Source organism: Gopherus flavomarginatus, chromosome 12, assembly GCF_025201925.1.
Source record: "Gopherus flavomarginatus isolate rGopFla2 chromosome 12, rGopFla2.mat.asm, whole genome shotgun sequence".
NCBI classification, from domain to species: domain Eukaryota; kingdom Metazoa; phylum Chordata; order Testudines; family Testudinidae; genus Gopherus; species Gopherus flavomarginatus.
Genome location: NC_066628.1, coordinates 2,993,438 through 3,055,738, shown reverse-complemented (window position 1 = coordinate 3,055,738; position 62,301 = coordinate 2,993,438). Strand labels below are relative to the sequence as shown.

At 60.3% G+C, this 62,301-nt stretch overlaps 4 protein-coding genes across 35 annotated transcripts in view; 3 read left to right on the top strand and 1 right to left on the bottom strand.

The window, feature by feature from the left end:
* Positions 1 to 9,986: 9,986 nt before the first annotated feature.
* On the top strand, positions 9,987 to 12,566 carry IER3 (immediate early response 3). Its single transcript, XM_050920580.1, has 2 exons — positions 9,987 to 10,243; positions 11,134 to 12,566. The coding sequence occupies exons 1-2, from the start codon at positions 10,040 to 10,042 to the stop codon at positions 11,440 to 11,442; spliced, it is 513 nt and encodes a 170-aa protein (XP_050776537.1). The 5' UTR covers positions 9,987 to 10,039; the 3' UTR covers positions 11,443 to 12,566.
* An 8,316-nt stretch (positions 12,567 to 20,882) lies between these two features.
* On the top strand, positions 20,883 to 31,250 carry FLOT1 (flotillin 1). Of its 3 annotated transcripts, none has more exons than XM_050920565.1 (13): positions 20,883 to 20,957; positions 22,346 to 22,406; positions 23,296 to 23,371; positions 23,615 to 23,705; positions 24,163 to 24,306; positions 24,571 to 24,690; positions 24,897 to 24,992; positions 25,269 to 25,421; positions 26,357 to 26,538; positions 28,185 to 28,230; positions 28,466 to 28,603; positions 28,964 to 29,128; positions 29,512 to 31,250. In XM_050920565.1, the coding sequence occupies exons 2-13, from the start codon at positions 22,364 to 22,366 to the stop codon at positions 29,542 to 29,544; spliced, it is 1,287 nt and encodes a 428-aa protein (XP_050776522.1). In that variant the 5' UTR covers positions 20,883 to 20,957; positions 22,346 to 22,363; the 3' UTR covers positions 29,545 to 31,250. The 3 variants fall into 3 exon arrangements, with proteins under 3 accessions (XP_050776522.1, XP_050776523.1, XP_050776524.1); XM_050920566.1 differs by lacking the exon at positions 29,512 to 31,250 and adding an exon at positions 29,415 to 29,503 and having other exon boundaries at positions 20,902 to 20,957; XM_050920567.1 differs by lacking the exon at positions 24,163 to 24,306 and having other exon boundaries at positions 20,902 to 20,957.
* Positions 31,251 to 32,510: 1,260 nt separating this feature from the next.
* TUBB (tubulin beta class I) lies at positions 32,511 to 41,876 on the bottom strand. Its single transcript, XM_050920564.1, has 4 exons — positions 41,675 to 41,876; positions 37,048 to 37,156; positions 36,412 to 36,522; positions 32,511 to 35,751 (listed from the first exon to the last, which is right to left on the bottom strand). The coding sequence occupies exons 1-4, from the start codon at positions 41,729 to 41,731 to the stop codon at positions 34,694 to 34,696; spliced, it is 1,335 nt and encodes a 444-aa protein (XP_050776521.1). The 5' UTR covers positions 41,732 to 41,876; the 3' UTR covers positions 32,511 to 34,693.
* Positions 41,877 to 50,712: 8,836 nt separating this feature from the next.
* MDC1 (mediator of DNA damage checkpoint 1) overlaps positions 50,713 to 62,301 on the top strand; it is a 14,197-nt gene continuing 2,608 nt past the window's right edge. For 6 of the 30 annotated variants that reach the window (XR_007768960.1, XR_007768956.1, XM_050920542.1 and 3 more), the window contains exons 1-16: positions 50,715 to 51,000; positions 51,570 to 51,699; positions 52,055 to 52,507; positions 53,117 to 53,195; positions 54,771 to 56,563; positions 57,145 to 57,240; positions 57,511 to 57,579; positions 57,858 to 57,902; positions 58,297 to 58,734; positions 59,052 to 59,152; positions 59,324 to 59,965; positions 60,352 to 60,465; positions 61,346 to 61,528; positions 61,613 to 61,738; positions 62,042 to 62,101; positions 62,162 to 62,221. Coding sequence is in view for 19 of the 30 variants with exons in the window: in XM_050920542.1 (XP_050776499.1) it covers positions 50,755 to 51,000; positions 51,570 to 51,699; positions 52,055 to 52,507; positions 53,117 to 53,195; positions 54,771 to 56,563; positions 57,145 to 57,240; positions 57,511 to 57,579; positions 57,858 to 57,902; positions 58,297 to 58,734; positions 59,052 to 59,152; positions 59,324 to 59,965; positions 60,352 to 60,465; positions 61,346 to 61,528; positions 61,613 to 61,738; positions 62,042 to 62,101; positions 62,162 to 62,188 (4,602 nt within the window). In the remaining 11 variants the exon portion in view is untranslated. Of the gene's footprint in view, positions 51,001 to 51,569; positions 51,700 to 52,054; positions 52,508 to 53,116; positions 53,196 to 54,770; positions 56,564 to 57,144; positions 57,241 to 57,510; positions 57,580 to 57,857; positions 57,903 to 58,296; positions 58,735 to 59,051; positions 59,153 to 59,323; positions 59,966 to 60,351; positions 60,466 to 61,345; positions 61,529 to 61,612; positions 61,739 to 62,041 lie in introns of all 30 variants that reach the window. The other 24 variants (XR_007768957.1, XR_007768961.1, XR_007768962.1 and 21 more) reach the window with 14 other exon arrangements.

The following is a 62,301-nucleotide window of genomic DNA, read 5'->3' as shown; positions in this document are numbered from 1 at the left end:
GCACCCAAACACACACAGTCACAGCAACTGACACACAGTCACAGCAACACAAGCACACACCCATTCACAGCAACACAAATGTGTTACAGAAACACAAGGACACACAGTCAGAATCACACACTTAAACAGTAATGCATACACTGCCACGCTGAAACACGCATCTAGACAGCAACACACCCGCAACACAAACACACACCTGTCAATAGCAATATAAACGCATCCCGTCACAGCAACACAAACACACACATCAATAGCAACACAAACACACAATTTCACAGAGTCACGCGTGTAGACACCAACACACACACATTCACAGCAACACACCCAGAGCCATGCACACGGCTGTCCACACACACACCATGCTACAAATGCGCGTGCGCACACCCACACCCACACTCACAGCCCGAGGTGCGTGCTAATCACGCTAGGACCAGGAGTGGGGTGACTCAGCATTGCTGACAGAGGCTGGGCTCCGAGCCCAAGGCAGGAAAACTTTGCAATCTCCAAAACCCCGCATGCAACCACATTCCCGGGATGCCTCTGCCCTGAGCGAATCCCTCCACAAGCCCTGATTCCAGCAAGGTCACTCCAGTTTTACACCAGAGTCACGGAGATCAGAACCGGCTCTGGCTCCATTGATGGCAGGGGGGTCACTGCAGATTCACACTGGAGTCATGGAGATCAGAACCGGCTCTGGCTCCATTGATGGCAGGGGGGGTCACTCTGGTTTCACACTGGAGTCATTGAGATCAGAACTGGCTCTGGCTCCATTGACGGCAGTGGGGTCACTCCGGTTTCACATCAGAGTCACTGGGATCAGAACCGGCTCTGGCTCCATTGATGGCAGTGGGGTCACTCCAGTTTCACACCGGAGTCATTGAGATCAGAACCGGCTCTGGCACCATTGACGGCAGGGGGGGTCACTGCAGATTCACACCGGAGTCACTGAGATCAGAACCGGCTCTGGCTCCATTGATGGCAAGGGGGTCACTCTGGTTTCACACCGGAGTTACTGAGATCAGAACCGGCTCTGGCTCCATTGACGGCAGGGGGGTCACTCCGGTTTCACTCCAGAGTCACTGAGATCAGAACCGGCTCTGGCTCCATTGATGGCAGTGGGTTCACTCCGGTTTCACACTGGAGTCATTGAGATCAGAACCGGCTCTGGCTCCATTGATGGCAGGGGGGTCACTGCAGATTCACACTGGAGTCATGGAGATCAGAACCGGCTCTGGCTCCATTGATGGCAGGGGGGGTCACTCTGGTTTCACACTGGAGTCATTGAGATCAGAACTGGCTCTGGCTCCATTGACGGCAGTGGGGTCACTCCGGTTTCACATCAGAGTCACTGGGATCAGAACCGGCTCTGGCTCCATTGACGGCAGGGGGAGTCACTGCAGATTCACACCGGAGTCACTGAGATCAGAACCAGCTCTGGCTCCATTGACGGCAGGGGGGTCACTCCGGTTTCACACCAGGGTCACTGAGATCAGAACCGGCTCTGGCTCTATTGATGGCAGGGGGGTCACTCTGGTTTCACACCGGAGTCACTGAGATCAGAACTGGCTCTGGCTCCACTGACGGCAGTGGGGTCACTCTGGTTTCACACCGGAGTCACTGAGATCAGAACCGGCTCTGGCTCCATTGATGGCAGGGGGGTCACTCCGGTTTCACACCAGAGTCACTGAGATCAGAACCAGCTCTGGCTCCACTGACGGCAGGGGGGTCACTGCAGATTCACACCGGAGTCACTGAGATCAGAACTGGCTCTGGCTCCATTGACGGCAGGGGGGCACTCCTGTTTCACTCCAGATTCACTGGGGTCAGAACCGGCTCTGGCTCCATTGATGGCAGGGGGGTCACTCTGGTTTCACACCAGAGTCACTGAGATCAGAACTGGCTCTGGCTCCATTGACGGCAGTGGGGTCACTCCGATTTCACACCAGAGTCACTGGGATCAGAACCGGCTCTGGCTCCACTGACGGCAGGGGGGTCACTCCAGTTTCACACCAGAGTCACTGAGATCAGAACTGGCTCTGGCTCCACTGACGGCAGTGGGGTCACTCCGGTTTCACATCAGAGTCAGTCGGATCAGAACCGGCTCTGGCTCCACTGTTGGCAGGGGGGTCACTCCAGTTTCACATCGGGTTCACTGAGATCAGAACCAGCTCTGGCTCTATTGACAGCAGGAGGGTCACTCTGGTTTCACACCAGAGTCACTGGGATCAGAACCGGCTCTGGCTCCATTGACGGCAGGGGGAGTCACTGCAGATTCACACCGGAGTCACTGAGATCAGAACCGGCTCTGGCTCCATTGACGGCAGGGGGGTCACTCCGGTTTCACACCGGGGTCACTGAGATCAGAACCGGCTCTGGCTCTATTGATGGCAGGGGGGTCACTCTGGTTTCACACCAGAGTCACTGAGATCAGAACTGGCTCTGGCTCCACTGATGGCAGTGGGGTCACTCTGGTTTCACACCGGAGTCACTGAGATCAGAACCGGCTCTGGCTCCATTGATGGCAGGGGGGTCACTCCGGTTTCACACCAGAGTCACTGAGATCAGAACCAGCTCTGGCTCCACTGACGGCAGGGGGGTCACTGCAGATTCACACCGGAGTCACTGAGATCAGAACTGGCTCTGGCTCCATTGACGGCAGGGGGGCACTCCTGTTTCACTCCAGATTCACTGGGGTCAGAACCGGCTCTGGCTCCATTGATGGCAGGGGGGTCACTCTGGTTTCACACCAGAGTCACTGAGATCAGAACTGGCTCTGGCTCCATTGACGGCAGTGGGGTCACTCCGATTTCACACCAGAGTCACTGGGATCAGAACCGGCTCTGGCTCCACTGACGGCAGGGGGGTCACTCCAGTTTCACACCAGAGTCACTGAGATCAGAACTGGCTCTGGCTCCACTGACGGCAGTGGGGTCACTCCGGTTTCACATCAGAGTCAGTCGGATCAGAACCGGCTCTGGCTCCACTGTTGGCAGGGGGGTCACTCCAGTTTCACATCGGGTTCACTGAGATCAGAACCAGCTCTGGCTCTATTGACAGCAGGAGGGTCACTCTGGTTTCACACCAGAGTCACTGAGATCAGAACTGGCTCTGGCTCCACTGACAGCAGTGGGGTCACTCTGGTTTCACACCGGAGTCACTGAGATCAGCACCGGCTCTGGCTCCATTGATGGCAGGGGGGTCACTCCGGTTTCACACCAGAGTCACAGAGATTAGAACCAGCTCTGGCTCCACTGACGGCAGGGGGTTCACTGCAGATTCACACCGGAGTCACTGAGATCAGAACCGGCTCTGGTTCCACTGATGGCAGGGGGGGTCACTCCGGTTTCACACCGGGTTCACTGAGATCAGAACCGGCTCTGGCCCCAGGGCCGTATTCCAGGTGGGAAGCTGAGCTCAGAGCTGGGTCGTGTTGAAGTCATATTTACAGGGGTTACACGAGTCATTTCTGAGTGTGTGGCTGGTGACTCAGCCCATCCAGACACCCCCGCCCCGACCTGGCTAGCCGGGCAGCTGCGGCCTGCTTGGGTTCAGAGCCGGCCAGGAGCTCCAGGGGCCCCCCGGCTTTCCTGCCAAACTACAAACAAACCCAGCCCCCGGGTTGAACTATAAAGTTCAGCGACTTACTCACCTTCCCTCAGCACCTGGACACGCGAACCCCAGAGCCAGGCCCCTGGTCAGGGAATGGGGTTTAGAGTGGGGGGGCAGGAGCCAGGACTCCTGGGTTCTCTTCCCAGTGCTGGGAGGGGAGTGGGGTCTAGTGGTTAGAGCAGGGGTAGGCTGGGAGCCAGGACTCCTGGGTTCTCTCCCTGGCTCTGTGACAGATGCAGGTTTGTATTATTAACTCCATTTCAGGACTGGAAAAATCCGGCCTGAAGAGTTGATATGACATAACAGTTGAAAGGAAAAGTGAGTCAGTGGCAAAGAACCCAGGCGTCCTGGCTCCCCCCTCCCCCCCAGCTCTAAGCACCAGACCTCGCTCCCCTCCCAGCACTGGTGTCAGTGGGGCAGGCTGCAGTGCAGGGCGTGGAAGCCAGGACTTGCCCTGGCCCATTCACTGCCTGCAGCTCCCCATCCCCGGCAGCTTGGTACTAAAGTGAGTGTCTGACCCAGCCCAGGGCTTGCAGCGTCCTGCTCAGGGACGCCAACACCCCGCTCCTGCCCAGCCACCTCGGGACAGGAACCATCCCCCTGCCCGGGCCTAGCACCCTCCGTCCCTTCACAACGCCCGGCCGCCATCCCTGGCCTCCCCCAGGTCTGCCGGTGCCCCTCACTCCCGACCCGCAGCCCCTGCTAGCCCAGGCCAGCCCTGCTCCCCAGCTCTGCCGGTGCCCCTCACTCCCGACATGCAGCCCCTGCTAGCCCAGCCCTGCCTCCCCCAGCTCTGCCGGTGCCCCTCACTCCCGACATGCAGCCCCTGCTAGCCCAGCCCTGCCCCCCCAGCTCTGCCGGTGCCCCTCACTCCCGACATGCAGCCCCTGCTAGCCCAGCCCTGCCCTGCCCCCCAGCTCTGCCAGTGCCCCTCACTCCCGACCCGCAGCCCCTGCTAACCCAGCCCTGGGCTCCCCCCGCTCTGCCGGTGCCTCTCACTCCCGACATGCAGCCCCTGCTAGCCCAGCCCTGCCTCCCCCAGCTCTGCCGGTGCCCCTCACTCCCGACCCGCAGCCCCCTGCCAGCCCAGGCCTGGGCTCCCCCAGCTCTGCCGGTGGCCCTCACTCCCGACCCGCAGCCCCCTGCCAGCCCAGCCCTGCCTCCCCCAGCTCTGCCGGTGCCCCTCACTCCCGACCTGCAGCCCCTGCTAGCCCAGCCCTGCCCCCCCAGCTCTGCCGGTGCCCCTCACTCCCGACCCGCAGCCCCTGCTAGCCCAGCCTTGGCCCCTACACCTCTGCTGGTGCCCCTCACTCCTGACCCACAGCCCCTGCCAGCCCAGTCCTGGGCTCCCCCCTCCCAGTTCTGGCAGTGCCCCTCACTCCCTACCCGCAGCCCCTGCTAGCCCAGCCCTGCCCCCTACACCTCTGCTGGTGCCCCTCACTCCTGACCCACAGCTCCTGCCAGCCCAGTCCTGGGCTCCCCCCGCCCCAGTTCTGGCAGTGCCCCTCAATCCCGACCCGCAGCCCCTGCTAACCCGGCCCTGGGCTCCCCACAGCCCTACCAGTGCCCCTCACTCCCGACCCGCAGCCCCTGCCAGCCCAGCCCTGCCTCCCCCAGCTCTGCCAGTGCCCCCCACACCTGACCTGCAGCCCCTGCCAGCCCAACTCTGGGCTCCCCGCAGCTCTGCCGGTGCCCCTCACTCCTGACCCGCAGCCCCCCGCTCTTCCTTTTCCCATCCCCCTTCATGCCTCTGTCCCCATCACACACTGCCCAGATGTGTCCTCACCTTGATTCCCCCACCCCGCATATTTCCTGTGCCCGCGTTAGCTCAGCTCCCTCCCCCCCAACCGCAAACTCGGCTCCTCCACTGGAAGTGAGGACTATGCAGCCCCTGCCCCCCACTTCTCGTAACTCCAGGCACAGGTCCTTCTGGGAGCCTGGCTTGTATCAGCTTGGGGGGGGGGGCCTGCAAGTGACTAAAGTGTCCCTGTGACGGGGGACTGGGGCCTTTTCTGGCTTCCTCTTTTCTGTAAGGCCTGGTCCACACTATGCTGTTAAACCAATTTTAACAGCGTTAAATCAATTTAACGCTGCACCCGTCCGCACTACACTGCTCTTTATATCGATTTAAAGGGCTCTTAAAATGGATTTCTGTACTCCTACAAAACAAGAGGAGTAACGCTAAAATCGATATTACTATATCGATTTAGCGTTAGTGTGGATGCAAATTGACGTTATTGGCCTCATTCTTTTACAGTAGCTACTCACAGTGCACCGCTCCAGAAATCGACGCTAGCCTCGGACCACGGACGCACACCACCGAATTAATGTGCCTAGTGTGGACGCGCACAATCGACTTTATAATATCTGTTTTATAAAATCAGTTTAAGCTAATTCGAATTTATCCTGTAGTGTAGACGTACCCTAAGAGTCACTGGGCTCAGCTCAGCCTCTGTCTGGGCTCCCCTCGGCCCCACACCTGACCGCTGCTGCCCCGCAGCACACTGGCCTCTGCCCACTCTGTACCACCTGCCCCAGGCAGTAGGGACAGACACGGTCCCACCTCCACAGGGACCCAGCTAACTGGCTAAGATAGAACCCAGGAGTCCTGGCTCCCAGCATCCCCCACTCTCACCCACTAGACCCAACACTGGGGAGAGAACCCAGGAGTCCTGGCTCCCAGCCCCCGACCTTGCTCTAACCACTAGCCCTCAATCCCCTCCCAGGGCCAGGATAGAACCCAGGAGTCCTGGCTCCCAGCATCCCCCACTCGACCCCACTCCCCTCCCAGAGTCAGGGATAGAAACCAGGTGTCCTGGCTCCCAGCATCCCCCACTCTCACCCACTAGACACAGCACTGGGGAGAGAACCCAGGAGTCCTAGCTCCCAGCATCCCCCCAATCTCACCCACTAGACCCCACTCCCCTCCCAGAGCCAGGGATAGAACCCAGGCGTCCTGGCTCCCGGGAAGCACAAGTGGGGGTGGGTAGCCGGAAGATCCTGGCCTGTGGGATTCAGGCCATCGGTTCCAGTTCTGATTTTGCTGACTCACGGCTGAAGTGGCTCTGAAGCTGTTTAGTGGAGATGGATTTTTCCATTTCACCAGCTGGAATTCACTTCCTTTTCCCTGATCTGCCTCTGGCAGGGTGCCTGGGCCGCCCCCTCCCGCGACCCCAACTCCCCAGCAAGGGCCCCTCAATACCCACACACAGAGCCCCTCGCAGGGACAGGTCCCACACCCCATTCCCTGCACCCCTGAGCCAGCCAGTCCCTGCCCTGGGGCCGGATGGGAGCCGGTGCCCCCTAGAAGAGACAGGCCCCTGCCCCATTCCCTGCACCCTGAGCCAGCCAGTCCCTGCCCTGGGGCTGGATGGGAGCCAATGCCCCCTAAAAGGGGCAGGTCCCGGGCCCCATTTCCCGCCCCTTGTTCCCCTGTGCCAACGGGGAAGTTGTGTTGCATCACACGGGATGCTGGCATCTGGTTTTTCTAATCTTATGAAATCACGACACGCACTATATCGTGTTTGCTTTGAGCCTGCCCACAGCTGGGTGCTGGAGGAGGGAGTGTATGTTGTAATATGTGTGTGTGTGAGTGAGTGTGTGTGTGTGTGTGTGTGAGAGAGAGACAGAGAGAGAGGAACTGTGCTCGTGTGTGACTGTGTCAGCGAATGCATGCTTGCTTCGTGTGTGTGTGTGTTGAGTGTGTGCATTGGGACGCGTGTCAGGGAGTGTGTGTAGCCTGGTTGTACATGTGGGTCGGTGTGTCTTTGGGCTGACCGTATGTGTTTTGATGGCTGTGCATTGACATCTGTTGTGCTTATTGTGCACGTGTTTGGCAACAGCCGCGGTGTGTGGGGCAGTGCGTCCGACTATTCTGGTAGTGTGTTTGTGCTCAGTGTGTGTGTGTGTGTTGCCGTGTGTGTTTATTGCGCAGATCAGGATGTGTGGGGCAGTGCGTGTCTATGTTCCAGCAGCGTGTTTGTGTTGACTGTGTGTGTCTATGTCTACTGTGTGGGTCAGGCCATGGGTACAAGTACGCTGACTATGTGTGTGTTGCACAGAGCCGGCTGCAGGGGTCAATATATACAGATACCCTGAGTGTATTTTACAGGCATCTTTTTTGCGGGGGGGAGAGGGGAGGTATTTTGTGTGTGTCTATTACCTAGGGCAGGAAATGCAAGTAAGTGCTGTGGATAATCAGACGTGTGTGTTTGTTTATTACACATCAGGAAGTGCAAGTCGGAGGATTTACATTCTGGGAGAGTGTTTATTCTGGGTGTGTTTGTGTATTGCACAGCCCAGGATGTGGGGGTCAATACGTGTGTATTTTTTGAGATCTTTTAGTTTGTGTGTGGGTGTCTATTGCACAGCTCAGGAAGTGCGGGTCTTTGTGTGTATTTATTCGTGTGTGTGTGTGTGTGTGTGTGTGTGTGTGTTGCACAGCTGGGATGGGTGACATTCCACAGCTCAGGATGTGTGTGCCAGCGTGAGGATATGCTGTGTGTTTATGTTGCACAGCTCAGGATCTGTGGGTGTGTATTCTGTGTGTGTTTGTGTGTATTGCACAGCTCAAAATGTGGGGATTAGTGGGTGTGTGTAATGTACTGCTCAGAATGTTTGTATTTTCCACTCCATGCATCTGATGAAGCGGGTTCTAGGCCACGAAAGCTTATGCTGAAATAAATTTGTTAGTCTCTAAGGTGCCACAAGGACTCCTCGTTGTTGGTTTTGTGTGTGCGTGTATATATTATCTCTCTGTGTGTGTATTCTGTGTGTCTACTGTGTATGTGTATTTTCTGTGTGTGTCTATTGCACAGCTCAGGGGTGTGTGTATGTACTCTGGGTGAGAGAGAGTGTGTGTGTATTCTCTCTGTGTGCCTCTTGCACAGCTCGGAGAGTGTCTATTGCACCTCTTGGGGGGGGGGTGTGTGTATGTACCCTGTGTGTATTGTCTTTGCGTGCATCTCTTGCACAGCTCAGGGGTGTGTGTATGTACCCTGTGTGTGTGTGCGCTCTCTGTATGTTTCTATTGCACAGCTGGAAAGGTGTATATACTGTGTGTGTGTGTGTGTGTGTGTATTCTTGGTATGTGTTTGTTGCACAGCTAGAGGGGTGTATATACATTGTGTGTGTGTATTCTCTGTCTGTATTGCACAGCTGGTGTGGGTGTGTTTACTCTCTGTGTGTATTCTGTGTGTGTATATCTTTTGCACAGCTGAGGGTGTATATACAGTGTGTGTATGTCTGTGTTGCACAGCTGGGGTGTATACAGTGTGTGTGTTGCACAGCTGGGGTGTGTGTGTGTTGTACAGCTGGGGGTGTATACAGTGTGTGTCTATGTGTATGTGTTGCATGGCTGGGGGTGTATACAGTGTGTGTGTGTGTCTGTTGCACACAGCTGAGGGAGTGTGTATGATGCACAGCTGGTGCGTCTGTGTGTGTGTGTGTGTGTGTGTCACAGCTGGGGTGTGTGTGTATGTTGCACAGCTGGGGGGGTGTTGCACATCTGGGGGGGTGGCACACTCTGTGTGTGTTTGTGTATGTGTTGCACAGCCGGGGGGTTGCACACTGTGCATGTGTGTGTATGTTGCAGAGCTGGGGTGTGTCTGTGTGTGTTGCACAGCTGCAGGGTTGCACATTGTGTGTGTGTTGCACCACCGGGGGGTTGCACAGTGTGTGTGTGTGATGCACAGCTGGGGTGTGTGTATGTGTGTCTGTGTGTGTATTGCATAGCCGGAGGGGGGTTGCACACTCTGTGTGTGTGTATGATGCACAACCGGGGGAGGGGGTTGCACACTGTGTGTGTGTCTGTGTGTGTGTTGCACAGCCAGGGAGGATGCACAGTGTGTGTGTGTGTTGCACAGCTGGGGTGTGTGTGTGTATATATATGTTGCACAGCCAGGGGGGGTCGCACACTGTGTGTGTTGCACAGCCAGGGGGGTTGCACACTGTGTGTGTGTGTGTTGCACAGCTGGTGTGTGTGTGTGTTGCACAGCGGGGGGTGCACACTATGTGTGTGTGTGTCTGCGTGTGTGTTGCACAGCCGGGGAGGTTGCACACTGTGTATGTGTGTGTGTGTTTGTGTAGCACAGCCGGGGGGGGTTGCACACTCTGTGTGTTGCACAACGGCGGGGGGATGCACTCTGTGTGTAGTTGCAGATTTCCTGCATTCATTATTTTCTGCCCCGCCCCCACAGCCCCGCCCGCTACGTGCCTTTCCCCGCCCGGGCTCGGGGCCAGCATCGCGCAGCGGCCCGGGATTTTCCCCCCCGTGATCGCACGCTGAGCTGTCACCCCCGGGCGCAGCCAATGGGGCGCCAGGGGCGGGGCTGGCTCCATTCATAAAGCGGCGCCTGGAGGAAGTGGGCAGAAGATCGCTCTGCGCCGCCTGTGGGGAGTATCTCTGAAAATCGCGCTGCGCCCCAGCCCCATGAACGCGCTGTACGGTGCCACCAGCATGTGCTTAGCCTGCGAGCCCCGGATGCCCACCTTGCCCAGAGCCGAGCCCCCCAGCAGGGGCACTGGGCCCCAGTACTTCACCTTCGACCCCCTGCCCGCGGTGAGCCAGACCCCTCCCCGCAGGAACCCGACCCGGGGCAGGAAACGGCTGCGCAAAGTGCTCTACCCCCCCGTGGTGAGTCTGGGGGGCTGTGGGGGGAGCCGGGATGCCTGGGTTCTCTGGGAGGTGAGGGGAGAGTCAAGACTCTTGGGTTCTCTGGGATGTGGGGAAGGGGTCTATTGGGTTAGTGTGGGGGGGGATCTACCTGCTGATCCACCCCCCTTGTGCCTCAGTTTCCCCTGCTGTAGAAGTAGGCTGATGGCTCACTGGGTCAGTCCCTGCTGCTGGAGGGAGGGTGAGGGTGGAGTAACCTCACCCCCCACTAGCCTATGGGGCAGTATGGCTCCCTGAAGCCAGGAGTGTCTCTCCCCATCTCTGAGCATGCCGCAGGGGGTTGGGGGGAAGCTGAGACCTGTAGCCCAGCCCTCTTGCTGTGGGCATACAGACCAGTTCAGGGTGAGTCACCCCATTGGACTGGTCCTGCATGTCCTGAACAGGAAGCCCCATGTGCATGTCTCTCTGCCCCAGAGATCCCCTGCTAATGGTGGGGGGGCTGTGTGTGTCCCAGGCTCCCTGCTGCTCACTGCCGGGGTGATTCTCTTGCTAATCTGCCCCCTAGATGGGAGCATTATGGGGCATATGACACACAGAGGAGGCATCTAGATCACTCTTGGTGCAATGGGGGTTCAGATTGCCTGGCTCAGCTGCTGAACCTGCGCTGCCCCCGAATCGCAGGTTGTTTTGGCAGAAGAAGGCATTGTGGGTAGAAGCAAGGTTTCTGGGTAACTGGGCTGACCTCCCAGCCACGTAGCTGGGTGTGGGGCATTCTGGGTAGTGGGCTTGCCCCAGGGCTAAGTGCTAGGGCATTCTGGGTAAACTTGGGGTGGAACCAGTGCATTGTGGGTAATACTTGGGTCCCGCTGCCAGCCAGGTCTCTAATGGCCTGTCTCCTTCCTCCCGACCAGGTGAAACGCTACTACCCGGCCAAGGAACGCAGCCAGGCAAAGCGCCTGCTCTTCATCCTCCTCACCATCATCTTCTACCAAGTCTATAACGCTGATGAAGACCTGGCCCTGGGACCCGAGCCGGGGATCCCTGACCACTCTGTAGAGAGTGGGGGCTCCCTCTGCGAGACCCCCCTCTCAGAAGTGCTCCCGACGCCCCTGGAGGTCCCAGAGGTGGCCAATGCTACCAGTTTGCACGGGGGCCAAGAGGCTGCCGAATCCACCATGGAAATCAGCCAGTTCCTGGAGCAGAACCCAGCCGCTTTCTGAGACCCCCCCCCACCCAGCGTTTCTCAGGCCAAGACACCTAAGGAGTCAACCGGGCCTGACTCCAGCCACTAACGGGTTAACCCCGCCTGGCCTCTGGCCAACTCTTTCTGCTGCTGCCTCTGAACTAAGCAAGTGAAGAATCCGGATGACGCCGGACGCCTGACATCAGTAGCAACGTGAAACCTCTTCGGCAGCCGTGAGCAGGGAACTCCTGGCTCCAGCAATGACTGAGACTTTGGGGCGGGGGAGTATTACTGACATAACTTATTAATATCTAATATTTATAATATTTATATGTTTGTAATTTATAGATGTTCTATTTTATGATCCAAGCGGGAACATGCCTGCGGGGAAAATGCTGCTTTAATCCAGGGTGGAATAAAACCGTTGAACGTCCTCATCCGTTTAAACCGGGACATGTATCTTGCTCTTGTCTCTATGGGGACTTTAATGTTTGTTAGTGCCGTTACCCAGAGGGGGAAACTCCCCTCTAATTGGTAGCAAAGCAGCCTGAGGCGAGGTAGAGCTGACAGGAAGAGCTGGCTGCAAATCTCAAGGAGGTATTAAAACTATGGAAATGCTCCTAGGAGGGGGTAAACTTTGTGCCAGCCAAATGTACTAGAATTCACCACTACAGTTCTCCAGGCGGAGGCCAGGCTGGGTTGCTCTGTGGCAAAACAGCCTCTGATCCTTGGGTCTCCCATAAACTAGCTACTTGACTGGGGCATAGAAGTAAGGAAGTATTGGTGAGTTGGGTGGAGGGAGAAGTTTTGGAGTCCGAAAAAAAATTTGGTTGCTTTAAGCCTGGACCAAATGGGGATTTTTCTGACCCTGGGAGGAGGCGAGAAGTCAGGGTGAGATCGCTGCCCCCCTACCCTTCCTTCTCAGACACCCCCCCAGCTATGCTCATGCCCTAGGTGTCAGACCAGCAGGGTCCCTGGCTGCTGCGTATGCTTACTGTGTAAGCTGTTGTGAGAGGCTCTGGATGCTTCGGAGGCCAAAACTTGCCCTGAACGGACCAAAATTCAGGCTGATGTTTCCAAGGTGTTTGCCCCAAACTCTTTCCCGGACAAGTCGTCCAACCTGTGTATGTTCTGTGAACAAAATAAACGTGCTGACTCCTTTGGGTGTGTCTGATTTCCGGGGGGCAGGGGGATCCCCCACCCCTTGCGGGAGGGGGTCGGCTGAAGGCAAAGCTCAGCTCACTTTGAGGGGTGAAAGGATCTCATGGTGCTGGAGGAGCAAGGAGATTGAGTGTGGGGAGGGGGCAAAGCACAATTCAACTACAGGAGCATTCAAGGAGGGGGGAGGGGTCCCTTTGCATTCTAAGCTCCACCCACTTCCTGCATTACATCAGCTGGACACATTCTCATTGGCTGATGGTGGACCATGGGGGCAGGGCCTGGGGGGGACTCTTCAGAGAGGCTAGTCCATTTCATGATGGGAGGGTGCAGCTCCAGAGTGAGGAAACCTGGCCCAGCCTTGGGAGGGGAGTGGGGTCCAGTGGGTTAGGGTGACCAAATGTCCTGATTTTGGGGTCTTTTTCTTATATGGGCTATTGCCTTCCCCCCCTCCTCACTGCCTGTCCCAATTTTTCACGTTTGCTGTCTGGTCACCCTAAGTGGGTAAGGGCGGGGGTGTTGGGAGTCAGGACCCCTGGGTTCTCATTCTCAGCTGAATGGTGGTGTTATCTATTCCCCCATGTGCCCCCCACCCCCCCCTCCACAAGGCTCGTTACCTTTGACAGAGTAACAAGCCTTGGGGACAGGGAGGAAGTGGGAAATGTGGTCTAGCTTGAGTTCAGTAAAGCTTTTGATACTGTCTCGCATGTGTCTTCTCCTACACAAACTAGGGAAATGCAATCTGGATGGAGCTACTATAATGTGGGTGCAGAACGGGGTAGAAAACTGTTCCCAGAGAGGAGTTAACAGTGGTTCACAGTCAGGCTGGAAGGGTATCAAGAGTGGGGTCCCGCAGGGATCAGCTCTGGGTCCAGTTCTGTTCAATGTCTTCATCAACGATTTAGATCGTGGCATAGAAAGCGCACTTATAAAGTTTGCAGATGATACCAAGCTGGGAGGGGTTGCAAGTGCTTTGAAGAACAGGATTAAAATTCAGAATGATCTGGACAAAGTGGAGAAATGGTCTGAAGGAAACAGGATAACATTTAATAAGGACAAATGCAAAGTCCTCCACTTAGGAAGGAACAATCAGTTGCTCACACACAGAATGGGAAATGGCTGCCTAGGAAGGAGAACTGCGGGAAGGGATCTGGGGTCACAGTGGACCACAAGCTAAATATGAGTCAACAGTGTCACACTGTTGCCAAAAAACCAAACCTCATTCTGAGATAAACTGTAGTGTCGTAACCAGGAACTTAGAAGTCATTCTTCCGCTCTCCTCTGCACTGATTAGGCCTCAACTGGAGTATTGTGTCCAGTTCTGGGCGCCACATCTCAGGAAAGATGTGGAAAAATTGGAGAAGGTCCAGAGAAAAGCAACAACAATGATTAAAGGGCCAGAAAACATGAGCTATGAGGGAAGATTGAAAGAACTGGGTGTATTTAGTCTGGACAAGAGAAGCCTGAGCAGGGACATGAGAACAGTTTTCAAGTATGAGAAAGGTTGTTGTAAAGAGGAAGGTGCTAAATTGTTCTCCTTAACCTCTGAGAATAGGACGAGCAACGGGCTTAAATTGCAGCAAGGGAGGTTTCAGTTGGAAATTAGGAAAAACTCCCTAACAGCGTGATTAAACTCTGGAACAAATTGGCCAGGGAGGTTGTGGAATCTGTATTGATGGAGATTTTTAAGAGCAGGTTGGAAAAACACCTCTCAGGGATGGTCTAGATAATACTGAGTCCTGCCTTGAGAGCAGGGGACGGGACTGGACGACCTCTCGCGGTCCCTTCCAGTCCGACCCTGCTATAACCAGTATAACTACGGGTTACATGTAATTCTCTGGAGGTTTTCATTCTACCCGGGTTTTTAATCATTAACTTTGATTTGGCATGATGGAAAAATCAGTCAAATCGCCAGTTTAACGATGTTTCCTGATGTCCCAGGACTCTAAGCCACCCCCACATGCATCCCGGTGTGTCCCTGAGAGTCAGGGATTCTGGCACACTGGACCTGACCAGCGAGCGTGTGTATCTGCCAACCTGCCTTTCTCAGCCCCGTCCTGCCATCTTTGGCTCCAGCAGATCGCTCCTTCTCAAGTTATCCATAGCTCCAGCCACCCTCGGCTGGGGCTGCCCAATCCTCCCTCCCCCAGCAGGGTTGTTATCCATCTCTCTCTCCTCTGGGGTATGCTTAGAGCCAAGCTCCCAGCCAGCGAGGGCCGGAGGGGCTGGGCGAGCCACGCCCGGCGCCCTTGGACACACGGATAAGCCCAGCGGCAATGTCTGATAAGGGGCTATTCCGGGCTCTCTGCGGGGGCAGAGGAACTGCGGGTTCCCGCTGGTACCTGTCTGGGCCACGAGGGGAGGGTTATATATAGCGAGCGCGCACGTACAGATAGCGCCTGTGGCAACAGACACTCAGCCCAGGGTGGCCTCAGCAGGATGCCCGGGTTCTACCTCTGGGGGCTGGGAAGGAAGTGGGATCTAGTGGTTAGAGCAGGGGAGCTGGGAGCCAGGACTCCTGGGTTCTCTCCCTGTCTCTGGGAGGGGAGTGGTGTCTAGTGGTTGGGAGGGCTGGGAGCCAGGACTCCTGGGTTCTCTCCCTGTCTCTGGGAGGGGAGTGGGGTCTAGTGGTTAGAGCTGGGGGGGCTGGGTGGCTCTGGGAAGGCAGTGGGGTCTAGTGAGGGGGGCGGGGTTGGGAACCAGGACTCCTGGGTTCTCTCCCTGGCTCTGGGAGGGGAGTGGTGTCTAGTGGTTGGGAGGGCTGGGAGCCAGGACTCCTGGGTTCTCTCCCTGTCTCTGGGAGGGGAGTGGTGTCTAGTGGTTGGGAGGGCTGGGAGCCAGGACTCCTGGGTTCTCTCCCTGGCTCTGGGAGGGGAGTGGTGTCTAGTGGTTAGGAGGGCTGGGAGCCAGGATTCCTGGGTTCTCTCCCTGGCTCTGGGAGGGATGTCTAGTGGTTAGGAGGGCTGGGAGCCAGGACCCCTGGTTCTCTCCCCAGCACTGGGGGGGGCGGGGAGTCTAGTGGTTAGAGCAAGGGAGGCTCTGTGTGTGTGTGTGTGTGTGTGTGTGTGTGTGTGTGTGTGTGTGTGTGTGTGTGTTTTCATGGCCCAGCCTGGCCTGGGGCTGTGTATGTGTCTTTGCACACACGCTGGGTCACACACACAACCCTCCGCTCTCCAGCTCAGGAAACACATGATGGAAAGTGCTGCTAGGGGCCCTGGGCCCAGGCCAGGGCTGGGAATTGCCCAAGCTCGTGGCTTCCGAGCTCTGCCTAACCGCACGGCTGCGTTTCCTCTCACCCCAGAGGTGAGAACCACATGCGAAAGGAAGCAGCAGAGCCCACGTCCGCCCCCCGCCCCCCACCCGGCCCAGAGAGCCCAGGGCCTAAATATAAAGAGGGGAGCAGAGGAGTGGAAATACCGGCACTGGAAATACACAACTCTTCCCCCACCCCTCACACACACACACACACACACACACACACACACCCTGCCCCTAACACACTCCCTGGGCCAAGTCTGACTTGGGGGCACTGTCTGGCTTGGGAGGCAGGGAATGGGAAACAGGGCCTGTTCCCTCTAGGGGGGTCTGGCTCCCATCCGACCCCAGGGCAGGGACTGGCTGGCTCAGGGGGGCAGGGAGTGGGGCAGGGGGGTGGCGGCTCCTATCTGGCACCTGGGCAGGGACTGCCCGGCTCAGGGGGGCAGGGAGTGGGGCAGGGGCCTGTCCCCTCTAGGGGGGTCTGGCTCCCATCCGACCCCAGGGGAGGGACTGGCTGGCTCAGGGGGGCAGGGAATGGGGCAGGGGCCTGTCCCCTCTGGGGGGCACCGGCTCCCACCCGGCCCCAGGGCAGGGACTGGCTGGCTCAGGGGGCAGGGAGTGAGGCAGGGGCCTGTCCCCTCTAGGGGGCGCCGGCTCCCACCCGGCCCCAGGGGAGGGACTGGCTAGCTTATGGGGGCAGGGAATGGGGCAGGGGCCTGTCCCCTCTGGGGGGCACCGGCTCCCACCCGGCCCCAGGGGAGGGACTGGCTGGCTCGGGGGGGCAGGGAGTGGGGAAGGGGCCTGTCCCCTCTAGGGGGTGCCGGTTCTGATAATTCCAATGAGTCCGGCTCCTTTCTGTGTGTAACGAGTTTGCTGGCTCTCTGCCCCGTTACCAACGCCCCCCCGGCTCCCCCAAGCATGAACTAACCCCTGGCCCAGAGCGGGTGTGGGGGGTCAAACATGCCACTGAGATCGACTGCCCCTAGTGCCCCCTATCAAGCATCGGGGCAGGCACGTGGGGGGCTGGCTCGTCGGGGGGCTCTCTCTGCCCCTATTCTGGGGGGGACACAGAGGCCTGGGGGGTGGCTATGGGCTGGGCACCCCCCACACACTGAAAGAAGCAAATTTTCTCCCCCAGGCTCAGACGATGTCCCGGCCCCGGCGCTGCACTATTGGCCCCGCGCGCCACCTGGTGGCCACACGGTGAACTGCCGCCCTGAAAGTTAACAGGAGCCAGCCAGGGGCTCTAATGCAGCCACCTCTGGGTGGGGACGGGGCGACCGCTTCACGGGCGCCGCGCCCCCGAGTTTGGGACAGGAAGTGATGCAGACACCACCCTGGCTCTTCTTGGAAAGTCAGGAGAATGGGATGGGGGATCCGGCCAAAACAACAGGGTTAACTCACAAAATCCTGGTCCCCCCCCGCAGCTCTGCCAGTGCTCCTCACTCCCGACCCGCAGCCCTCCGCCAGCCCAGCCCTGCCCCCTAGCTCTGCCAGTGCCCCCCACTCCCAATCCACAGCCCCTGCTAGCCCAGCCCTGCCCTCCTCCAGCTCTGCTGGTGCTCCTCACTCCTGACCCACAGCCCCTGCTAGCCCAGCCCTGCCCCCCCGAGCTCTGCCGGTGCCCCTCACTCCCAACCCACAGCCCCTGCTAGCCCAGCCCTGGGCTTCCCCCACCAAGAGACTTCATAGATTTGGGAGGGGTCTGGCAGGGCTGGGGTCCCAAAGAATTTGCTGTCTCCCCCCTTCTCCCCAAGCCAGGCAGCCAGGGATTTCCCTACTCCCCCCCTCCACCGAATTTCCCCAACACCCCCCTGGTTCAGTTTTGTGAACTAGTTACATGCAGTGTTGCCAATTTAGTGACCATTTGGACATTCAAATTGAAATTGAAACGTTAATACACACTTTGAAAGCATACACAGTGTATGATAACATATGTGTATCTGAAAAAGTACAATAGTTTTGACAAGTATGAACACAGACTAGCTTCCTTATACAGCTGTTGTTTTTTATGACAATGTCAGGGCGTTCATTTCGGTGATGTTTGCCAACCTAATGATTTCAAATGATGATTTGTAAGCAGAGTCTAAATGAGCTGTCCCTGACGGCTAATGATGAGCTGGGGGGAAAGGCTTCAGGACCAGATTGTATTTACGTTCACACCTAATCTGCCCAGGTATCCAGCAAACAGAGCTGTGTTGTCCAAGTGATAGATTTTGGCTGGGGTTGGGTTACAAATGACTTGAATACAGGTGGGGGGGGGATGAAATGTTGTTGTTCTTATTGTATGAGTAAAGGGCAGCAGAACTGTACTTAGCCTGTGCTGATGGAGGGCATCGAGAGCGGGCGGGGAACAGGTGATTTGCTTGATGGGCTGCCTGAGTCACAAGTACCATTCGATCTGCCCCTCTCCACTGTTGAAAGACAGAGCTGATTAGGCTCAGCAGAGAGTCTTTTGTTCTGTTAAATGACCCCTACAGCTGAAATCACTGAGAATCAGGTCTAGGTGCTGAGTCCTGCTGTGGAAGAGACGGCCCAGCCTGCACTAGCGATGAGGTTCCCCTACTGAGAGCTGAAATCACTGAGAGCTGGTGGGACCTCCGGAGACCAACTCGCAGAGGTCACAGTGGCAGGTGGCAGCAGAAGGTGACGGCGCAGGGCCATTGGCAACAGAGCAATGGCGTGAACGGTGGCACAATGAACAACAGCGTCCAGAGTGAACAGTGAGCAGTTGGAGGAACGAGCAAAGTGTCTTCTTGCCCCCAACCTGGGGGATGAACTCATGTGAAAGCACCTCTGAACTCTGAGTCTCCACTGACCAAGGACAACACCGGTGAGTATTAACGAGGCTGTTGAGAATGCTGGAGACACAACACAGTTCATGCGAACAAACATGCCTGTGGCATTCCTACTTTCTATTTAAGCAAGAGATCCCACACACTCCAAACTGGAGGCCAATGTTAAGTGCATTGTCACTTGTTCATCCTGAAGCTGAACACTGGTTCTGAACAAGACCAGCAAATGCTCACTGTCTTTCTGCAAGAAACTCAACTGACTGGCTGGAAGCATGTGGTGCAACAGTGAAAGACTCAACCACTGAAAAAGTGAAGAACTCACTCACCACATTCAGAAAATGTCCATACGCGGCTGATGAATGCATCAAGTATCGAGTCATTGTGTCCGTTATCTTGATGTCAGTCGTAGGCCAGTAGATGTGATTCTCGATGTTCAAGTTACAGAATACACATCGGCTCCATCTGTGACAACTCACATCTTAGAAGAGTTAAATGCTTGTCAATTGGACCCCAAACAGCTGGCTGCTTGTGCATTTGATGGAGCTACAAACTTCTCTGGAAGACATGGTGGAGTACAAGCTCTGCTCAGAGAAAAGTGTAACCTAATCTCTCCTATACACACTGCAGAGGCCATCTACTCCAGCTAGCGCTAGTAAGAGGTGCAGACTCTTCACAAGACATTTAAAAAGCTAGAAATTTAATGTCTTCATTATATTCTTTTTTCAGCAAGAGTCCAAAAAGACTGAATCTCTTGGAAAATATAGAAGATACGCTGGGACTGAAGTTCAAATTAGTCGAGCCTGGGAAAACCCGCTGGCTTTCTCATGAGCGATCCTTGGCTGTTGTCTTAAAATTACTCCAGCCGTTGTTACTGGCTTTGGAAAGTATCTGCTAAGATGGTATGGATCTGAGTAGTGAAGCTGGCGGATTACTTTTGCTGCTAAGTTCAGAGACGACTACTGGCATTCTCTCTCTTTTGTAAGTCTACTGTTGAAACCACTTGGCTCATTAAACAAGGCCATCCAGGCATCTGCTACAACAGCAGTAGATCTTTGTCCAGCAATGGAAGCTACAGTTGGATCAGTCAGAGAGCTATCCACTGAAAAAGTACTGGAAAAAGCAAATATTTCAGTCCAGAAGTTGACTAATGAAGGTATTTATATTGAATTCTTAAGTGAAGACGACAGGAAGTGTTTGATAAGGCAACTGAAAAAGTACACAGACTTGATTTCTTCAGAATCTACAACAGCGACTTCTAGATTCGACTCAACCTCTATGTGGCTTTTACAGATCCCTGTCCTATAAAACACTGGCAGTTGTGTGGAGCGAGGCACTACCAGCAACGGGGCTGCCATGTGCTCAGGACAGACTAGAGAATTTGAACCCAGAGTGGAATATCATACGACGAATAAATGATTTGACTTCAACTTCTTTTTTCTCATCACTAGTGGCTTGCCGTGATCTTTGTTCTGTTTCCTGGGATGAAAGCAGTGGGAATTCATCTCTTGCTACGCCCAGTCACAACAGCTACAGTTGAGCGGTCTCTTTCCTCATTGAACAGAATGTTGTGTTCTGAAAGACGTCGCCTTCCGCCTGATCCCGTGAATGAACCAGTGAGCATATCAGCTGAAGGGATGGAAGTACCAGACACACGAGAAGCCACCAAAGATGAACGTGTTGCATTCAAGACGTTCATTACCAGAGTTGTGCACAATGACAAGAAGAAACCAGGAAGGATGTAAACGTCGTGTTTCATGGAATCCTTGAGTAGCCAACTTTGCTTCGTGTGATGATTTTAAAACATGAGTTAAATCTAATAAAATGATCGTGAAACATTTTTCAGTTTTTACTGTGGTGCCGTAGGGATTTGGGGATTGGCCCTGCTTTGAGCAGGGGGTTGGACTAGATGATCTTTTGAGGTCCCTTCCAACCCTGATAGTCTATGATTCTATATAGGGTGGCCAGATAGCAAATGTGAAAAACCAGGGTGTGGATGGGGGGGTAACAGGAGCCTATATAAGAAAAAGACCCCAAATTCCAGACTGTCCCTATAAAATCAGGACATCTGGTCACCCTAGATACAGCCCACCTCCGCCCTCACGGTCAAACCCCCATCGGCCCTGACCTCCCGCAGTTTCAAGTCCTGGGACGAACCCCACACGCAGCCCCCTGCAGCTGCCTGGTTGCCACGCGGGGCTGCGGCCAGCAGGTGGCAGCACCGCCTCAGCCCTGGGAAAACTGCAGGGGCTGACGGGATAGTGGTGGTCACAGGAGGGTGGGGCGTGTTTGCAGCCGGAGGGGCAGACAGACAGACGGGGAGTTGGCTGGAGCAAGAGACCCGCTCAGCAAAGGTGGGGGGGTGCATGGGCGGGGGGGGCACGGGCAGAGAGGGGTCGGGGGGGTGCATAGGCAGAGGGGGGGGTGCATAGGCGGAGATGGGGGTCGGGGGGTGCATGGGCAGAGAGGGGGCTCGGGGATGCATGAGCAGAAGGGGGGGTCGGGGGGGTGCATGGGCAGAGGGGGGTGCACGGGCGGAGATGGGGGTCGGGGGGTGCATGGGCAGAGAGGGGGCTCGGGGATGCATGAGCAGAAGGGGGGGGTCGGGGGGTGCACGGGAAGAGAGGGGGTCGGGGGGTGCACGGGCAGAGGGGGGTGCACGGGCGGAGATGGGGATCGGGGGGTGCATGGGCGGAGATGGGGGTCGGGGGGGTGCACGGGCAGAGAGGGGGTCGGGGGTGCATGGGCAGAGGGGGGTGCACGGGCTGAGATGGGGATCGGGGGGTGCACGGGCAGAGAGGGGGTCGGGGGTGCATGGGCAGAGGGGGGTGCACGGGCAGAGATGGGGATCGGGGGTGCATGGGCAGAGAGGGGGTCGGGGGTGCATGGGCAGAGGGGGGTGCGCGGGCGGAGATGGGGGTCGGGGGGTGCATGGGCAGAGAGGGGGCTCGGGGATGCATGAGCAGAAGGGGGGGTCGGGGGGGTGCACGGGAAGAGAGGGGGTCGGGGGGTGCACGGGCAGAGGGGGGTGCACGGGCGGAGATGGGGATCGGGGGGTGCATGGGCGGAGATGGGGGTCGGGGGGGGTGCACGGGCAGAGAGGGGGTCGGGGGTGCATGGGCAGAGGGGGGTGCACGGGCTGAGATGGGGATCGGGGGGTGCATGGGCAGAGAGGGGGTCGGGGGTGCATGGGCAGAGGGGGGTGCGCGGGCAGAGATGGGGATCGGGGGGGTGCACGGGCGGAGATCGGGGTGGGGGCCGAAGCACAGGGTTGAAGTGGGGTGCGCAGCTGGGGGTGGGATGGGGGGGCTGCAAGGGGTGGGCGGGGGGGCGGGACCCCAGTGATCCCCTTCCCCGTTGGGTGGAATCAGCAGCGGCTCTGGCGGCAGGTGGGTGGGGAGCTCAGCTGGAGTCTGGCCAGGAACGGGTCTGTAATTATCCGCCACCGCCTGGCGGGAGAGGGGAAAATAGCCCGGACTCCTGGGTTCTCTCTCTGGCTCTGGGAGGGAAGTGGGGTCTAGTGGTTAGAGTGGGGGTGGAGGTGGGAGCCAGGATGCCTGGGTTCTGTCCCCGGCTCTGGCATCTCTGGGATCTATGGCTCGGGGGGGACTGGGTGCCCGGACTCCTGGGTTCTGTCCCTGGCTCTGGGAGGGGAGTAGGGTCTAGTGGTTGGGGTAGGGGCTGGGAGCCAGGACTCCTGGGTTCGATTTCAGTCGCTCTCATCTCTTTCAGGATCCCTCCGGCATAAGGATGTTCTTCACGTGTGGCCCAAATGAGGCCATGGTGGTCTCGGGTGAGTGGCTTCCCCTGCCGGTCTCATGTGGAAAGAGACACTCCCAGGGTGGGAGCCTGATGCTGCCCCCTCCTGGGACCCCTAATCCCCAGCCCCACCCCCACACTGCTGGGACAGCCCCGTCAGCCCGGCTAAGACCTGGGCCTAATGCCCGAGCTCATTAGGGGCCCGATCCCTGGGAGAAACCCGGACCAAGGACTGGAGTTGGAGCCTCCCCAGCACAATGGGAGAGCTGCCCCCCCAGCCCCCCACTTATGGGACTCTCCCACCCCACAGGGGAAAGGCCCCATGCCCCATCCCCTGCCCCTCTGAGCCAACCTGAAATACTCACCAGTGAAGAGATGGGATCTGAGCCAGTGACATCACCTGCTCCCAGGGGATGGGCCTGCGGGGGGGGGGGGGGGGGAGGCTAATCTGATGGTTAACGATCAAATCTTCTTTTGTGCGTCACTAATGGCCACTGGGAAGCAGCAAGGAGCAGGGTGGGGGGCAGTGGGGAGCGAGGCGGGGCTCGGCAGTGGGCATAGCGGGGCAGGGGCTCAGCAGGGAGCACTGTGCTGTGGGGGGCGGGGTGGGGGATCAGCAAGGGGTGTCTCAGCTGAGCTCACTTCCTGCCTCCTTAAAATTTCCCTGATGGTTTCAAATTGTTCAGGATTCACTGCATGTTCCCCGGCCGCCCACCCTAGAGGCGGCTGCATCTCAGCAGCGTCCCTGTTCTACACAGCTGTTCCCCAGCCACCCACCCCAGAGCCAGTCGCAATTCAACGGTGGGCGAGCCCTCCCTGTGCAGCATCGCTGTTCCACGTGGCTGTTTCCCAGCTGTCCCACCCCAAAGCCAGCTGCATCTCAGCGCCCAGTGGTGGCTAACGTTCTCCTCCCCTCCCCCTAGGCTTCTGCCGCAGCCCCCCAGTGATGGTGGCAGGGGGCCGGGTCTTCGTCCTCCCCTGCATCCAGCAGATCCAGAGGTGAGTCTCCAAAACCCCCCTTCACAGAGAGCCCCTAGGTCAGGGCTCCCTGGCTCGTCCCTGCACTCCCCAAGTCTGTAGGAGATCTCCCATCACCCCACTGGGGCAGGGGTTGCCAGGATTGAGGAGGGGTGAGAGCTCAGGCTTTGGGGCAGGGAGGGATCAGTATGTGGGGGTGGGGATACCAGGCTGGATGTGTGCATGGGGGGGTCCCCTCTCCTGACCCCCCTGCTTTCCCCACAGGATCTCCTTGAACACGCTGACCCTGAATGTGAAAAGCGAGAAGGTTTATACCCGGCACGGGGTCCCCATCTCTGTCACCGGCATCGCCCAGGTAACCGGCACCCCCTGACTCCGAGGTCGCCGTGGAAACCCCAGGGAGGCGGGAACAGGGTCGGGATCACCTAGGAAACCAGCCAGCTGCCATAGTCCCCCCGGTGGTACCTGCCACTGGCACCACTCACCCCCATATTTCCCCCAGTGATACCTGCTTAGCCTGGCTCATATCCCCTCCCTCATTTTCCCCGATGGTACCTGCCCAGCCTGGCTCATCCCCCCCATTTCCCCATTGGTACCTGCCCTATGATGCTCTGGGACCACAGGGCCAGAGCCCCCTTGACCACCATGGATACGGTCTCTGGGCAACTGTTGTTGGGATGCAGGCAATAGCCTCTTCCTCTTAAAGGGGAAGGCGCCCCACCCCTGGAGCATCCCTAGGATTCGCAGGGAGGGCTGTCGGGGGCGGGCACAGGGCTCCATTCCTCCCTCCCCTCATGGCCTCGCTCCGGCAGGTGAAGATCCAGGGCCAGAACAAGGAGATGCTGGCGGCCGCCTGCCAGATGTTCCTCGGCAAGTCGGAGAGCGAGATCACCCACATTGCGCTGGAGACGCTGGAGGGGCATCAGCGGGCCATCATGGCCCACATGACTGTGGAGGTGGGGGGCCGGCAGCCGGGGGGGTGAGGGGGTCAGCCCCCTGCTGTGGGGTCAGACCTGCTGTGTGGGGGGGTCAGCGCCCCCTGCTGCGGGAATCAGACCTGCCCCCTGTGTGGGTGTCAGCGCCCCCTGCTGGGGGGATCAGACCTGCCCCCTGTGTGGGTGTCAGCACCCCCTGCTGGGGGGATCAGACCTGCCCCACCATGTGTCTTTCCCAGCCCTGTCCCCACCCCGACTCACCCCTTGTCTCCCCGCCCCGGGCAGGAAATCTACAAGGATCGGAAGAAGTTCTCGGAGCAGGTTTTTAAAGTGGCCTCTTCAGACCTGGTCAATATGGGCATCAGCGTGGTGAGCTACACGCTCAAGGACATTCACGACGACCAGGTAAGGGAGAGCAGCGCCCCCTAAAGGGGAAAGGCCCCGTGTCCCGTTCCCAGCCCGGAGCAGCCAGCCCCTGCTCTGCCCCGCCCCAGGGCTGGATGGGAGCCGGCGCGCCCTAGAGGGGAATGGTCTCCAGCTGGGCTGCTTGGCGTAACTGAGGTGTCTGTCTCTGTTCCGTTCTCCCCCTCCCCGCCACGGCGTTGCCCCAGGATTATCTGCACTCGCTGGGGAAAGCCAGGACCGCCCAGGTGCAGAAAGACGCCCGGATAGGGGAAGCTGAGGCCAAGAGAGACGCCGGCATCAAGGTGAGAGCTGGACGTGAGTGCAGGGTCTGATCCGGGGTAGGGGCAGGGGGATTTCAGCTGGCTGGGTCCATGGGGGTCTGATCCAGGGGTGGGGATTCTGGCCTGCAGCTGGGACCCGGGGGCAGGGAGCACGGGCCAGCCAGCCCACAGCTGTGACCCGGGGGTGAGGGGCACGGACTAGCTGGCCCATGGGTCAGACTGGGCAGGGGATACCAGCTGGCCCGTGGCTCTGACAGGGGACAGGGGTTACCGTGGCTCTGACCCCCACACCCGCAGGAGGCCAAGGCGAAGCAGGAGAAGCTCTCTGCCCAGTACTTAAGCGAGATTGAGATGGCCAAGGCGCAGCGAGACTTTGAGCTGAAGAAAGCCGCCTACGACATCGAGGTGAACACCCGCAAGGCCGAGTCCGACCTGGCCTATCAGCTGCAGGTGAGACGCCCCTGTGGACAGGGGTAGGGGGGCAGGGCCCCCCCATGCCAGCCCCCGGCCCAGGCGTCTGAGCACCATGGGACACTGTAGCTGGCAGGGCAGGCATGTCGATGTGGTGATCAACCCACAGCTGTTGACCTATGACCCTGACTCCAATGCTGACCTTTGACCCCCTGCAACTTGACTCTGGACAGCCTGGCGGGTTGACCCTCTTGGCCTCCTTCCCTGCCCAATGACTCCGTCCTTTGCTCTTAGCATCCCCTGGCCGACCCCTGGTGGCATCTCGGGCCCCACACGTCTTCGCCACCCAGCGGCGTCAACCACGACCCGTCCAGTGGCATTGGTTCTGGACCTGTGACCCCTTTGTCCAGGCTGACCCCTCCCCCACTTCACTGATGTCAGCTGTTGACCCTTGACCTCCCCCCCATGGCCATGTTGACCCCGTCCCTAGCTTGGAGGCGTCAGCTCTTGGCTCATGACCTCTGGGTAGTGTTGACTTTTGATCCTTTTTGGGGTCAGTTCTTTATAATAATAATAATATAATAATTAATAATAATCAATCCCCCAGTGTTGACCACAGATTGCCCCCAACATTGACCTTTGACCTGCCTCAGTGGGGTCATCCTTTGCCACCCCCACCCCCTCCACGGTGGTGTCCTTTGATCCCTCACTGTTGCGGGTTCTTGACCTTTCACCTCTTGAATCCTCTCAAAGGGGGCTCAAATCTTGACTTACAAATACCAGCGATGTTGACCCATGACCCCCTCGACATTGACCTCTGGGGGCGTTGGCTTGGCATGAATCCCGGGTGTCTGTGGTGGCGACGCCCATTGGTGCAGCCAACGTTTGACCCCTCACCCCATGGTGTCAACTCCCGCTGCCTTGGCCCTGCTGATCCCCCTCGCGGTGGTGACCCCCGACCCCTCCCTGTGCAGGTGGCCAAGACCAAGCAGAAGATCGAGGAGCAGAAGATGCAGGTGCTGGTGGTGGAGCGGACCCAGCAGATCCAGCTGCAGGAGCAGGAAATCATCCGCAAGGAGCACGAGCTGGAGGCCACGGTGAAGAAGCCGGCCGAGGCCGAGCGCTACCGGCTGGAGAAGCTGGCGGAGGCCCAGAGGTATCGCGCCCCCCCAAACCCCTCTCCCCACGCCGCCCTCCAGCCACCCCCGAGACCCAGCTGGGCCGAGCGCTTCCAGCCCGGACACCACCCCGCAACCCCTTCCCAGCCGAAGCCACGGCCTCACCCCGTCCCCGATCCACCGCGGGGCTCCCTGCCAGCCTCAGCCTGCCTCCCCGCACACAGTGCCCCACCTCTGATCCCCCTCCCCTCCCCCAATGCCCCCCAACACCCCGCCCCTCTCTTCTCCATCCCGCGCCCTGCTCCCATCACCTTCCCCAGCACCCTGCCCCTCACCTCCCCATCCCGCGCCCCACTCCCATCCCCTCCCACAGCACCCTGCCCCTCACGTCTCCATCCCGCACCCTGCTCCCATCCCCTCCCGCAGCACCCTGCCCCTCCCCTCCCCATCCCGCGCCCCGATCCCATCCCCTCCCCCAGCACCCTGCCCCTCCCCTGCCCCTCACTTCTCCATCCCGCGCCCTGCTCCCATCCCCTCCCCCAGCACCCTGCCCATCCCCTGCCCCTCACCTCTCCATCCCACGCCCCGATCCCATCCCCTCCCGCAGCACCCTGCCCCTCCCCTCCCCATCCCGCGCCCCGATCCCATCCCCTTCCCCAGCACCCTGCTCCTCACCTCCCCATCCCGCGCCCCGCTCCCATCCCCTTCCCCAGCACCCTGCCCCTCCCCTCCCCATCCTGCGCCCCGCTCCCATCCCCTTCCCCAGCACCCTGCCCCTCACCTCCCCATCCTGCACCCCGCTCCCATCCCCTTCCCCAGCACCCTGCCCCTCACCTCCCCATCCCGCGCCCCGCTCCCATCCCCTCCCCCAGCACCCTGCCCCTCCGCTGCCCCTCACCTCCCCATCCCGCACCCCGCTCCCATCCCCTCCCCCAGCACCCTGCCCCTCCCGTCCCTCCCCTCCCCATCCCGCACCCCGCTCCCATCCCCTCCCCCAGCACCCTGCCCCTCCGCTGCCCCTCACCTCCCCATCCCGCACCCCGCTCCCATCCCCTCCCCCAGCACCCTGGCCCTCCCCTGTCCCTCCCCTCCCCATCCCGCGCCCCACTCCCATCCCCTCCTCCAGCACCCTGCCCCTCCCCTGCCCCTCACCTCCCCATCCCGCGCCCCGCTCCCATCCCTTCCCCCAGCACCCTGCCCCTGCCCTCCCCATCCCGCACCCCGCTCCCATCCCCTCCCCTAGCACCCTGCCCATCCCCTGCCCCTCACTTCTCCATCCCGCGCCCCGCTCCCATCCCCTCCCCCAGCACCCTGCCCCTGCCCTCCCGATCTCGCACCCCGCTCCCATCCCCTCCCCTAGCACCCTGCCCCACCCCTTCCCATCCCGCACCCCGCTCCCATCCCCTAGCACCCTGCCCCCCCTTGCCCCTCCCCTCCCCATCCTGTGCCCCACTCCCATCCCCTCCCCCAGCACCCTGCCCCTCACCTCCCCCATCCTGTGCCCCATACAACAAGCCTCATCCACCACTCCTTCTCCTGAACCCCCTGCTCATCCCTCGGCACCCTCCTTCCCCACTCCCTGCCCCCGAAACCTCTGCTGCCAGCTCCTGCTCACCTCTCCGCTCAGTGTCCCACCCCCCCACTGCGCCGTAGTCACTGACACTGCCCCCTTCTCCCCCCCCAGGTGCCAGCTCATCATGCAGGCGGAGGCCGAAGCAGAGTCCCTCAGGGTGAGTCTGGTGCTCGCCCCTCCCAGCCTTGTGACGGGAATGGGACCCAGGCGTCCGGGATGGCAGCGCAGGGCTGGAGCCTGGGATGGGACCCAGGCGTCCGGGATGGCAGCTCAGGGCTCTCACCCCTAGTGTGGCTGGAGGCGAGGATGGGACCCAGGCGTCCGGGAGTGGTGGACGGGTCGCTCTCCACCCCCAGCGCTGATCACGCCCCCCCCCCACCTCACCCATGCAGGTGAAGGGGGAGGCGCAGGCGTTCGCCACTGAGGCCAAGGCGCGGGCGGACGCCGAGCAGATGTCCAAGAAGGCGGAGGCGTTCCGGCAGTACCAGGACGCCGCCATGGTCGACATGCTGCTGGAGAAGCTGCCCCAGGTGAGGCCAGGGCCGGGGGGAGGGCAGGATTGGCTCCCTGGAAGACCCTACAATAACAAAGCAGCCTAGCCCAAGCCCTCCCGAGAGTCCCTGCAAAAACAACCCGCCCAGCCCTGATGGAAAGCCTTAGCAAAGTGGCTCACCGCCAGCGTTTAAGGTAGACTCTACAATAACAAGCCCCAGCCCTTCTAGGAGACCCTACAATAACACCCCACCCTGCTTGGCCCCCAACTGTACCATAACAAATCAGTGTGCACGGCCCCCAGCCCATGTGGGAGGCCCCATGATGAGAACCCAGCTCAGCCCCCAGCACTTAAGAGACCCTACAATAACGGAGTGGCGTGGCGCCCCTCCCCCCAGGTGGCGGAGGAGATCAGCAAGCCGCTGACCTCGGTAAAGAAGATCACCATGGTGTCGAGCGGGAGCGAGGGCGTTGGCGCTGCCAAGGTGACGGGGGAGGTGCTGGAAATCATGAGCAAACTCCCCGACACTGTGGAGAAACTCACCGGCATCAGCATCTCCCAGGTACCGGCGCCAGGACGCCTGGGTTCTATCCGAGGGGAGGGGAGCGGGGGCTAGTGGTTAGAGCGGGGAGGGGCGGGGGGTGGGAACCAGAACCCCTGGGTTCTCTCCCCAGTGCTGGGAGGGGAGTGGGGCCTGGGGGTTAGAGCAGCGGGGGCTGGGAGCCAGGAATCCTGGGTTCTCTCCCTGACTCTGGGAGGGGAGTGGGGTCCAGTGGTTAGAGCGGGGCGGGGGTGCTGGGACCCAGGACTCCTGGGTTCTCTCCCTGACTCCCTTCCCCCATTGCTAGGGGGTCCAGAGGAGTCTGTGACTCTGTTCTGCGATCAGGTTCCTGGGAGTGACGCGCTGACACTGCTCCCCCTGTCGGTTTTGCCTCCTGCTCACAGATGACTCAGAAGAAGCCAGGGCGAATGTCCTAGTCACTGGAAGTCGGAGGCTCTGCCCCGAGCTGTGCATGTCCCTGAGCCGCCCCCGCCCCATTCTCCTTGCTGTGTCTGCATCTCAGGCCTCCCCTCACGCTGGCTGCCCTCCCAGGGGGGGATGTGTGGGGCACCAGCCACCGAGCCACATGGGTCAATGCCACCTCCCATGTACTCTTGCAAGCCCCCCAACCTCTCCCCCAAGAGCTGGGGGGGTGCATTTGCTCCCCACTCCACCCTAACCTCGCCTGCACCTTGTATTCCTGGGGGATCAGTCCCACAGACCCACCCCCTCGCTCCGTCATCTCTTCACATCCAAGATCATCCTGAGGGAGAAGTTCCGTCACCTCCAGCTTGGGACCGGCGGGCGCCATGTCTTGAAGGAGGTGCAGCTTTGGAGTCTGATTTCTCAAGAGCGGCAGAGTGAGAAACAAACCCTGTTTGGGATTTCCTCTTTTCAACGCCACCAACCTCTTAAATCTACTCCTAATGCAGCCTGAGATATCTCACCTTAAAGCCCCAGCGTTTTCAGAAGCCTCTGGCTTCCTTTTCCCTTGCACCCGTCCGGATTTAGCAGCTCATGTCTCTCTGGTGGCCAAAACCACAAGTCAAAGTCAGATACCGGCCGAAAGCCGACAGCCCCAACTTGGAAACGCCACCGGCCGCACATCTCTACCTTGGGTGCTGGTAAGATATCGGCTGCTGAAGCAGAAGCAAGGCAAGGAGGTAATCGGACTGATGTGACATGTCAGGTCCGTTTGGTGGCTCCCTGGAGCTCTGGAGTTTGGTATTTCCTGGCCAGCTGGGGCTGTAGACGCTTTAGATGCCCCTCCATAGCCACAGCCGCAGGCGTGGGTCAGGAAGACAGGAGCGAACCCCTTTTTGGGGAGGGGACGGGGCATAGCCCCCAGGATCCAGCATTCCCAGCGCCTGTGGATGTGGGGGAGGAGAGTTGGGGTGGGATGCAGCTGTGGGCATCTCATTGCCACTAAGGGGCACGGGATGAAATGGGGCGGTGGGGATTTCAAGCCGTTGCCCCCTTTTCCCTCCGGTGCCTAAACATTTTCACTCACTCGCTGTGGCCAAAGTAAACTCTTCTGCAGAGCGCCCCCCCGACCCCCCCAGCCGTTCCTGCTGCCCCCAGCTGGGCCACTTGGGGCCAATCTGACAACGAGCCAACTTGGCTGGAATGGCTGGTTAGGAGCCAGGGCCCCACAGAGGAGAAAGGCAGCCAGGCTCCTGCCTCCCTCCACCCCCCAGGGCTGGATCACTGCCAGCACCCCCTAGAGGGGAAAGGCCCTGTGCCCCATTCCCCAGTCCCTGCCCTGCGGCTGGTGCCCCATATCTGTATATGCACCCCCAGGTGCTATACCCCCTCCACCACCAGGGGTTCCTCGTCTCATGTTTCCACTCCCCTGCCCCCCTCCTGACTTGTAGCACTGCTGGTTTGTCCTGCTGGTCCCAGGGCAAAAGGGGGCCCGATCCCACCTTGCCGTGCCCGGGAAGGGGTTGGGAGGGTCCGAGAAGCTGGGCCAGGGCCCCTGTCCCCCCTCCCCTCTGTGTGTGCGTGCGTCCTGGTGCCCCAAATATGACGGGTGCATGAAGGTGCCTTCTCTGCCCTCGTGATTGTACGTGAGCCTGTGTCTGTCACCCCCTGCGCTGGTACCTGTCCCCCCAGACCATTAAATGCCCTGTTGTGTGAATGACCCCGTTCTCCTGGCGCCTCAGTCTCTTGGCGTGGGTGTCTAGGAGCTGGGGCGGGTTGGGGACACAAAGCTGGTGATTTAACGTGTCGGGGGGCTGGGACAAAGTGCAACACCCCCTGCTGAGTCCCTGGTGACCCCTCCTTGCCCTGCTTCCTGCAGCACAGCACCCCCTACTGAGCCCCTGGTGCCCCCCCCCCGCTCCCTGCAGTGCCCCCTCATGAGCTGCCCAGCCCCGTGGGGTGAGCTGCAGCCTGCCAGGGGAGAGGGCTCCCTGTGCCCCCTGAGCACTGCACTGGGGCCAGCACTGACCTGGGGGTGGCCCTTCCTGAGCCCCTTGCCCCCCCCACTCCAGGGGCAGTCGCTGCAGCGTGTGAAAACCAGCTGTGGGTTATACAGCTTAACCCCCCCCCAACCCCCACAGCCTCCATGGGGGCAGGGGGCTAAGAGCTGGAGGTCAGGGCTGGTCTGGAGGAATTGAACTGCGGGGGGGGGGCACAATCCAGCTACTGTTAAAGCAAGGAACAAATCCTTCTGAATGACGGGGGGGGGGGCGGGGAGCCACACACGTGCCCCAGCTCCTCACTTTTGACCCGGGCCCCCCTCGTTTAACCTGGGGGGGGGGTGGAGAAAGCGCAGGGAAAGGAAACTGGAGGGGAGGGAAGCAGAGCAAAAGGAAGTGAATTGAGAGCCCAGCAGAGGGGGGGGGGGCGGATTCCTCTCCCCCCTGCTTCTTCCGTGCCACGTGGCACAGCTGCCATGGCCCCCCCAGCAATGAGCTCATCCCCTGGCCACGCCCCCTCCCGCACTTCCCTGCCCCACAGCTGCTGGAGGGGCACCAGCGGTGCTGTAGGGCAGGGAGACCCCCAGGGCTGAGCTACCGGGGGCTGCACACCAGGACTGAGGGGCACCAGCGGAGCTGTAGGGCAGGGAGACCCCCAGGGGTGCACACCAGGACTGGGGAGAGGGGAGCTCAGGGCAGGAGGGAGGGGTAAGAGGCACCAGCGGAGCTGTAGGGCAGGGAGACCCCCAGGGCTGGGTAGTGGGGTGGGAGGGGCCCTAGATCATCCCAGGGCTGAGCTAACGGGCTGCACAGCAGGACTGGGGAGAGGGGAGCTCAGGGCTGGGGCTGCTGAGATCAAGACTCAGGGGCAGGGGCTGTGATTTGGGGAAGGGTTTGTGACACCTCCTGTGCCATGGGGCACAGGTGCCCCCCAGCTGCCATCACATCCCCCTGCACAGACAGAGCTTGGAGAGTCAGGAAAATTTTTAAAAAATGGGTTTATTCTTGCGCAGAACATCGTCTTTTCAATATGAAAAAAGCAGTTAAAAAAACAAGAGAAAGATGGAGCAAGTGAGGCGGGGGGGGAGTGGGGGGGGGGACAGACACTGATCTGATAAGACAGAGCCAGACAGGACAGAGTTGAGCTGGAGCCAGGCCAGAGCCATTGGGTGGGACCTCCAGCTGCAGTCACCTACCAGCTGAAGCCCACATCAGTGCCCCCCCCCCCCAACTCTCTTCCCCTTTAATTCCTCCAGGGCTGAGTTGTCTCCTCTCAGGAGCTTCAGCTGGTGGGAGCTGATTCCCCGTGGCAGGACCTTGGAGGTCCAGCTGAGCCCCCGAGAACATGGGCATGGGGACAATCTACATTCACAGCCTCTCCCCTCACACAGGTTTGCACACACCCACCCCCCTCAGCTCTCACCCTCTCCCTGCTCACTGGAGGGGACTGACTGCAATGCAACCAGCTTTCAGGGCCTCTCCCCCTTTGCCTCCAGCAGGACCATCCCTTTCTCCAAAGCTGCTGAGAGGGCAGAGACCAGCTCCCTGAGCCATCACTCTGTGGCTTGGTGCCCCTTGCATCCCTGGCTCAGCTGACTTATCTAGGGCACCAAGGGAGATGGAAGGTATAAGGTGGGTTCCCTGATCTGGGGCCAAATTGATACAAGGAAGAGAATCTACCATTCTCTCCCCCATCCCCAAAAAAATCTGTGGGCCAAATCCTCAGCATAGGGGTAGGAATGGAAAAGGGGAGGGATGCCCCCACCTGGAGAAGCTGGGGGGCTGACCCCCCAAACAGAAAGCATATTGACTAGGGAAGCTAGGGATGCACCCTTTGAGGGTGTGGGCAGACCAGGCAGCTCCAGAACTTAGATCCACACACCTGGTAGGTGAGACCTTCAGAGAAATGGGACACATTGAGCGGGGTCATATAGACACAGGTTTAGTCTCAGGGCTCCAGCATCTCCTACAGCTTTGCAAATATGCTTACATCCAGCCAGGAGGGGAAGGAGTTCCTTGACCGAGCATCTCTCACCGAAGTAGCAGAGCCATAAATCCAACCACAGCGGGGGGTGGGAAAGACTCCTGGGTCCTATCCCTTCTCCCCTCCCCTAGATGCTGCTCCCCGAAGTCCCACTGCATTCAGCCACAAGCTCATTTTCCCTGAGGAGGAAGGTGCAGCAGAGGGACTTGCTAACAGCAAAAGCAAATTGAATCTCCTTCCCCTAAGTAGGGCCAGATGTTTCTGCTAGGCCTGCTTTGCCTCTTACCTTCCTCCTCAGCTGCTGGTATTATTTAGTTGCCTGCAAGGTCTAACCAGTTCAGGGCCACCTCCTTCCTACTTTCTGCTCAGTCTAAGAAGCAATCAACTAGACTTCCGCAGGTCTGGACCTGCCTCACATCCCCCACCGGCTCCAGTGGTGGGGAGCTCCCACAAACCAATCTACCTTGTTCCTGCTAATCCACTTCACAGCTCCCACCTCTACTGGTTTTGCTACAAGAGTTTGGCACCTGCCTGATGCTACCTATGGGATGACATCTACATGCGAGAAGCTCCTTCGATAAAGGTCCGAGCAGGAAAAAGTCAAAGAGCTCGCTCTCACAACCTGGCTCCAGTTTGCTAGGCCACTGGGCCAAAGAAGGGACAACCTATCAACTCTGCTTTGGGACTTTTAAATCTTGCACATCCTTTGAGTTACATTTCAGGTCTTAAGGACAATCCAACCGAGCCCTCTGTTATCCCCACACTCCCATCCCTGGGGAACACCTCAGCGAGATGAGCATGGGCTGAGAAGAATCACCAAAATTTAAACTCCCTCTTTGAGAGAGAGCAGAGGACAGATGCCATTGGATGTAGACAGTTACAGAGAAAGGGGATCTGACTTTTATTGGAGACAGAACTCACAATAACTTAGTGCTGGGGAAGAACAGAAGACAGATGAGGGACGGCAGAAGTGGCATCTCTCACTCCGATGCCCAAGCTGATGTTTACATGGGAGATCACAGAACTGGAGTAAGCTCAGCCCTGGAGGAACCTGGATGGAGAAGACAGTTGAGAAGGAAGGAAGGAAGAAAGAAGACTGGAACATGATGCGATGTGGGTGTTTGTTTTTTTTAAAAAAAATTAATTTGTGCGGGCGCGTTTATGGTGGCGGGTGAAGCTTCAAGCTTCTTCTTCAGCCTCTTCCCCGAAGTCCTCTTCCTCCTCGGCCGTAGCATCCTGGTACTGCTGGTACTCGGAGACCAGGTCGTTCATGTTGCTCTCCGCCTCGGTGAACTCCATCTCATCCATGCCCTCGCCCGTGTACCAGTGGAGGAAAGCCTTGCGGCGAAACATGGCAGTGAACTGCTCCGAGATGCGCTTGAAGAGCTCCTGGATGGCCGTGCTGTTGCCGATGAAAGTGACGGCCATCTTGAGCCCGCGGGGCGGGATGTCGCACACGGCCGTCTTGACGTTGTTGGGGATCCACTCCACGAAGTAGCTGCTGTTCTTGTTCTGCACATTCAGCATCTGCTCGTCCACCTCCTTCATGGACATGCGGCCGCGGAAGACGGCCGCTACTGTCAGGTAGCGCCCGTGGCGGGGGTCACAGGCTGCCATCATGTTCTTAGCGTCGAAGACCTGTTGGGTCAGCTCTGGCACGGTCAAAGCCCGGTACTGCTGGCTGCCGCGGCTGGTCAGGGGGGCAAAGCCAGGCATGAAGAAGTGGAGACGAGGGAAGGGCACCATGTTGACAGCCAGTTTGCGGAGATCGGCATTGAGCTGCCCAGGGAAACGGAGGCAGGTGGTGACGCCGCTCATGGTGGCTGAGACCAGGTGGTTGAGGTCGCCGTAGGTGGGGGTGGTCAGCTTGAGGGTGCGGAAGCAGATGTCGTACAGGGCCTCGTTGTCGATGCAGTAGGTCTCGTCTGTGTTCTCCACCAGCTGGTGGACGGACAGGGTGGCGTTGTAAGGCTCCACCACCGTGTCCGAGACCTTGGGCGACGGCACCACGCTGAAGGTGTTCATGATGCGGTCGGGGTACTCCTCCCGGATCTTGCTGATCAGCAGCGTGCCCATGCCCGAGCCGGTGCCACCACCCAGAGAGTGGGTCAGCTGGAAGCCCTGCAGGCAGTCGCAGCTCTCCGCCTCCTTCCTCACCACGTCCAGCACAGAGTCCACCAACTCGGCCCCCTCCGTGTAGTGCCCCTTGGCCCAGTTGTTACCAGCTCCGCTCTGGCCTGTAGGGGTGGGGTGGAGGGGAAGAAGCCACAAGCATTGGGCTAAGGCACTGGGGAACCAGCTGCTCCTTGGCCAGCTATGTCCCCAAATTACCTCCAATGGACTCCCCTGAGGGACATGTGCCAATTCCCCCAATGGTCTAAGAGGAACATCAGGTCCTCTGTTGAGTTAGGCTCACAGATTGGGGGTGGGGAGGAAGTGGGGGGAAGAGAGGCCACATTACCATGGTATTTAAGTGGCCTCCAATTCTTAGACAGGAGAACCTAACAGAGGCCACCGCTCTGCGAATGTGGCCAGGGCTGAGGGATGCACCTCTAGCTCCAAACAGTCAAGTGAAGTCAGCTGGGTCCTTCCACACATGCCCCACACCCCCCAGATCAGACATGGCCCATCTCAAAGTCATAACCTGTTGGCCACTCCAAAATTTAGGGGGACTGTCCGCAGCTTGCTACTAGGTCCAGTCTGGACTCAGTTGAGTAGACAAACCTAGAAACTCTGGTTCGGACTCTAGACACGACCCCACTCTTGTTGGTACACATGGGCCAAGATCGGGGGGGTCTCAACCACTGGTGCCATGGTTGACGCAACCCAAGTGGCTGCTGGGTAATTCAACCCTAGGGCCTAGCAGACACAGCATGGAGGGACAATGGGAACCTTACCAAAGACGAAGTTGTCTGGTCGAAAGATCTGGCCGAAGGGACCGGAACGGACAGAGTCCATGGTGCCTGGTTCCAAATCGACCAAGATGGCGCGAGGGACATATTTACCACCTAGAGGGGGAGCGAGAAGAGTCTCAGCAGGGATGGGTCAATCAAACCAAGAGGCAGCAGGATGGTTTTAGGGGGCCTGGGGTTATCCAGGAGGAGGAAACTGGGGTGATTCAAAGCCACAGGTGCAGAGGGATCCCCGCAGTCACTAGACACTAATGCACTGAAAGGGTTTGGTCTCAGCCATGTGTGGGGGGGGCCTAGCCTTTGGGGCATCTGGAAGGGGGGGGTGCCCTCGATCAGACCAAACCCAGACATGGCATGGGGAGTGGAACAGACTGGACCAGGACCAAGTCAGAGTATTGTGGGGAAGGATCCCTGGACCCTCCCATTCCCTGCATATATGGGAGGGGGACTGGCTCAAACCATGGGAACATGTGGGGGGGGACCAGACCAAACCATGTATATACATCGGGGAGCACTAAATCTCCAAACCAAACCATGGGTGTTTGTGGGGGGCGAATCACGGACTGGCCCATGTTCCCTAGCTAAAGGGGTGTCATGCATCCCACCCACCCCCACCAGTACCTGTGGCCTCGTTGTAATAGACGCTGATGCGATCGAGCTGCAGGTCGCTGTCGCCGTGGTAGGTGCCGGTGGGGTCGATGCCATGTTCATCGCTGATCACCTCCCAGAACTAGGGGCGACAGCGGGGGGGGGGTCACTTGGGTGGCTGCCTCCCCCCCATCCCTGTACCAGCCACCCCTCCCCCAAGGGGACACTGCTCTTCTCAGGGGGAACCCAGGTAGCGCTGCAGCTGCCAGCCCAATGGGGGCTGCCCCACAGCTAAGCCCCATCTGGCACATCCCCATTACCTCTCCCCACCCAACAACAGGCACATGATGGTGCCACGCCCACCATGTGCAGCCTGCCAGAGCCAGCAGCGCCCCCTACAGGTGATCACAGCCTGGTCCAGAAACAGGCTTCCCCTAAGACTGCACATCCTGCCCCCCCTCCCCTCCCCCATCCAACCATTGGAGGAAGCAACGCACCACACATGCCAGGCTGCCTCCTAGTGGCAGAGGGACCCCATGAAAGTTTGAGGTGCTGCTCTGACCCCCTGGTGGGGGTATTATGATGTCTCCTCCCCTCTCTGTGCCCATCCTTAGGCTGGAGTGGGAAGTGACCCCTGAGCATTGGGGGAGGGAAGCAGGGTAAGTTCTGCCCCCCCCTCCCCACAAAGCTAGTCCTACCCCAGCCATATCTCTGGGGCTCTGGTGTCCCTAGCACGGGGGTGGCTGGGAGGAGAGGCCCGTCACTCATGCATATGCAAGGAACCTGTCCTGTGTCCCCCCTCCAGGACAGAGCCCTCTCACCCCACCCCCACAGGGGCTCGTGGTAAAATCCCCCAGGGTCACCCTCTGACCAGCAGTGGCCTCCCAGCTGGGCTGCTTTACCCTTTGTCCAGGGGTGAGAGAAGCCCCAGCGGTCCCTGTCCCTCCCCTCGCTCAGTTGTGGTCTCACCTCCCACAGGGCTCTGCTCTGCCTTGCCAGAGGCTGGGCCAGGGCTCATCCCCTCAGTCCCAGCTCCAGGGAAGCGATGCCTGAGCCAGCATCGCCCCCGCCCCCCCTCAATGCAGGGCTGCTCGGTGCCAGCAGCCACAGTACGGCCCCGCCAGGATGCACTCCCCAGCCACGTGCCTGCCCTTGAACCCCGCAGCATTCAGCCGTGGAAGGGATGACGCTGCTGGTGGCAGCGGTGTGACTGGCTGTCTGCCCCTCCCCGTAACTGAGCTCTACCGATTACACCCCCCTCCCCCAGCCCTGATGCAAATCCAGCTTCCCGCCTCTGAGCGGAGCAAAGAGCAAATGGCACCCGGCTGAGCCTAAGAGACAATTCCCCACCCCGCTTGCTGGCGGCTTCAGCTCTGTTCAGCCACTTCTCAGCCGCAGCAGGTGTCAGCGCTCCTGGGCTCTGTGCCTGGGCTGGGGGAGGGAAGGGGGATCTACTGGGTTAGACTGGGGGGGGGGGGGGCTGGGAGCCAGGACACCTGGGTTCTATGCCTGGGCTCAGGGAGGGAAGGGGGACTTAGTGGGTTAGACGGGGGGGGGGGGGGGGGGGGGCTGGGAGCCAGGACACCTGGTCAGTTAGTCACCTCTTATGTCACTCCTTTGCCAGCTGCTTTGAAGGGAGCCACTGGCCATTGCAGACCAGGGCGTGGGGCTGGCCAGCCATTAACAGATCATCCCAGTTGTGCCTGGCCCCAGCAGGGTGTGGTTAAGGCCCCTGGGCTCAAGGACAGGGACTGTTTGAACAGGCTACCAGCGAAATCAATCCGGGGGGGGGGGGGGGGTCGTCACTGACTTCTGTCCCCAGTGGAGCCTGTCCCCACCCCCAAGCCTGCTTGGGAGAAAGCAGTGTGTCAGAGCATTCGTCACAGATAACATCTGTTTTCCACCCCAGCCCCCACCACCAGGGCCCCGCCCCACCCACAACACAAGGGCAGCCAAGCCAACCCCCATCAACATCCCAGGCATTGTTGGCACCATGGGTCACTGCACCAGGAAATCCACCCCCAGTCCCAGCACTGATCTCAGCAACTCTGGTGTCAATGTGGAGTGGATCTGGGTTGACAACCAGGGTCACAGATTGCATTTACACTGTATTGTAAACCCGGGACTGTGGGACCCCAGGCTTGTGGACTCTGTCGTCCTCACTGCATGGTAAACCTGGGCTTACCATGGCTGGGGGTTCACAGCCGTGTTAACACACCCACACTGCAGAGACCTGACTCGGGGCTGCGTCCACACTGCAGAAGACATGACTTGGACCATAGCCGCAGCTGGACTGGGGCTCTGAGCTGCCCCCTTGCAGGGTCCTAGGTTCTGAGCTTGCTGACCCAGGTCAGACTGATTTGCATGTGGACAGCAGGGGGGCTTGGGCCCTGTGTCAGAGTCCAACTTTAATACCTAGTGTAGCCAGACCCTGAGTCAGCAGATTCTGATCTCAGGGACCCTGGTGCAAACGCAGAGCGATTCCAGATGGAGAAACTGAATGGCTCTAACAGATGCCAGGAAGGCTCTTAGGGAGGGACAGAAAAATCTGCTTTACCTTCCCCCAAACATCCCCGGCACAGCCCAGGGCCCAGGCTCCTCGCTTCAAAATCCCTGACACAGCTGCTGCAATACAAACCCATTATTTTGAGGGTCAGGATCTTCTGATGGAGCAGGCAGGTCTGGGTCTCATTGCAAGAATTTGCTGGGCTGGGTCTCAGAGCCTGACCCACCCACCCTGGCACAGCAGAGACGCCAGTTTTAAAGCGAGGAGGGGGGATCTAGGCAGATCAGCACCCCTGTGCCTGGCTGAGGGGCCAGCCACACCCAGCACCTGGCAAACCTGGTCAGGCTGGGTGGGGCTTGGGATGAGGTGTGTGATGCAGGAGGGGAAACATCCCTACAGTGAAAAAAAAATTCAGGGCTTCCTAAGCGATCCAGATGCTTCCACAGAAGCAATAAAAAACACCCGATGGGCCCATTTCGCAGGGATGCTCCTGGGTCTGCAAGGGCTAAAATAAAGTCTATGTCCACCCATCCACCCCACCAGGGGAGAAACCCAGCGCCGGATTCAGCAACCACTTGGAGGCGGGGTGGATTTTGCAGCCATCAAACTGCAAACAGGCCTGGGGGAACCCCCTCCCCCAGCCGTGTAAAGGCGGCCATTACAGGCACAAAGGATGTGGTGTCTCAGTTTAAACCGAAGATCCGATGTGACTCCGGGGTGGCGGGGCGCTGGGGACGGATGGGAAGGGATCAGGCTGGGTGCTTAGCTCCGGGAGGTGGGGAATCACGCCAGCTTTGCAGCCAGCCATGTGGGGCCCGGCAGACAAAGAGGTGGGGAAGATGGTGGGTGGGGAGGGAAGAGGAGGAGGGGGATGGGCGGGTTGGCGCCAGAAGTAACATTCTTTATTTGCAACTGAAACAAGATTTGTGTCTCTTTTCCCCATTGCAACATTTGACCGTCACTTTTCTCACCCCAACGGCAACACTGTAATTGACGGTTTGCAAAGGGCTCGAGGAGAGGAAAAAGGCCTCACTCCGGATCTAGCAAGCGGGGGGAGGGGGGGTCGCCTCTAGACATGCTTCCCCCTCACCCTGGTGGTTAAACCTGTTACACGCTGAGTAGTGTGAAAAATTGCGACTTCTTCGCGGAGGGGGGAGAGATCTCGTTGCCTATATAAGGCAAAGCCCCTAATGCTGGAGAACAAATACCCCCCTCCACCGATTAACGGAAGAGAAATTGGGGGGGGGGGATTTTGCCGCTAGTAACACAAGATCTGGAAGGGGGCTCCCCCCCAGCAGTTGGGGAGGAAAATGGCCCCTTTCACCGCATCTCTCGCCCCTGGCGGCAGACAATGGAGATCCAAGGGCGGGGTTGAAACGAGCCAGCAGAGAAAGAGGACGTGAAATTAGCCAGCAGCAGAGAGGCAGGCGGGGGAAGAGGCACTAGGTTAATCCTCAGCCGAACCGGAGCGCGGGCAGCTCTGCCAGGGGAATCCGACCCCGCTCCGAGCGGAACCAAAGTCAGATCCCTGCAGCGCCGGACACCCCCACCCCCCTGCCACAAACCCGGCCTCCCTCCTGCCAGCAGGCGGGTTGGGTTTGGCGCTAAAAGATGGTATCGCGCCGCTTACAAGCGCGTAGCGGGCGGGGGGAGTTTTCTTCCTGTCCCCCCCGCCCATCCCCCTCTGCACCCTCCCCCCCCTGCCCAGCTCCCCTGGGTCTGAGTCATCTGCTGAGCCGGCTAATCCCGTTAACTGCAAATCGCCTCTCTAATGCCGGGACGGGCTGGAATCCGGAGTCTAGAGTCCCGGGTTTAAAAAAAGAGCGGGGAGGGGGGTCGGGGTGACTCAAAACGGAACAACAGTTTTAAATCCGGATTAAAAAATGGGATGGAAAAAAAAACGAGACCGGTTTGTAAACGCGTCCGATCCCCCTCCCACATGCTCACACCACCCCGCCTTTATTTTAACTGCCAAGAGCAAGCCTCCTCCACCAAACTCGCCCTACAATAGCCGCTGCCCCTCCCCCCGCCTCCCCAAAAAATCTGGGGCGGGGGGAGTTTTTCCCCCTTCGGGAGGTCCCGTATTTTAAACCCTCCTCCCCCCCTGCTCAGGGAGCTCCACGAATCTGGCAGCGCACGCGGCTCCCCGCTCACCTTGGCACCGATCTGGTTGCCGCACTGGCCAGCCTGGATGTGGACGATTTCCCTCATCCTGCCTCCCGCCGGTCTAGCCTGGTCCTGCGCCCTGGGACGGATGGAACGCTGGGGAGCTCAAGGTTCTCTCCGCCGAACGCGCCGGGAGCGAACGTTCCAAGCGGCCGAAACAGCGACAGCGAGAGGGGCTGGGGCTGATATAGACAAAGCTTTTATAAGCTGGAGGGCGGCCAGCCCGATGATTGGTCCGCTGGGATCACGAGCGCGGAGCCCATTGGACAGGAGAGGCACGGACACGTACTGTGGGGGGGAGCAGGGTGTGGACCAGAGCGCAAGGGGTGCTGGGAGTTGTAGTCTCCTTTTGTTGTACAGTTTTTAAAGTGGGATTGCGGAAAAAAATGGGTGTGACGGGGGAAGAGGGAGAATCAGGCCGGGAGACAGGCCTAATTCTTTATTCCCCACATCTCCTCCCACGTCTGCACGGCATGCGGGACACCGCAAAGCCTGAGAAAGGACGAGCAAGGAGGGAGGGCGAATAGCAAGAACAGAGTGACAGAATAAGGAAAGAAGGAATGAGAGAAAAAGGAAAGAAGGAGCGAAAAAGAGAGGCAGAAAGACTGAATGAAAAAGGGAGAAAAGAACGAGTGCAAAAAAGAGAGGAAGGAATAAAACAACTAAAAAGAGGGAAAAAAAGAATGGGGGAGAAAGAGAAAAGGTGGGAGAAGAAAGAATGGAAAGAGGAATAGAATGAATGACTGAGGGAAAAGAAAACGAGGCAGGAAAAAGACTGAATGCATAAGAAAGAATGAATGAAAAAGAGCAAATAGAAAGAATGAAAAAGAAAGGGGGAAAGAATGAATGCATGTAAAAAAGTGAGGGGAAAAAACAAGCAAAAATAGAAAGAATGACCGAGAAGAAAGAAAAAGAGGACAAAAAGGACAATGAAGAGGACAGAGGAAGAGGAAAGAGAATGGGGCGGGGGGAGGAAAAGGGACAGACTGGCTGAGCCAGCAGGGGCCTCTGCCCAGCCAACCTGGGCCCAGCCCTCCCTCCCTCCTCACTGGCGGGAGGCCATGGCTGCCTTAGCCAGGGGCCTGGGCAGGCGCCCGGCTGGCCTCATCCTGCCTGCCCCATGGAGCAGCCTTGAGGGTGCATCCCCTGGTGGGGGCTTGGAACCAGAGTTCTTGCCTCTCTAGTGGGGTAGAGCAGGGGCTGGGAGCCAGAACTCCTGGGTTCTCTCCCTGGCTCTGAGAGGGGAGTGGTGTCTAGTGATTAAAGCAGGTGGGGCTGGGAGCCAGGGCTCCTGGGTTCTCTCCCCAGCTCTGGGAGGGAAGTGGGGTCTAGTGGTTAGAGCAGGGGGGGCTGGGAGCCAGGTAATCCTGGGCAGGCTGAGCCAGTTCTTGGGCCATGTGCACTATGGAAACTGAGACACACACACAACCCCGCTGTGTCACTGGCAACCCCCCCACCCCTGCCTGTTACACCCTCCCCTTCCAGGATCCCCAGCCCTTGAGGGAGCCCCGAACCCCCTATTAGCCATCTCTCCCACCCCACTCCTTACCTTACCCTGCCCAGCTGGCCAGCCTCTTTGTGTGACAGGTCCATCCCGCTTCCCAGCCGCTTCCAGCACCATTTTGGTGAGGACATAGCCCCGTTTGCACCAATTCCCCTATTTTGGCGGGGGGGAGGGGAATTCAAGTCCCTGCCTGCCATCTGGCGGGCACCCTCGTCCGTCCCTGGACCCCGGGTCTCCCTCTCCCTCCTGCACCCAGAGCTCATGCTTGTGTCACCCAGCAGCAAGTTCTTGGTAGACTCCCCTGCACTCAGGAACAAGGTCCCTGTGCACCAGGTCCAGATGTGAGGGTGGCCAGGGCAGATCCGAGATACGGTGCCAAGCACCACTCGCCGCATTCTGTCTGAGCAGAGGGGCAGCCAGGCCAGATGTGAGTGGCACTGCCACCACGCAGCTGGGTCAAAGCTGCGGGCTGCTCTGGGCACAGCAGTATTGAGCTAGGACAGGGCTTTGAGTGACTGGTAGAATCTGGGGCAGCCTCTGCCTGGCTTGCAGAAGGCACAGTGGGAGGCGGGTACCGGCCGCCCCGTGCCCCCAGTCACCCAGGGTTCAGAGGACCCTTGAGACACTGGCCCTGTGCCAGTGAATCAAGTGCAGGGTCGTGAATCCAGGCCTGCTCCTGGGTTCTGTCCCCAGCTCTGGGAGGGGATGGGGGTCCAGAGGGGAGTGGCACCCCCTAAATGGGGAAAGACCCCATGTCCCATTTCCTGTCCCCCCCAGCCAGCCAGACCCTGCCCTGGGGCCAGATGGGAGCTGGCACCCCCTAGAGGTAACATCCTCCCTAATGCTTCAGTAACCTTGTCAAGGAGGTGCCTGCCCCAGCTCCCAGCAGGACACTGAGGCCCCTAGAAGCTGCTGTGTTGCGCTCTCCCTCAGCAGTGTGCTGAGCCGCTGCTTCCTTCCTCATCCTTACCCCTGCCCCAAAGCCATAAGGAGGGGCTGAGAAAATCCTCACCTACAGCTGGGCACCCCTGTTCCAGCCAGGAACCCTGTGGCATTAGCTGGCTGGGAAGGGCAGGGGAAGACCTGGCCATGGGGAGCAGGCAGCCCACTGGCCTGTGACCTCGGAGTTCAAACCCTGGGAATCTGGGAACTGAAGAGAACGGAGGAGAAATAAATGGAGGAGACACCAACTCCCCTCCCAGAGCCAGGGAGAGAACTCAGGAGTCCTGGATCCCAGCCTCCCACCTGCTCTAACCCACTAGACCCCACTTCCCTCCCAGAGCCGGGGAGAGAACCCAGGAATCCTGGCTCCCAGCCTCCCCTCACTCTAACCACATGCAGTGATAGGATCTTAACCCACTGAACAAGGCCTGTGTGTGGATTTGCAGAAGTTGCCCTAGTCACTGGCCCGGGGGAGGGGGAGGCAGCCCAGGCTCCAACCACGGGAAACTCTTTACACAGCATTGGCACGACTGCTGCTAGAACACTGTCCCGCTCCGACATCCAGCGTTGGAGGAGGAGGTGGAAATACCAATGCAAGACCTAGGAAGGCCCCAAAAATGAGCCAGGGCAGGGTAAGAAGCTTTAAGGAGCTCAGCCTATTCAGCTGAACGAAGAGAAGGTTGAGAAGCGGCTAGATCCTAGCTGGGAGCTTTTCAACCTTGCTGACCAAGGCCTCACAAGCTCAGATGGCTGGAAGTTGAGGCTGGACAACCTTGAAATCAGAGGTGTTTTCCTAACTCTGAAGGGTGATGCAATGTTGGACCAGCATGCCAGGGTCGTGGTGCGCGCCCCATGGCTGGGAGTCATTCCAACGTGGTTAGAACTCTGCCCGAGATACAGCTGCTGGGAGAAATTCGCTGGCCTGTGTGCATGCAGGTAAGTGAGCAGGATGGTCGTGGCAGGCCCTTCTGGTCCGGGTGGGTGTGGCTCTACGGATCTCCCTGTCCATCCCTGTCTTTCAGGGGCCTCGGGGAGAAGAGAATCACCAGCACTGTTCACAGTGTGGGCCTGGCCCTTGCAGCTCTGCATGAAGACAACACGTAAAATCCAATCTCATGCTTCATGGTTTCCGCCACCTGGGGTCAGGAAGGAATAGTTTTTCCCACTGCTCAGCTGGCCAGATGTATCCTCTTTGGAGTTTTTTTCCTCCTCTCCATCTCACTGCACCACTGAACATGGTGAGATGATGAGACCTGTCCCAAGTGTCAGAGATGGCAATGGCTGGAGAAGGGACACCAGATGGTATGACCCAGTGCTCTGAGATGGCACCAAGAATTCTCTCTCTCACTGCCTGGCTGGTGTGTCTTGCTCCCAGCTAGGCATCCCACAGGCCTCTGCATGTCACAGGAGCAGGGTCACCCCAGACCCAGCAAATTGCCTGCCCTGGGACCGGATCGGAACCAACGCCCCCTAGATGGGAAAGGTCCCATGTCCCATTCCCTTGAAGCAAGCAGTGTGTACATCGGTGTGGGTCTTTTCCCATCCATCCCCTCCTGGTTATGACAGGCCTGGGGGCACAGCTTAGAATCAATGGGGAGCTGAGTGTAGGCTGCGGGTGTCACACAGCAGTGTGCTGGCTCGGAGGGGCAGGGAAAGGGATGCCTTTCAGTTGAGACAGGGTTGGGCTGGACATCTAGTGGTGAGGTGGCAGGACTGTAACCCTGTGCCTTTCTGTTTTGGCAGAGATGGGGTTGGATGTTTTTCCAGGACGGGTTCCTACCCTGGAGATGCTGTGACTGGCTGGAAATGCCATAGCGACAGGCATGGAAACATCAGGACACCTGGGTTCCTTCGTTCAGACACTGCCCATCCCCAACCATCACCATGAGAAGAGCTACCAGGGGCCCCTGCTGGTGATTCTAACTAACCCTGGACAGATGTGGAGCCCTCCTGCCAACCCCTCCCAGCTGCCAGTCAGTTCACTCATCCTACTAATCTATCAATCCCCCATATACCCCCCTCTAGCCAGCCAGCCATCAATCCCCATACAACCTCTCTCTCTGTCCCTCCATCTCCCTCCACCCCTCTGTCCATCCTGCCACCCACCCCCATGCACCCTCTGTATCCATCCATCAATCTCTATACACACCCTCTCTCTGTCCATCTATCCATCCCCATACACTCCCCTTAACCATCCATATACATAATCCATGGTACGCCCACACCTTGAATACTGCGTGCAGATGTGGTCGTCCCATCTCAGAAAAGATCTATTGGAATTGGAAAAGGTTCAGAAAAGGGCAACAAAAATGATTATAGAACAGCTTCTGTATGGGGAGTGGTTAATCAGCCTGGGACTTTTCAGCTTGGCAAAGAGACGGATAAGGGGGAATATGATAGAGGTCTATAAAATCCTGACTGGTGTGGAGAAAGTAAAGAAGGAAGTGTTGTTTACTCCTCCTAACACAAGAACTAGGGGTCACTAAATGAAACTAATAGGCAGCAGGTTTAAAAAATAAACAAAAGGAAGTAATTCTTCACACAATGCACAGTCAACCTGTGGAACTCCTTGCCAGAGGATGGTGTGAAGGCCAAGACTATAACAGGGTTAAAAAAATAACTAGATAGATTCATGGAAGATAGGTCCATCAGTGGCTATTAGCCAGGATGGTGTCCCTAGCCTGTTTGCCAGAAGCTGGGAATGGGTGACAGGGGATGGATCACTTGATGATTACCTGTCTGTTCATTCCCTCTGGGGCACCTGGCATTGATCACTGTTGGAAGACAGGATACTGCACTAAATGGACCTTTGGTGTGACCCAAGATGGCCGTTCTTATGTACTTTCTATTTGTTCATCCATCCATCCACCCCATGCATCCCCTCTATCCATCCATCCCCAAACACCCCCTCCAACCAACCCATCCATATACATACCCACTATCTGTCCATCCATCCATTCTCATGCATCCCCTCTAGCCAGCCGTCCATCCATCCATATACAAACCTTCTATCTGTCCATCCATCCATTCACCCCATGCATCCCCTCTATCCGTCCATCCATTCCCATACATCCTCTCTATCCATCCATCAGTCCTTATACACACCCTCTATCTGTCCATCTATCCATCCCTGTACACCTCCTTTAGCCATCCATACATTCATCCCTATCTATCTATATCTCAGGCTTTGCCATGTGGCCCCAATGACACCTGCACTCATGTAGCGCACTGTTACCCACCTTTGCCACGTCATTGTTGATGCTAGCCCTGCTATTTCTATAGTTGTTCCAGTTTTCTGGGCTGGAGGGAGCCAGCGTGAGCTTCCCATCCCCTGCGAATCACACCAGGGCCCGAGGCGTCTCTGCAGCTATCGGCACCATTGAACTTAGCAAGATGGTGATAACACATGGTGCCAAGCAACCCTGTCCAAAAGTGTGGATGCGATGGGGTGGCCCCAATGGCCAGCGTGTTGCCTGGCGACGCCATTGCGCATGGGGCCGGCCCAATGGCCAGCATGTTGCCCCGCAACGCCATTGCGCGTGGTGTGGGCCCAATGCCCAGCGTGTTGCCCGGCGACGCCATTGCGCATGGTGCGGCGCCAATGGCCAGCGTGTTGCCTGGCGACGCCATTGCGCATGGCGCGGCCCCAATGGCCAGCGTGTTGCCTGGCGACGCCATTGCGCATGGCGCGGCCCCAATGGCCAGCGTGTTGCCTGGTGACGCCATTGCGCATGATGCGGCCCCAATGGCCGTGTTGCCTGGCGACGCCATTGTGCATGGGGCGGCCCCAATGGCCAGTGTTGCCTGGTGACGCCATTGGGCATGATGGGGCCCAAATGGCCATGTTGCCTGGCGACGCCATTGTGCATGGGGCGACTCCAATGGCCAGCGTGTTGCCTGGCGACGCTATTGCGCATGGTGCAGGCCCAATGGCCAGTGTATTTCCTGGTGATGCCATCGTGCATAGTGCCATCCCAATGGCCGTGTTGCCTGGTGACGCCATTGCGCATAATGCGGGCCCAATGGCTGTGTTGCCTGGCGATGCCATTGCACATGGGGTGGTCCCAATGGCCAGCGTGTTGCCTAGCAACGCCATCGCGCATGGCGCGGCCCCAATGCCCAGCGTGTTGCCTGGCGACGCCATCGCGCATGGCACGGACCCAATGCCCAGCGTGTTGCCTGGCGACACCATCGCGCATGGGGCGGACCCAATGCCCAGCGTGTTGCCTGGCGACGCCGTCGCATGTGGCGCGGCCCCAATGGCCAGCGCGTTGCCTGGCGACGCCGTCGCGCGTGGCGCGGCCCCAATGGCCAGCGCGTTGCCTGGCGACGCCGTCGCGCGTGGCGCGGCCCCAATGCCCAACGCGTTGCCTGGCGACGCCGTCGCGCGTGGCGCGGCCCCAATGCCCAACGCGTTGCCTGGCGACGCCGTCGCTCGTGGCGCGGCCCCAATGGCCAGCGCGTTGCCTGGCGACGCCGTCGCGCGTGGCGCGGCCCCAATGGCCAGCGCGTTGCCTGGCGACGCCGTCGCTCGTGGCGCGGCCCCAATGCCCAGCGCGTTGCCTGGCGACGCCGTCGCGCGTGGCGCGGCCCCAATGGCCAGCGCGTTGCCTGGCGACACCGTCGCGGCCCCAATGGCCAGCGCGTTGCCTGGCGACGCCGTCGCGCGTGGCGCGGCCCCAATGCCCAACGCGTTGCCTGGCGACGCCGTCGCTCGTGGCGCGGCCCCAATGGCCAGCGCGTTGCCTGGCGACGCCGTCGCGCGTGGCGCGGCCCCAATGGCCAGCGCGTTGCCTGGCGACGCCGTCGCTCGTGGCGCGGCCCCAATGGCCAGCGCGTTGCCTGGCGACGCCGTCGCGCGTGGCGCGGCCCCAATGGCCAGCGCGTTGCCTGGCGACGCCGTCGCGCGTGGCGCGGCCCCAATGGCCAGCGTGTTGCCTGGCGACGCCGTCGCGCGTGGCGCGGCCCCAATGCCCAACGTGTTGCCTGGCGACGCCGTCGCGCGTGGCGCGGCCCCAGTGCCCAACGTGTTGCCTGGCGACGCCATCGCTCATGGCGCGGCCCCAATGGCCAGCGTGTTGCCTGGCGACACCGTCGCGGCCCCAATGGCCAGCGCGTTGCCTGGCGACGCCGTCGCTCGTGGCGCGGCCCCAATGGCCAGCGCGTTGCCTGGCGACGCCGTCGCGCGTGGCGCGGCCCCAATGGCCAGCGCGTTGCCTGGCGACGCCGTCGCGCGTGGCGCGGCCCCAATGGCCAGCGCGTTGCCTGGCGACGCCGTCGCTCGTGGCGCGGCCCCAATGGCCAGCGCGTTGCCTGGCGACGCCGTCGCGCGTGGCGCGGCCCCAATGGCCAGCGCGTTGCCTGGCGACGCCGTCGCGCGTGGCGCGGCCCCAATGGCCAGCGCGTTGCCTGGCGACGCCGTCGCGCGTGGCGCGGCCCCAATGCCCAGCGCGTTGCCTGGCGACGCCGTCGCGCGTGGCGCGGCCCCAATGCCCAACGCGTTGCCTGGCGACGCCGTCGCTCGTGGCGCGGCCCCAATGGCCAGCGCGTTGCCTGGCGACGCCGTCGCGCGTGGCGCGGCCCCAATGGCCAGCACGTTGCCTGGCGACGCCGTCGCTCGTGGCGCGGCCCCAATGGCCAGCGCGTTGCCTGGCGACGCCGTCGCGCGTGGCGCGGCCCCAATGGCCAGCGTGTTGCCTGGCGACGCCGTCGCTCGTGGCGCGGCCCCAATGGCCAGCGCGTTGCCTGGCGACGCCGTCGCGCGTGGCGCGGCCCCAGTGCCCAACGTGTTGCCTGGCGACGCCGTCGCTCGTGGCGCGGCCCCAATGGCCAGCGTGTTGCCTGGGTGTTACGCCCCGTGCAGTGACACAGCACCACAGATAAGCAGGCACATGACGGGTTCATGGCGGCTGCGCCGCAACCCCAGGGGGTGGCAGAAAGTCAGAAATGTTTTAACTCCCCCTTATCAGTGTTTTAATAACAAATATGGGAAGGAAGCCATGTTTTGGAGGACCACGAGTGTACACTCTAGCCTGTACACACCTGCTCTCAATGGTAGGGGGTATTGTCTACAGGAGAGTTCTCCCCTCCGTGCTGCAGGCTGGGGGGCGGGGGGCATATTTTGGAGGACTAGTGTGTACGCTCTAGCCTCCCACAGCAAGTGTCTATGGTTGCTTGGTATTCTCTGCGCATGCGTACTCGATTCAACGTCAGATATGACGTCATGAGAAGAGGACGGGCCCGCTGTGTGGGAGGCGCTTGACGTGTCCACTCTAGCTACTGCTACGGACACGCCCACTCCTCTATGGTTCCCGTGGTATGGTCCGTCTGGCGGACCGCAGCCGCCATGCCTTGGAGGACCCAGCTCGATGGTTCTAGTGGTAACTTCTAGGCAACGCGTTTCCTCTCTATGAGCCCAGGTGACGCTAGTAGGGCGAAGCGACAGCGCCGCCATGTTTTGGCGGACCCGTAGTGCACACTCTAGCCTAGAGCACGGTATCACTCTATGGTCTCCGAGGTACTGTCTAGCCGAACGTTAGCCTCTCTATGGACCTCGTTGGCGCCAAAAGTATGGGGTGGTGACTCGCAGCGAACAATCTAGCCAGGCACTTGGTGCCGCTCTATGGTTCCGGGGCGACACTCTACACGCACATCCGCCTCCTCTCTATGCTCCAAACGCGAGACTGGTCCCCAGGGAGCAGCGGGGCGGGAACAAGGACGGCGGAACCCGCCCACTCCAATGACTGACACCCACGATGACCAATCAGGACAAGACAAAGCTTTGCGGCTGGGCCCCGGTTGGCCAATCAGGGGCCTCCCTGCTGGGAAGCGCCAGGAGGGACCCGTGGGGCTGCCGTTGGAACCAGAGGTGGGGGGGGGCTGGGGGGCTGTGGGTCGGGAGGGGCACGGGGGGACTGGACTGGCAGGGGGCTGCAGATCGGGAGTGAGGGGGAGGGGGAATGAGGGGCACTGGGGGGCCGGGGAGGGGGAGTGAGGGGCACAGGGAGGGGAGTGAGGGGCTGGGGGGAGAGAGGGGCACTGGGGGGCCAGTGAGGGGGAGGGGGAATGAGGGGCTGTGGGGAGTGAGGGGCACTGGGGGGCCAGTGAGGGGGAGGGGGAATGAGGGGCTGGGGGAGTGAGGGGCACAGGGAGGGCAGTGGGGGAGAGGGGAGTGAGGGGCTGGGGGGAGTGAGGGGCACTGGGGGGCCAGGGAGGGGGAGGGGGAATGAGGGGCATTGGGGGGCCGGGGAGGGGGAGTGAGGGGCACAGGAAGGGGCACTGGGGGGCCAGTGAGGGGGAGGGGGAGTGAGGGGCTGGGGGGAGTGAGGGGCACAGGGAGGGCAGTGGGGGAGAGGGGAGTGAGGGGCATTGGGGGGCCGGGGAGGGGCACTGGGGGTGGGTGTCCCCATCACTCCCCCTGTGACTGTTGCCCCGCAGGCCATGGAGCAGACCCAGCTGCTGGAGTGGGAGGAGGACGGGGACCCCCCCGGGGGAGAGGCCGACAGGGAAGCGCCTCAGCCCGTGGGGCGGCTGCACCTGCTCAGCAGCAAATATGGGCCGGAGCAAGGTCAGTGGTGCTGGGCGGGGGCGGGGGCCGGCCCCACCCATCAGAGCCACCTGCTCCTTGGAGATTTCACCCGCTCTCCTGAGGGTGTTGGGAAGGCACCGCTGGTTTGATGGCCCTCGATGGTGGCGTCCTGGTGCCAGGACTCCTGGGTTCTCTCCCTGGCTCTGGGAGGGAAGCGGGGGGCTGGAGCCAGGACTCCTGGGTTCTCTCCCTGGCTCTGAGAGAGAAGTTGAGGGCTAGTGGTTGGGGGAGGGGCTGGAGCCAGGACTCCTGGGTTCGCTCCTCAGCTCCGGGAAGGGAGTGGGCTCTACTGGCTCAGCCTGGGTGTCAGGACTCCTGGGTTCTCTCCCCCCAGATTTCTGGATCTACCCCGGGGAGAACGTGGTGGGGCGGCTGCCGGGCTGCCAGGTCTGCTTGCCGGCCCCCTCAGTCTCCAAGGCCCACGCGGTGATTGAGGTCCCAGCACCGGGCGGGCCCCACCTGCTCTATGACCGGGGCAGCCTGAACCGGACCCGGCGCCAGCGAGGCGTCCTGCTACCCCAGGTCCGCTACAGCCTAGAGGATGGAGACACCCTCATGTTTGGGGACGTGGGCTGCCAGTACTTCCTGCTGCCACCAGGGAGCGCCGACCCCGAGGACTCTCTGGAGGTGCCGCCCACCCAGCCCCGGGCCCCCAACACCCTGGCCATCGAGGAGACCCCCGCACCCAGCAAGAGGATGGGCTACGGGCCCCTGCTGGCCAGGGACTCTGAGGATGAGGAGGAGCTGCAGGGTGGAGGAAGGCTCCTGCACCTGCTAGGGAGCAATGGTGAGTGGGGATTGTGGGGATGGGCCTGTAATAACAAACCAGCAACCACTGGTTTGTCTTTTTGTTTGGGCTCCTGCTTCCACAAAAATTACATCCTGCTATTGCAATATTAGGGCAACCCCATGATGTTATGGTAGGCCCTACGATAACAAACCAGGCATGGCACAAGTGGGGCTGGGGTAAGGCAGGGCTGCCAGTGATTCTAGGTCTCAAGTTTACACACATCCCTGGTGTGAAGGGACCCTATGGTATTGTGGTAGACCCTACGATAACAAACTAGTGTTAGTGGGCGAGCATCCTGGGTTCTGTTCCTGTGGAGTCAGGGCTAGTCACTGGAGCAGGGGCTGGGGCTGGGAGTCAGGACTCCTGGTTTTGTTTGCTTTGTTTATCCCTCTCTATTACAGTAGACCCTACGATAACAAATTGGGGTTGGGAGGGATGAGGGTCGGGAATTCCTCTCTGGTTACTGACAGCGCCAGGCACCCTACGATAGTATGGTAGATCCTACGATGATAAACCAGGAGGCAGGCTGTGCCCCCATTCTGTGGGTGGGGAAGGCACAGGCCCCCGGATTCCCTGTTAACACCCTGTGTCCGTCTTGTCCACCAGGTTCTGCCTCCTCCTCTGACGCTGGCGTCCATTCCCACGCAGCCTCCTCCTCCCCGGGTGCAACCGTGGTGCCGGAAAGGTAGAGACAGGCCTAGCAGGGGGAGCCAAGACTCTGGCTCTGGGAGGGGAGCAGGGTCTAGTGGTTAGAGCGAGGGCGGATGTGCTGCAGGGGGTGCTGTGCTGAGGGGTGGGGGGCTCGGGAGTGCAGGGGGGTTGGGAGGGGTGCTGTGCTGTGGGGCAGGGGGTTCAGTGGGGCGTGCTGTGCTGAGGTGTGGGGGCATTGGGAGGTAGTGCAGGGGGGGTTGGTGAGGGTGCTGTGGGGCAGGGGGTTCAGTTGAGGGTGCTGTGTTGCAGGGTGGAGGCTCGGTGGGAGTTACTGTGAGGGACTGTCGGGGGTGCTTGCTGAGGGGTGAGGGGCTTGGTAGGGAGCACGAGGGGCTCAGAAGGGGGTGCTGTGGGGTGGGGGTTCAGTGGGGGGTGCTGCAAGGGGCTCAGGAGGGAGCACGGAGGGGCTCAGTGGGAGTGCTCTGCTGAGGGGCGGGGGATTCGGTGGGGAGCTCGGGGGTGCTATACTGTGGGGCGGGGGGCTTGGTGGGAGCACTGCGGGGGTCTCGGTGGCGCTATACTGTGGGGTGGGGGGCTCGGTGGGAGCACTGCGGGGGTCTCGGTGGCGCTATACTGTGGGGCGGGGGGCTCGGTGGGGAGCACTGTGGGGGTCTCGGGGGCGCTATACTGTGGGGCGGGGGGCTTGGTGGGAGCACTGCGGGGGTCTCAGTGGCACTATACTGTGGGGCGGGGGGCTCGGTGGGAGCACTGCGGGGGTCTCGGTGGCGCTATACTGTGGGGCGGGGGGCTCGGTGGGGAGCACTGCGGGGGGCTTGGGGGCGCTATACTGTGGGGTGGGGGGTTCGGTGGGGAGCACTGCAGGGGGCTCGGTGGGGGCGCTATACTGTGGGGCAGGGGGCTCAGTGGGGAGCACTGCAGGGGGCTCGGTGGGGGCGCTATACTGTGGGGTGGGAGGTTCAGTGGGGAGCACTGCAGGGGGCTCGGTGGGGGCGCTATACTGTGGGGTGGGGGGCTCGGGGAGCACTGCAGGGGGCTCGGTGGGGGCGCTATACTGGGGTGCGGGGTTCGGTGGGGAGCACTGCAGGGGGCTCGGTGGGGGCGCTATACTGTGGGGTGGGGGGTTCAGTGGGGGCACTATACTATGGGGCGGGGGGCTCGGTGGGGAGCACTGCAGGGGGCTCGGTGGGGGTGCTGTACTGTGGGACAGTGGGCGGGGGGCTCGGTGGGGAGCTCGGTGGGGGTGCTATACTGTGGGGCGGGGGGCTCGGTGGGGAGCACTGCAGGGGGCTTGGTGGGGGCACTATACTGTGGGGCTGGGGGTTTGGTGGGGAGCACTGCAGGGGGCTCGGTGGGGGCGCTATACTGTGGGGCGGGGGGGTTGGTGGGGAACACTGCAGGGGGCTCAGTGGGGGCACTATACTGTGGGGCGGGGGGCTCGGTGGGGAGCACTGCGGGGGGCTTGGTGGGGGCACTATACTGTGGGGTGGCGGGTTCGGTGGGGGCGCTGTGCTGCGGGGCGGGGGGCTTGGTAGTGCTGACTCGGTAGGTTATGGTGGGTTCTGACCCCCTTCTGTTCTCTGCCCCCCAGCGACGAGGAAGGTGGCGAGACCCCTGACGCCCCCTGCCCCTCCCTGCGCCTGAGCTATGGCAGCGAGCGGACCCTCGGCCCGCCGGAGAACGGAGTCACTGCCCTGGGTACCGAGCAGCCCAGGGCCACAGGGGTGGTTGGGACAGACCCGGAGCCCATGTTGGCCGCCTGCCGCTTCGTCAAGGGTCCTGGCCACATGGGCATTGCCTCGGGCGCGGGGCCGGGAGCAGCTGTCAGGGGCCTGGGGAACGGTTGCCCCGTTGAGGTGGGCAGCATTACAGATGTGGAGGAGGTAGTACAGCATCCAGATGTTGTGCAGAAGAACCGTGGACCTGCTCTCCTGGGGGACAGCGATACAGATGATGATGTGGATCCAAAGTGCCACCCATCTGCCATTGAGATGGACAGTGATACAGATGTGGAGGAGGAGGCACGGAATCCAGATGTGCATCCAAAGGACCATCAGCTTGCTGGAAATGGGGACTGTGATACAGATGTGGAGGCACCACTGGAGAATCCAGATGTGCAAGGAATGAAGAACCAGCCTGCTGCCCCTGGGGACAGCGATACAGATGTGGAGGGGGCTGGAGTGAATCCAGATGTTGTGGGTCCAAAGAGCTATCAGCCCAGCTTTGAGGTGGACAGCGATACAGATGTGGAGGAGGCGGCGGCGGCGGCAGCAAATAATCCAGATCTGCGGAAGAACCATCGACATCCTCTCCCTAGGGGCAGCGCCACAGATGTGGAGGGGGAAGTAGAGAATCCAGATGATGTGCATCCTGAGAGCCACCACTCTGCCAAAAATGGGGAGAGTGATACAGATGTGGAGGAGGTTGCAGAGAATCCAGATGTTGTACAGAAGAGCCATCAGCCCGCTGTTGAGGTGGGTAGTGATACAGATGTGGAGGAGGAGAAAGAGACTCCAGTGGTAGTACAGAACAACCATCAACTTGTTTCCCCAGGGGGCGGAGATGCAGATGTGGCGTGGGTGGTGGGAAAACCAAATGTGCGACAAACGAACAATGAGCTTGCTGCCCCTGAGGATAGTGATACAGATGTGGAGGAATCTGATAGAAATCCAGATGTTGTCACTGCAAAGAGCCATCCCCTTGCTGTTGACATGGGCAGTGATACAGATGTGGAGGAGACTGGGAATCCAGATGTGAGTACAAAGAGCCATCCACTCGCCATTGATGTGGGCAGTGATACCGATGTGGAGGAAGAGGAGGCAAAGAATCCAGATGTTGTAATGAAGAATGATCAACATGCTCTCCCTGGAGACAGAGATCCAGATGTGACAGGGACAGTGGGGAAACCAGATGTGCATCCTAAGGGCCATCATTTTGCAGAAAATGAGGACAGCAATACAGATGTGGAGGAGTCTGTGGGGAATCCAGATGTTGTACAGAGGAGCCATCAGCCTACTCTGGAGGCAGGTGACGATACAGATGTGGAAGAGGCTGAGGAGAAATCAGATGCTGGAAGACGAAACGACCCTCTGTCTGTCGCCACTGGGGACAGCGATACAGATGTGGAGGAGAATCCAGATGTTGGCCAACAGACTCTTCACTGGCCCAGTGGAGACAGCGACACAGATGTGGAGGGGGCTCCCGGGGCAGAGTTCGACCAGACGCCAGGTCCTGTGGGGGGCCCAGTCCAGGCGGGTGTGGAGCAGCCACCAGCTGCCCAGTCCTATGTCAGCCCAGAGACCAAGTTGATGGACACGGAGGGGAACAAGGATCCAGCGTGGGGCCCAGGCCAGCCTGGAGACGACAACGAGACAGACGTGGAGGGTAAATCTCGGGGAGCCAGGCCCTGCGCTGTTATCCTGGACGCCTGGGTCCCATTCCCTGCCATGGTCTCCGGTTCCCTAGGGGTGAGCGCCCTGTGCTGCCGTCCCAGAGGCCTGGCTTCCGTTCCCTGCCCCGGGCTCCATCTCCCTAGGGGTGAGCGCCCTGCGCTGCTGTCCCGGACGCCTGGGTCCTGTTCCCTGCCCTGGTCTCCGGCTCCCTAGGGGTGAGCGCCCTGCGCTGCCATCCCGGAGGCCTGGGTCCGGTTCCCTGCCCTGGTCTCTGGCTCGGGGTGAGTGCCCTGCGCTGCTGTCCCGGACGCCCGGGTCCCGTTCCCTGCCCTGGTCTCTGGCTCCCTAGGGGTGAGCGCCCTGCGCTGCTGTCCCGGACGCCTGGGTCCTGTTCCCTGCCCCGGGCTCCATCTCCCTAGGGGTGAGCGCCCTGCGCTGCCGTCCCGGAGGCCTGGGTCCGGTTCCCTGCCCCGGTCTCCGGCTCCCTACGGGTGAGCTCCCTGCCCTGCATGCTGGCATGGGATTAGGCGTGTCGGTTTCACCTGGAGTCTCCGCTCTCCTTCCCCTTCCCAGATGACGCTGATTTTGCCCTGCAGGCCACGCAGTGCTACCTGGCTGAGGAGACCCCGTCCTCAGGGGCTGAGGCCGCCAGAGCCCCCACGGCAGCAGGTGGGACTCCTGGGTTCCATCTCTGGCTCTGGGAGGGGAATGGGGTCTAGCGGTTAGAGCTGGAAGGGGGAGCTAGAACTTCTGGGTTCTGTATCTAGCTCCGTCGTGCTGTGAGACCTCTGGCATATCTCTTCCCCTTTCTGTGCCTCAGTTTCCCTCCATGACCTAGAGTTAGTCCCTCCCTCTGGGCAGGCGATCTGTGGGGTTGTGAGCGAAGAGATTGGCGGCGGGGAAGCTGTGAAGGATCCTAGGTAATTCCTCTCTCCACAGATTCGGGGAGCAGCCTAGAGGAGGAAGCCACCCAGACATTTGTCTTCAGATCGCCCCTGCCTGCACAAGGTGGGTTGGGGGGCAATCCAGCCCCCATGATCACAGCCCCCCTCAGTGTGTCCTCCCAGGGGTGGCTCCATCTGGTGGCCAGACAAGGCATCTCCTTCTCCATGGGCCTGCTGGGCTGAGAACTTGCCAATGTATGTGTAGGTCACCCGAGGGGCGGAGTTAGTGACCTCCCAGGGGGTGGGGCCTTGGGCGGAGTTAGTGACCCTTGGGGGCGGGGCCTCAGTCAGTCACCCTTCCCCCCCCCACCAATTCCTGCTGCCACTCTGATCCCTTCGCAGGGTCCGTGATGTCACCCCCTGCTGGACCAGCCCTGCATGCGCCAGGTGAGCACAACGGGCCCCTCGCTGGGTTGGCGGCGCTCAGGGAATGGGGCGGGGCAGAGAGGAGACTGGTCTGGAGCCGCGATCTTGGATTTCAAGGTGGGGTGGTGGAGGAGGGGTTGCTAAGGATTCGGGGAAGCGTGAGAGCTGCCGCTATGACAGATCTAGCCTGACTGGTCTCCCCGCCTCCGTGCCAGACTGGGCCGAGCCACCCAGTGCTGACTGGAGTGATTAGAGCAGGGTGGGGCTGGGAGCCAGGACTCCTGGGTTCCCTCCCTGGCTCTGGGAGGGGAGTGGGGGCTAGTGGTTAGAGTGTAGGGTGGGGCTGGGAGCCAGGACTCCTGGATTCTAAACTCCTTTTCTTCCCCTCTCCTCCCCCCACCCCCTCCATCCTCAGTCTGTACCTCTTCAGAGAAGGAGGAGGACTCGGACGAGGATCTGTGTGTTGTGGAAGTGACTCAGTCGTTCTGCAAGGACCCCGGGCCCCACTCGGACCAGCCCACACAGCCCTTCCTCCCCAAGGAGGACACCCAGCTGCTGCCCCGTCCCCCGCCACTGGGGGGAGTCCTGTCTCGGGAGCTGGCGCAGCCCGAAGTACCCGGCCTGGCCTCTGGGAGGCTGCTGCCCCTTGGCCCCAAGGAGGAGTCAGAGCCCCCTGGCGGGGCAGTGCCAGCAGGGGGCGCCAGGAGGGAGCCACCGGAGGAGGAGGAATCCCAGCCCGTGCGTCTAGTGCTGAGCGCTCCCCGCAGGCCAGCCCTGGTACTGCAGGGCGAGGGCAGGCGGGCAGGAGCAGAGCCCAGGGGCAGCAGCTCTGGGCAGCGCCTGAGAGGGCAGGGTGAGTGATGGGGGTGTGGGGAGAGTGAGTGTGCGACACACCTGGTGGGACACGCCTGGTGCTCTCGGTGTGTGTGCGACTGTGCTCTCTGTGTGTGGATGTGTGTGTGACACACCTGGTGCAGTGGTGCTCTGTGTGTGCGCCCTGTGTAAGTGTGTGACACTGTGCGTGTGTGTGTGCATGTGCACAAGTGACACCCTGTGCAAGGAGAGGGGTGTTGCTGACAGTCACATGATGTGCCTTGGCAGGCAGCGACATCTAATGGTAATGAAGGGAACTGCAGAAGCTGACTGGAATTAATTCATTCTCTTCTCCAGGTGGCCCGGAGGCTGCGGAGAGACGGGAGACCCCAGCAGTTGTTGGGGTCACGGGGGCCGGGCCCCACCCCATGGGGGCACAGCCTGAGGATGCTGGGAAGGTGAGCAGGGACTGGCCCCCTCTCTTGGAGGACTGGTGCCTGCACACACTGGCTGGGGGGCTCCTGCACACACTGATTGGGGGGCTCCTGCACCCCCTTTTCCCAGAGCTGGGGACAGAATCCAGGAGTCCTGGATCCCAGCCCCCTGATCTTTCTCTCTGTCCCCCCCAGGTTCCAGAGGCTCATTCCAGTCCCTCCATCCCCATGAGGCGCCGGAGCCTGCGATCTGCTCTGGTTCCCGCTCCCCCACCACCAGCCCCTGCCCCGGAGAGGCGGAGCCGGCGGGGTGGGGCGGAGAAGTCCGTGGGGTCCGAAGAACGCAGCCAGTCCGTCCCGGCCGCCCCCCAGCGTAGGGGGAGGCGCCAGCTTTGCAGCACATCCATGTACGTGGAGGCGCCGGAGCCGGGGAGTGTCGAGGAGGTGGAGCAGCCTGGCCCTCTGAAGAGGCCCAGGAGGGCTGTGCGGACTCAGGAGGACCCCCACACAGAGCCAGAGGCCTCGAGCCAGGGGGCTCCAGGCCGGGCCCGGAGATCTCGGGTGGCTGCTGGCGCAGAACCGGCTGCAGCCAGCGAGCCCCGGAGGGGATCAAGGGGAGCAGAGCAGGAGGCTTTGCAGGGCCAAGCCCGGCGGTCCCAGAGAGCCCCTGTCCAGGAGCCAGCCCCCAGGAGGAGGGGTGCTGCAGAGCCAGCCAGGGAGACCCAAGGCAAGCGGAGAGGGGTGGCCACCCTGGATCTGCCTCCGGCACAGGGCGAGGGACGAGTGGGCAGTGCCGTAGCCCAAGAGGATGCTGGGAGTGACGCCAGAAAGAGGCAGGTGGGTAACAGGCCACTGGGCGAAGGTCCCCACCCCAGGGTCAGGTCCCACCCCTCACTTGCTATGGATGGGGCCTGGCCACTGGGAGGCGGGGCCTAATATGCCCTGGGTGGGGCCTGGTACTAGGGGGCAGGGTGTACAGGCTGGCTGGGGGTTGTTTACAGAACAGGCTGGCTGTAACTTTCTGGGGGTTTAGCTCGATAGGGAGGAGGAAAATCATTGCTGGGGTGGACTGGAGGGGCAGGGCCTCTCCTGCTAGGGGGTGGGATTATGGGGGTGTGGTCTAAGTGGCTAGGTGTGGGGTCTGTCAAGGGGTTGGTGGGGAGGGAGAACTCCTATGGGGAGTGTGTGGTAAGTAAGTCTCACTCCCCCCATTCCCCCTGCAGGAGGTGCCGGTCGCCCCACTGCGGCGCCAGAGCACGGAGAACAAGGTGGAGGGGCTGCGGACCAGGGCCCCTCGCCGATCCCAGGGGGCAGCCGGTGGCTTGGCCTCCCCCAGGGTAAGAAAGCCCAGGACTGAGGGGGTGGGGAGGGTGGCAGGCTGGAACACGGGGGCCCTTCCCCTCTAGGGGATGCCAATTCCCACCCCGCCCCAGGTATCTCCCCGCTCTGGGTTCTGTCCTGGCTCGGAGACGGGAGCGTGGGGGGGACGACAGGGACTGTAGAGTGATCTATAGATTGTATATAGTCTGCCCCCCTCTGGGGAGACACGCAGAGTTCCCACCTTCCCGGAGGCAGTGGGGTCGGACTTCAGCCCTGGGGCTTTGGGCTCTGTTCCCCCAGCTCCCCACCCCCCTCCCATGGCCTCCAGGGCTTGATTTGTCACAGTAAATCTGCTGGGAAAGGTGATTGGCCGGTTTGTTAATATCACATTTCACAGCAGACTTGGCAGCTAGCTGGGAGATTGTGACAAGTGTTATTAACAAACAAGTGTCGCTTCTCACAGCAGGAGACCACTAGCTAATGAACCAAAACACCCCCGCCCGCCCCCCTCCAAAAAAAGACAAGAACATGCAAAGCACCTTGTTTGTGGTTCTGTCCTGTGTCAGGCCAGTAAAGAATAGGGGTTACTGTACCGTTACTTTGATCATTGAGTCGGGAGAAAACCCTCCTACGTAAATCAGTGACCGTGGTGTGGACATGTGGTGCACGTTTATTTGTTTTTCCTAAAGTTAATTAGGCGTTTTAGGAAAAATGGGCAGAGTTCTGAATGGAGGGGACATACCAAGTACCCTGCCGGGGGGGGATGAGCAGACCTTACTGAACGGAGGGGACGTACCAAGTTACCCTGCCCCTGGGGGTGGTGGGGAACCCTGCTGCCGAGGGGTGGGGATGGGCTGGGCTGGGCTGGGCCGTGCTGACTGTGCTGCCCGCCCCCAGGTGCTGTTCACGGGGGTGATCGACGAGGCGGGCGAGCGGGTGGTCTCGGCGCTGGGCGGGGCGCTGGCCCGGTCGGTCTTCGACTGCACCCACCTGGTGACGGACCGGGTGCGCCGTACGGTGAAGTTCCTGTGCGCCCTGGCCCGCGGGGTGCCCATCGTCACGCTGGACTGGCTGGACAAGGTACCGCCCGGGGAGTGCGGGGGGTGGAGGGAGCGGCATTGGGGGGCTACCCCAGGTGACGCTGCCCCCCCTTCCCTCCCCCAGAGCGGGCGCAGCGCCTGCTTCCTGTCACCCAGCGGCTTCCTGGTGCGGGACGCAGAGCAGGAGCGAAACTTTCACTTCAGCCTGGCCCAGTCGCTGCAGCGAGCGCGCAGGGGACCCCTGCTGCAGGTGAGACCCCCCCGTCCACTCGTCTGACCCCCCTGTGCCAGGCGGGGGGCCCCTGCTGCAGGTGAGAGCCCCCCGTCCACTCGTCTGACCCCCCGTGCCATGCGGGGGGCCCCTGCTGCAGGTGAGAGCCCCCCGTCCACCCCACTGACCCCCCTGTGCCATGCGGGGGGCCCCTGCTGCAGGTGAGAGACCCCCGTCCACTCGTCTGACCCCCCTGTGCCAGGCGGGGGGCCCCTGCTGCAGGTGAGACCCCCCTGTCCACTCGTCTGACCCACCTGTGCCAGGCGGGGGCCCCTGCTGCAGGTGAGACCCCCCTGTCCACTCGTCCGACCCCCCTGTGCCATGCGGGAGGCCCTGCTGCAGGTGAGAGCCCCCCGTCCACCCCACTGACCCCCCTGCGCCAGGCGGGGGCCCCTGCTGCAGGTGAGAGCCCCCCGTCCACTCGTCTGACCCCCCTGTGCCATGCGGGAGGCCCTGCTGCAGGTGAGACCCCCCCGTCCACTCATCTGACCCCCCGTGCCATGCGGGAGGCCCTGCTGCAGGTGAGACCCCCCCGTCCACTC

Coding starts and splice junctions, on each gene's coding strand:
- IER3 (XM_050920580.1), top strand. CDS start 10,040: ATGAACGCGCTGTACGGTGCCACCAGCATGTGCTTAGCCTGCGAGCCC. Junction 10,244..11,133: donor AAGTGCTCTACCCCCCCGTG/GTGAGTCTGGGG, acceptor CCTCCCGACCAG/GTGAAACGCTACTACCCGGC.
- FLOT1 (XM_050920565.1), top strand. CDS start 22,364: ATGTTCTTCACGTGTGGCCCAAATGAGGCCATGGTGGTCTCGG. Junction 23,706..24,162: donor CTGTCACCGGCATCGCCCAG/GTAACCGGCACC, acceptor TCGCTCCGGCAG/GTGAAGATCCAGGGCCAGAA. Junction 25,422..26,356: donor ACCTGGCCTATCAGCTGCAG/GTGAGACGCCCC, acceptor CTCCCTGTGCAG/GTGGCCAAGACCAAGCAGAA.
- TUBB (XM_050920564.1), bottom strand. CDS start 41,731: ATGAGGGAAATCGTCCACATCCAGGCTGGCCAGTGCGGCAACCAGATC. Junction 37,157..41,674: donor GCAACCAGATCGGTGCCAAG/GTGAGCGGGGAG, acceptor TGTCGCCCCTAG/TTCTGGGAGGTGATCAGCGA. Junction 36,523..37,047: donor CTATTACAACGAGGCCACAG/GTACTGGTGGGG, acceptor CTCCCCCTCTAG/GTGGTAAATATGTCCCTCGC.